We start from the raw sequence: 67,858 nt of genomic DNA, 5'->3' as shown, positions 1-67,858 counted from the left end.
GCGCAGCTAAAGAACAACGCACGCACGAAAATGTATTAAAGATGCACACTAGATGAAAAATATTTTAATGGAATACCTGAAATCTTCATTTTCTTCAACGGCAAGAATTTTTAGGACATTTTCGTGATTGAGCTGAGATTGTATTGCGATTTCGCAATCTGTTGATTTTAATCAAACCAATTCAATTCTCTTGAGGGGGACGTCTTCGTTATTGAAAGTACCATGAAACACCACGCTAAATCCACCCGTCCCAAGCATATCAGAACGTTTCTTTATTCTACCTGACCAAGGAACTGGAAAGTTTGTAGATAAGATTCCTTTCAAAGATGTTCTTTTAGACGGGTCAAATTCAATCATCCCTTGTGCAATGCAAGACAGGATTTGTGAATGCTCATCAGCTGAATAGAAATTTTACATGAAGGAAACGATGGGTGAATAATTGACAGCTAAAAAACTTAATATGTAACAAACTTTTCGCGATGTTCAGCAGTGGCCTATTGTCACGAATATTATTTTTCACTTCGGCAAGGTCGCCAAATGGATGTGTCCCACGAGTTACGTAATATAAGACAACACAGCCGACTGAAAAAATGTCGCAGCTGGGCGAATCGGTTACCCTCTCTGGTGTTTGCAGTTCAGGGGCCATCCAATCAAAATTGCTGTTGCTGCCTACATGTTTCCTCAGCAAAAAATTGGACAACTCGATTTTCACAGAATGTGTTGTTTTCGAAATGAAAATAGTTTCTGGTTTGATGTCTCCATGAATGAATTTGTTAGAGTGAGTGTAATCAAGTCCCTTAATAATCTGATGTACAACTTCTTTGTTGGACTGAATTGCTGGCCCTTGAAATTTCCCCTCACAAACATCCTGCAGAGTTCCGGAACACAACTCCAAAATAATGTACCTGCACACATAATTACGTATTGTAGTGGTAAACAATGCACATAAAACACATAAACATTGATATTCTAATGGAATAGGCCCCTACCTGTAAGCATCAGACTTTTCAATAGATAAAATGTTCAAAAGGTTTTCGTGGTTGAGCTGCGATTGCAGCAGTAATTCTCTCTCATCCAATCGATTTACCTCGATCTTCTTGATTCTTCGCCCTTGTACGTTCCACGAAACACTTCCGCATTGGCACCCCTACCAATCAAATCCTTTGGATCGTAACTAAATTTGCCATGAAGTAGGTAAGTGTCACTCATCTTGCGACTAGATTTCAATTTAATTGAATCTGGCCGTCACTCATCAGCTGTCGTTCGATGATATAATAGACAACAAAGTGAAAGACCAGAATCGGCTATGAAGCTACCTTCGTCCTATGCCATGTGGTGGCGCGTCGAGCCCATTTTCTGAAAGCCCTATTGGCCTATTGGCCCACTAAATCCGGGGGCCAATAGCCAAAACATTGTGACCAAAATAGCTATTGGCCCCTGCCGCCAGGGAGATACGGGTATGAGGCCGCGCCTCATTCTTCCCGCTACGCATGAAGCACAAACGAAAGGACACATGTGGTAACTAATGTGACACAGGTGTGCAATATGGCTTATTCAGATTTTATCCACAGGATGTGTGAAACAAAAAATTTGTTGTTTCACCACAAAATTACACTACGCGTTCGCCTCAGTTACTTGTCAACGCACGGTATCAATACCTTCGACTTTACGATGTCAAACAAAAAGAAAAACAAACACCAGTGGTAACGGTCAGTAAACCGACCTTCCACGACCGTTTAGGAAAATATTACCGCGAACGGATTCGTGAAATCAATGAAATGCTCATAGCTAAGGGAACCCTAAGACCAGATGATGAAGACTTACCAGAAATATCTTGTGAAATGCCACCTCTGGAAGAACTGGAGATATCCAAATTTAAATTCTGTGGAATAACTTTCAAGGGCTGGGAAGCTCCAGTGGAAGCCACAGCCGCCCGCCGAAATACTGCTGAACTTGAGACTGCTACATCAGCTTCAAGCAGTAAGGATGGAATGAGTCGTAACGACGAAACGACTCCAGTTTTAAAGGTTCGACACCTAAGACGTTTGCAAGGAGAAAAGCGTATTAACTTGCCTCCCCTACCTGGCTGTCGGTATTTTACTACCGAGCCCATAGAGTTGAGTGAGTCTGAAGAAAGTGATCTCGAAAGAGAAATTACTTTCGATAAAGATCGTAAATTTGCAAAGTATATCGGAGACGACCTTAGTGATTTCGAAAATAATGCCTAACCCTCACAGAAAACTTTCAAATTTCACTACACTAGTTGATCCATTGCTACAGTTCGTTAATTTCTGAATTTGGATATACTAGTTGAACAATTTCTAAAACTATTTATTTACAAATTTAACTACAGTAATTAACTCATTTTTAACAACTCCCATTTTTAAATTTTCTCTACTCCCTAATTGATTCGAATATAATAACTCCATATAATAACCCATATAGTAACTTCGCACTCTTGAGACATAACAGTAAAACGAAATAGTTAAGGAAAACTGTTTATGGCACATTTTTATTTCATTAAACACCAACTTTACACATCATAACAATTAATTTAAAAAAAAAAGTCGTATTGGATGTGTGATGATCAGATCACAATATACACTTACACTTTAAGTTATACTTAATACTGAACTAACACAAACACTGAATAAGTGTTAAGAAGGAAACTTGTATTACCACTTGTTGGGGAGTACACTGCCGGGACGACTCTGCCGGGGTGAGGCAGAGCGTGGGCTTTTATACTTAGGGTTAGTCATTGCAACATAGGTACAGATACGTAGACAGTTGCACCATCACCAGGATGTGGTGGTGCAAGAAGAGAAAGATGTTTGTCGGATGGCGCAATTGGCATTGCACCATCCGAAGCAACATAAGTATCAAGGCTGAAAGCGCCTCCCTTGTCAGAAAAAGCTGACGGCTTCCACCTTGAGAGGCAGGTCTCCCGCCTCGCTACATTCCTCCCTTACCCGAAGTAATTCTGGGTAGGAGAGCTAAACAAAACCCAATAAAGATAAGGAACAAGGATAGCATATATTGTATAGAGAAAAGCGATTGAGTAATATATAATGGCAAAATAATACATATCATACCAACACCAAACGAGTAATAGTGTAATAAGTATATAAGAGAATAAACGAGAGAATATATATATAGAATAAACAATTAGACTGGATTATGGGGGTTGATGATAGTGTAATGAGCATAACAGCTCATACAGACATAGACAAGCAAACTGGAAAGACGAGAACAAGTTCTAACTCTTTGACTTGCTCTCCTTTACCAAGAGACCGGAACCATCCACGCCCCGATTTAATAGGGATGGTCATGTTTATTACCTTCCCCCATCCGATTATAAATACTCGTGGATTTGGCACTTGAAGTCAGAGTTCTCTCAGCTCTCCTTCAAGCTCCAGCTCCAGACGTAAGACCAACCTTTTAGACTCTTCTTGTTGTAACCGTATGCATTGTACTAGAGATAAATACAAGGAGTTAGCATTGAAGGTCTCTACAATTGGAGGTCCCAAAACTGAAATGAAAAACGTCACTAAACCACCACTCAGCACATCAGACACGTCTGCAAAACTTTTGAACACTTCGATAGAAAAACAGGCAAATAAGACTACTACGCCTGAGGCAGAGATACCGGTTATAACCGTTAAATCAGTGAACAACAAAGACATAACTACGCAGTCTGACGGCTCTGACACAGACTTACCAAAAATATTCAAGAATTCAATAGTTTCGTCCAGTTTCAAATCGGAAAAATGCACGAACAATATAAAATTAGTGTTGAGATAGAACACGAAAATAGATTGGCAAAAGAAATACGCGATATGTATTGTCAGGTATCAAGCATGAAACGTTATCAGGCAATAATCCTATCCCAAACCAACGGCATATTGGCTGCCTCAACATTGGGTTTACCCATTTGTAGCCGAATACAAGGGATTGGACAAACTATGATTTTACAACAGTGTGCGGTAAAGACTGTTTCACTCACTGCTATAGAAACCTCGTGCGGTTTCCAACCTTTCTTTACATATCCTGAGAATAACTTTACTGTAGGTATGGACGGGTGGTCCTTCCATCCATACTCTGATTGTTTTTGGAAGACGCATTATGTAAATTTGAACGGAAACCCGTACGCATGGGAACATAATGGAAGCAGTGGAGAATGGATTAAACAAAAGACTACCATTCATACGACACACTTAGAACGCATTGCTGAAATTGAAGAACTTAAGCAAAATGACTTTGATAACGCTCTAAAAGCTCATCCTGCGCACAACGTAATGGAGATGGAACAACTGAACATTTTAAATGATTTAGTTGGACGCCTCCATGAGACTGAATCCACAGCGTTATCAAATATAATAGTAACAGAAGAACAAGACAACACAATCGTTTCCATGTTCTCTTGGATGGATACGCTCAAAATAATGGGACTTTGTACCATTGGATTTATTTTGTTTATTATCTGCGTACGAATTCTTTTGGCGAGCAATATAATGACACAAATCCGGCATAGAAGAACGAGAAAACAGCGAAAAGAGAAGTTTAACTTACAGGAACCAATAGAAGAAGAAATGCAGGAGATGTTGCATCACAACAATCAACGAACCTTCGTTTATTCGGGAATATGCCCCACTACCACTAGAAGATGCTAGACATAGCATTCAACCGAGTGCCCCAAATTTGCACCAAGAAACTTCAGAACCAGACCCCCTATTTCACACAAAATATAACCCGACAGGAAAAATGTATCCTTCACTTGCTAATCGACTTTCCCAATTTATACCTAAGTTCAATCATCATTCTAGCCCCGACAAGAGTGGAAATAAACCAAGTTGCACTGGTTTTCACACTACATGCAGCTATGTAGCTGGATATGGCATGGTATGGGAAGATCTGTGCACTTGCAACCTAGAACAAGACTCGCGCGCAATTCTCAAACCTTTTTGATAAGATTAGAAAAATTTAGACTTTACTATTTCTGCAATTCATACTCATTAGGCATCTTGTAAGTATTGGAGCAATACTTCAACATTTCATGCACCGTAAATTCCTCGGCTCTATATATCTCCCAGATTTTCTTGATTCTCTCACTGGTTCTTTTGTAACTTTTGTTCTCTTCCCTTAGTGTCTTTCCTTGAAGTATGAGTTGTTTGTTGACAAGGTTCTTTTCCGCTTCTTTCATTAGAAGCCCCACCAAATTATAAAAATTGAGGTCACCTTTTCTTGGTGCTTTTGAATTGAGGCGCCGGGGCCACCCCTCAACGTCGTTGTTTGTGCGGACCTCTTGGAAGTAGACGCTCCATGTTTTGGGTGGCCAGGTTCTGTTCTTTATCCAAGTCTTTTCCACGTAATCCATGAATGGTCTCAAATCAATGACGGTCAATGGCGCTTTATTTTCTTCGGCCCGTTTGTCGTTGACCTTCACGAGGCTAGCACGGAACTCTTCCGATCGCTGTTTTAAATCGTTGAAGCAGGTTTCTATTTGTTGCCATGGGATGAGGGGTAAACTTAAAACCTCCCTTACTATTTCCTGGATTTTAGGATCAGATTTATAAGCGGAAGAAAGCCCAAGACTCTTGAGGTGCCGGTAAACGGTTTAAACCCAGTGTACTCCCCAACAAGTGGTTATACAAGTTTCCTTCTTAACTCTTATTCAGTGTTTGTGTTAGTTCAGTATTAAGTATAACTTAAAGTGTAAGTGTATATTGTGATCTGATCATCACACATCCAATACGACTTTCTTTTTTTTTAATTAATTGTTATGATGTGTACAGTTGGTGTTTAATGAAATAAAAATGTGCCATAATCAGTTTTCCTTAACTATTTCGTTTTACTGTTATGTCTTAAGAGTGCGAAGTTACTATATGGGATGGAGTTATTATATTCGAATCAATTAGGGAGTAGAGAAAATTTAAAAATGGGAGTTGTTAAAAATGAATTAATTACTGTAGTTAAATTTGTAAATAAATAGTTTTAGAAATTGTTCAACTAGTATATCCAAATTCAGAAATTAACGAACTGTAGAAATGGATCAACTAGTGTAGTGAAATTTGAAAGTTTTCTGTGAGGGTTAGGCATTATTTTCGAAATCACTAAGGTCGTCTCCGATATACTTTGCAAATTTACGATCTTTATCGAAAGTAATTTCTCTTTCGAGATCACTTTCTTCAGACTCACTCAACTCTATGGGCTCGGTAGTAAAATACCGACAGCCAGGTGGGGGAGGCAAGTTTATACGCTTTTCTCCTTGCAAACGTCTTAGGTGTCGAACCTTTAAAACTGGAGTCGTTTCGTCGTTACGACTCATTCCATCCTTACTGCTTGAAGCTGATGTAGCAGTCTCAAGTTCAGCAGTATTTCAGCGGGCGGCTGTGGCTTCCACTGGAGCTTCCCAGCCCTTGAAAGTTATTCCACAGAATTTAAATTTGGATATCTCCAGTTCTTCCAGAGGTGGCATTTCACAAGATATTTCTGGTAAGTCTTCATCATCTGGTCTTAGGGTTCCCTTAGCTATGAGCATTTCATTGATTTCACGAATCCGTTCGCGGTAATATTTTCCTAAACGGTCGTGGAAGGTCGGTTTACTGACCGTTACCACTGGTGTTTGTTTTTCTTTTTGTTTGACATTGTAAAGTCGAAGGTATTGATAAATGCTGTTGCGTTGTTCTTTAGCTGCGCTCATTATTGGGGTGAGGTCAAAATTATTCACGACATCTAGGCGAGCTTTGTGTGCGATCAGAATTTTTAAAGTTTGAATGTCACTTACATAACGGACTGGGGTGTTTCCGTTGTTATCTGGAAGATTCACCAAGGCTCCATTTTGAAGCAAAAGTTTTGCAGTTTCCGGGTGTCCTTTTTCAACAGCTAGATGGATGTAGGAAACTGATTTGTGGATCCTCTTGTTCAAAAGGTATGGAGAAGAAACGAAACGCACAGACCGGAAACACCATGCCTAGCAGACGCACGGTACTCAACAAAACGTTCGCCCTCACCTCACAACAACACGAGAGAACGGTCGCTCTTCTAGATGTTAGAGTGGAAGTTAGAAAAATTCCAGCCCGAGTAACAAGGCGAGAAGGCCAAGTGGAATACGCAACGTCAACAAGGTACCACCAAGATCAAGTTATTTGTGACGGCCTATTGGAACTCGAAGGAAACAAGGTACAAAACAATACCCAAGCCGAACGAGAAGAACTAAACGAAGAAATCGCCGACCAGTCCAGCTCCGATGACGAAGCAGACCAAAACGAGAATCCATCAAGAGAGCCCACGTCAGAGGACAGCGATGCCACCGAGGTCAACGAGGTCTTACCGTATTATTCGTCAGAAAATCGCCCACCGCATACTCGCGATCGACACGGCGAGATTTGCTTTCCCCAACACCACCAGGGTCAAGCCAGATGGAAGACACTCACTCAACGCCGTTAGTCTTCCGCAGAGAAGAGGACTACAAACGTCATCGTCAAAAGCTAATTAGAAAATACAACCGCGCTTGTATGAACTTGTACTATAAGTACGAGTTCCAAGCCCAGAAACTGCGGCGCTCAAGAAGACAACATTATTAAACTAACGTTCGTGTTGACCACACCAAGGAAAGAAAACAATATTTTAAAACAAATTCACATTTATTGTCTGTAACAATCCAATAATTATTCACATATGAAATCCATCGTTTTGACCGCACCAAATAACAAACCACTTTACAAATTTTATAAATGGGTAATGGTCTTTTTTTTGCTTTAACTAACTTAAAATAGCAGCAATAATAAAATCGACTTGTACTGACTATGTGTGACCACCTTCTGATACCTGATGCATTTCCCGAATCGATATCTACACCGAGAAGGGGAGGAGTGTGACGATTCTCCCCTCCCACTCTTTATCTTCCTTTACCGGATGTCATGGTCCAACACACAACCTTTACTACATCCCGGACATCCTGTGATTATCTAGTACTACTAAACCAAGACGCAAGCTTCCTTCCTTCTAAGACACCTCCCTTCCTGTAATCCATCACTACAAGTGATGGATTCCTTCCTTCTAAGACACCTTCCTTCCTGTGCTTTCTCTCTCTCTCTTGATCCATCACTACAAGTGATCTTCCTTCATTGTTTCCCCAATATATAAGCCCGACCTCTGCCTGTTCCCGGTAGAGTCGTTACCGGCAGCTGTAAACCCTAGGTACTAATAAACACAGTTACAAGTCTCTCTTCTTTTCATATTGTGTATCATCACAAACCGAAGAATTTCCAACTATACAAAACAGGACCTCGTGCATGAATTGTAAGTTGAAAACTTTTGCTGCTAAGACTACTGGACGATCCCAAAAAATACGGGACGAAATCGTTGCGATTAAAGAATTACAAACAAACACTATCGCCTACTCATTACTGAATGCCCCACGGGAATATCTCCGCGAATTCTTAAGGGGAAAAATCGCGTTCCCAAGACCCAGGGGCGCTCAAAATTTTCTGAACATCATTTTTCTGACGGTAACACACTCCTCCATGGAAGTGTATTACAAAATAGATACGACATAACTGACTTATTACTGTTCTATGGTGCTGATGTGAATATCAGAGAAAACAATCGCAACATACTACACTATGCGGTGGAGAAAAACGACACGCTATTGTTCAACATAGTAGCCTCGTACGGTGCTGATTTATAAGCATACAACGAGCTTGGTGAAACTTCCTTATTGACCACAGTCACCTACAATAACCAAGACGTACTTGTATCACTATGGCGGCAAGTGAAAGAGCATCTTCCATCCGTTAATAACGAGAGTTTGTTTAACTATGCGGCGCGATACAACAACATAAAAATAGCAAAACTGGCGTGCGACCCACGCTACAAAATAGATATCCACATGATATCTAAACATGAACAACGGACGGCTTTTCACATGGGGTCACGTGTGGAAATCGTCGAGATTTTTCTACATCAAGGAGCACGCGACGATAAAGAAGACAAAACAGGAGCCTTCGCTTTCGAATACATAACGAACTGCGACATTAAGAATCTTTTTCTACAATACGGCATGAGGGTTACAGATGCAGAAAGTATGGCGGGAAAAAGAAAATCAACATCCGAAACTGCTGCCCCCGCCTCGAAACAGATATGTTTAACACTCATAAAAGATACCAGTGCATTAATGAGAACACTCCTGAGGGCCGAGCATACACGGACTTCCCAACAACCATTACGACGAGAAAAAGAGGGATTCCCTCTTTACGACCCCGCCGACCCAAGGACAAATTCCTTCATGTATCTGGAAGCCGCCAGTTTCCCTAGGGAAGTATTACTTTCCGAGGCAATGCCTATAGAGGCACCCGTACCAAACAAATGTAAACTTTCAATTTACCTTTTATTTTTTGCTATTAAGCCCCGTAAATCAAATAACAACTTTCTAAAGAAATTTTACTATTAACTTCTGTTTAACCCTGCTCATTCTATGTATCCCTATGCACAATGCACTTTCACATGTCAACAATTAGAGATTTCCTCCGCGGAGGCTAAGGAAGCAAAATGGTATAAATACCGCAAAGCTTGGGAGCAAAATCATACCACTTCTGCACAATGTCCGTTGAGAAATTGGTATTAAGACGAACATTTGCACTTTCTGTACGACGTCGGGAAGGGAAATTAGTCGTTCTCGAGGTCCAAGCGAAGGTACGGAAGATCCCAGCCATTATTGGCTTTAACGACTCCAATCGAGTCGAAATTTGGACGCACTCCCAATTTTTATTTGGAAAGGAGTGTTCCGTTTCGTGTCTACCACAGCCCGAAAGTGAGGATGGCAAGATCAAGGTCTTGCTGTCCAAAGAGGTAGACATAGAAGACCTCGAAGAAGACGAAGGAAGCCCGGAAAGGCAAAACGAAACAATGGAGGAGGAACTGGAAGAAGGAGAAATCGTGGATGAAGAGGAACAAGAAATTGAACCAAGTGATTCCAGTGAGTTGTCGGGCGACCGAGTAAAATATTTTACTCCCATTTGTTGCAGAACGTGGTTGCGGTAATATCCAGCAAAATGGTGATCGAAATATTGCTGTGGGCATGTTCGGAGGATGTTGTAGTGTAAACGCAGATAATGGTAAACACTATTCCTTTTTTCTTGTTGCGCAGTCTTGATAGGCGTTTCACCTAAGTGATTCACTTTGTCTTAACGCGCACCATAATTAATCAAAATTCGTAGAGTTAACACATCAGTTACATAATGGGCGGGCGTATTTTTCTCGTTGTCGAGCAGATTGACATTTGCATGATTACTGAGTAAAAGTTCGACCAATTTAGGTCGCACCTTTTCGACGGCAAGATGTATATAAGAAACAGACTTATGTATGTGCTTGTTAATAATATATGCGAAGTCTTCAAGTTGAGTTACAGCGGTTAAAGTTTGGCGGTCGTTTTTGCGGATGGCCGCAAAAATGGGACAACTGAATTTACGATGAATTAAAAAGGATTGAGCCTTTGGTTTTAGGCTTAGGATATAATTTATGCACTGTCTAGACTGATGGTTTACTGCCAGGGTTAGTGGAAATTCTTTATTGTATAGGTCATGTAGCAATAGTGTTCCTCGCCGAAGTTGGATGAATTGGATCATTTCGACATCGTCCCTGGAAATGAGTATTTCTATTATCGTTCTTCCCATTCGATGTTGAATCCGCATGCTAGCTTCTTTTACAATCAGGTCTTTCATCATTTGGGTGAGTTGTAATCGCACAGCTACTATTAAGATTGTTTCATCCTGCAGGTTATATTCTTCGATGTTAGCACTATGATCCAGAAGAACTGTAAAACATTCGTAGGCGTCGTATTTTACAGCCATTAGTAGCGGTGTTTTATGACGAAAGCGTCTTCCGACGTCTTCTGGATTCTTGGTGATCCATGTACGGAGGCCTTCTTCGTCGTTCACTAGAACCAGTTCATGTACATGAGGTAAACTTTCCTCGATGCCGTGTTGAAAATATCCATGCGAATTTTTACTTGCTTTAATGTTTTTGCCATTCCATAATTTTTTTTTCTCCGATCGGGTGAATGAAAAATCTTCTGAATTCATCTCTATGCAATAATCGTTACTGTAAGCATGTTTATATATGGACAATGTAGTAAATTTGAAAAAGGTTGAGTTATAGATGTATGCGATTTAGGAAGCTATTTGATTGTATCCGCGCATCTGTTCAGATCTACTTTTGTAAGACACACTCTGAACATTTAAAAGTTGAATAACGAAATTAATTTTAAAAATTTTGAAAAATAAAAAATACCACTAAAAAGAGCGTAAAAAACCGAATAAGACGTACTTATTCAAAAATCAATAGAGAAATAAACACGAGTCTTAAATAAATAAAAATGAAAAGCCAGAAAAAATCCTAAGTTACGGCAAAATAAAAAAATCTGATTTTCATTTCGCTATAAAGGTGAAGGCTATTTTTATCAGCATTATTTAAAAAACCTCTTGTCAGCAAGTCTAATAAATATAAAGATCGTTTCCCTTAACAAAACTTCTTCGGAAGGGGGGAAGTGTAAAGAGTTTGTATAGCTGTTTTGTCTACTGCTGTCAGTAGAGGTCAATCTACTACGCAGTACTTGAAGGTCACTTTACTACACAGTACTTTGAAGTTTTCTGTATTGCACCACCTCACTTGGACATGATGAAACCACATTCTGTATACACCACACTCTATATAGTGATGGTGCAATTATCCGACCTTGATCCCCCGTCTATATAAAGCCCCACACTCTGTTCATCCAGCAGAGTCGTACCCGGCATTGTAACCCGCAACCATCGTAATACAAAGCCACAGAAAATTCCTTGCCTTTCTTCTGATTATTTCTATTGTGAACCATCATAGTATGTACGGTACTCAAGCGCAGGTCGCGCACATAGGCACACTAAAATAATCAAAGCTAATCAACACAGTTTAATTGATACTTTGTTGTCCAATTAAAAAATGTTAATACCGATTATAATAATGTGTCACTTTGGTTTGGCCCGTTTGGGTATCAAATGCAATTTTAATGTTTTGCTTGAAAATAAATCTCCTATTAAAGTTGTCCAAAGTCCAACACGTTTTAGTGGAGGCCGTTCCTGAAATGAAATCCGGGTAAGAGACTTGAATTATCCGATAAGAGTTTGTTTGTGCAGGATCGCAAGCAGATTTCAATTATATACATAGACCGGATTCAGATTTCTTATAGGAAGAGCTATTCAGGAATGAAATCGGAAAAAATCAAGAAAACCATTGTCCGCATCACTTTTTGTCATCCAAATGGCAAATTTACGAAACAAATATTGATACAAAATTCTTCTTTATTAGCTTCTTCGTTTTTTAACGTCTTAAATATCATTTGCGGCGGTTGCAACAAGAAGAGGGGGGAAAAGGAGGGTGTAGCGAAGGAGGCTAATTACACAATGGCGAGGTTGAAATAGAAATCGTTCTAGAAGAGTTAACCACATAGCCTACTCCAGTTACGGCCACGGAGCACACATCTCTTCTGTGTATTCATCGAAATCAAATCACCCACCCGTTCCCAGCTGCCAGAGGCAATCGTACCTAGGTGAAAGCATTGTGGATTGCGGATTGTGGGATTCCATTCCATTTTCCACAATCCACAATGCTACCCAGGTACGATTGTTTCTAGCAACTGAAGGTGGGTGGGTGATCCGATTTCGATGAATACGCAGAAGGGATATGTGCTCCGTGGCCGTAACCAGAGTAGGCAATGGTTAACTAACATTTTCAATGGATATTTTTTAACCCGCTCTTTGAACGGCAAAAGCAATGCTGACAAGGGGGAATTTTAGATTTTGGGGGGAAATTAATTCCCGGTTATCTTTTAAACTATCATAAATTCAAACCCTATATTTGGAAAGTTAGTGCGGTGCTGCGATGCTACACAAAACAGACCTGTTCCGGATGTGTCAAGTCCTTTTCCCGGCAGAAACAGCCTCCTACAAAAAGGGGTCTTTGGACCACTCGAAAGAGAGTTTGCTTGTTAAAATGTTAAATTTCACTTTACACAAGATAACTTAAAATTCGTTGCCTTCTGACTTGGTGTGGCTTTTGTGCGTCAATGACAAAGGATGCATGAAGCGTACAGGTAGGTCCAGTTATGACGCAGCAGGTTTTGCCCACGCCATCTAGCAATAACAAAAAGTACGAATATAATTTATGAAGGAACACAATCATAAAGTGACGACCTCAAATGGTTGAAACATGAGTTGCTGTTGACATTTTTGTACCATTATTAATTATTATAATTATTAAGCAATAACCTATTCAGACTAGGCTAGTCTTGTATATAAGTATTTTATAAATGACCGTCTCTATATTTATATTTATCTATCTATATTATTTCTCTTATATTAAATAAAATGCAACATTGTTTTTAATATAATAAAACCAATAGTTTGCATATTGCAACCATTTTTTATGCTTATGAGAAAAAAATAATTATGTAATGAAATCCTTTTTTTTAATAATGAAACCAATTTGTAATATAATAAAAATAATGTCTTGTCCATCTACTGACAAAAATGTCAAAGCGATTCGCTCGGTGTTCATTTCAACTTGATCTACAGTCAAGTTTCCATCAGATTAATGTTGATATTATGCCCTTGCATACCAAGCAGGTCAGGAGTATGAATAGAATGTAAAGCCACGTCAATTTCAGTGTTCACTTCCAACAGTGTTAACTGAAATCGATTCAAGTAGTCCGCGGTCCGCGTAGACACCAGTCCAACGTCCAGTTTTCCATCGTTTCTCATCTCGTGAGGAATCACATAATTTTCACCTAGTAGATATCCTCCTCCCATTTTTTTAAATTAAATGCCGTTATTTGTTTCTCTATTGTGGTTGAGTTTATTTCGTTGCTGTCAGACATGTAAATACCGGTAAATACGATCATTAATGTATTGCCGCCATCTTTGAGTGACTAGCCCCCTTCTTTTTTTCTCAATCGACAAACCAGCCGATTCATGATCATTGGTTGAATGAAAAATTTGAACGACGTTCTAGCGGGCGATCTACCTGTCTTTTCCTGCTGTTGCGCAATTCTGCGGCTTGGACTTTGGCGGATTTTGGCGACAAATCACAAACGTTAGAAGAATGTAACTAAACTGCCGTATTGTTTCCTTTTTTTATGTTTAATTATTTGGTAGAGAGATTGGAAAGATTTTGTTCGCCCGTTTTCTATTTTGTAGACAACAATGGAGCGAGGCGTTTTAAAAGCTGGGCAATCGCGGCCTTGGCCATCTCTTTTAATTGGCCGGGGCAATCATAGTTATTAGTTGTCGTTTCGACGAGAAATTACACAAGCGGATCCGCAATTTCAATGTTTTTCGCTTAGGAAAAAAATAAATGGCTCACGTGTCGTTATTGTTTTGAAATGACGAAGGACGACTGCGAGTAGACCGGTAGATGTCAGTCGGGCGCTGATGGAATCTGAAATCTCTTTTCTGGTTGTGATGACGTCGCCAGTTGGCTGCCTCCTTTAATAAGCATCCTGTCCGGTGCGGAGAAAAGAAAAGAGCGTGGCCATAGGCCAGCAGCTAACTATGTATTTTGTTATATATATTAGAGTTGCCCGTGCTGCTTGCTACTCTATATTTTGGCAAAATTTTCCGCTGGGTGCACTTTGCGGCGCCTGTCACATTTTTTGTGTGTTTCTCTCAACTAGAGAGACCACGGGCCATTAGGCGCGCGTGCATAAAGCCGGGCCATTCGAGAAAAAACAGGGTCGAGTTGACGGGGACTGCAACTTTCTATGATTAAACCAGAATTATTTAAAACTGTAAGCGACCGACCAAGAGAGAGAGAATATATAGAACACCAGACCAAAGGGAAATAAATTTTAAAAAAGAGATAAATTGTACCATTTAAAAAAGAAAAATAAAATATCGGATAAGGAAAGCAAAAGTTATACATCGAAGTTGCGCGACCGCTGCATTGACTATATAGTGACCTACATGGCTACACCCCATTCATTTCCCACAATCACCAATTCATCATTTTGAACTAATGAAATTTAAGCAGCAAAAAGATTTCCAAGCAAAGAAGGTGAACGGATCTACCGACTATGTATTTATATCGACGCTGTTCAAATAGTTTGGCTAATACAATCACAACAACTGTGTGCGGTGCTGGGAAAGTGAACTCGATTCACAGCAGCAGGCCACACCGTCGTAACAAAAAAATAAGGCCTACGGCTGACCTGACCTTAATGTTCAATTGTTCATGTGTATACTGTGCACATGTGAAGAGAAATTTTGTTCCCTAAATCTTTTTGCATCGCCCATCAAAACGGTGTTTTCTATCGACTTTTCTTTTCAGCGTGGAAAGTGTAGATACGCATAGTTCAAATTCAGATAATAAAGTTTAACGAATAAAAAGTTAAGAACGAGTCCCATTAAAAATAAAGAAACACAAAAAGGAAAAAAACCCAGTCCACATAAACCAGTTCCGATGTCTTTGGCGTTTTCACCCAGATGATCATGGTTTAAGCACTCACGTCATTAGAGTTTATTGTTTGAAAGAAAAAAATTTATAATAACAACTTTATATTGTGTGGATGGTGTTGATGTTGTTGCCACACACACACAGAAAGTCTCGAGAAAGCTGTTCGTCATTTCTTATATTTTTTTTTATTTTTTTTTAGTTTAGTTTTCAATCTGGACCAACAAAATAACATCTGTCCCCAAAACTGGGTGACGTCTCCGGAGCACGATATAATATTACATAGTAAATTATATAACTCGGCTTTTTATAAAATATTATAAAATACAAGATCGTGAACGCGTTTGCTATATTGCGGTGGTAATAGGCGTGTATAGAACCGCGGAAAATTGGTTGCGATCTTTTCTTTCTTTTGAGGTTTTTTTAAAAGAAAAAATTAGAAAATTGAGGTCGCCACTGTGAAAATTTGGGTTAAATGCCGAGCGGATTTATCTACCGAAATTAATAACTACCCCAAGGGCAAAATATAGACTTCTTCTCACCAGCACAGTTCCATTAAGCGCGAAAAATGAAGAAGAGAGGCTGTTAAAATTTTTTAAAAATGTTTATGCATATGCACGTTCACACTAATGAAGCTATATATGAATTATGAACTATTATAGGATGGCAAAATATTATGCGGGCATTATTTTCGGACGAAATGGATCCGTCAACTGGGGCACCGGAGGAATTTCCACCGACTCGAAATAAATGTTCTGTGTAATTTGGCACAGCCAAAAAAGAATAGCCTATAATATTTCACCCCAAAAAAACCAGGATATCAGATATGTAATTTGACTAGCCTCAATGTAGCCTAAATAACGCGTGTGCTTTATAGTGCCGACCGCCAGTGCGCAATGATGGACCGCAATGAGCAAATTTTACAAGCGCGTCACATGCGCACGAAAAAATTAAGATGCGCTCGCACGAAAAAAGAAAAATAAAGAAAAACGATCACAAAATGACTCCGCATTGGACACGCAAAGTAGCGCACAAGTTATTTCGACTTTCCAACGTACCCCGATATTACACGTGACTTATTATAACAGCAGTTGACAATGTTGTCTAGATAGAAACAGATTAAATTCTGCTTTGAACGAAAATTGAATGCGAGAAAGTGTGAAGTTGTGCATAATGACGTGGAAGAAACAGTCACGTATTAAGATCGTGAATTTATGGAGATTTCCTGAACGTTTTTACCGACTTGCACCAACACAGATTTATTTTCTTCTTTTTTGGCTTGTGGAATGTTTGCCTAGTTTTTACTACCGCGTCTGTATAATATTGAGCAACGGCTGGAAAAAAAATTTCCCCAACATCTACGGTGCAATATAACGGCGGGAAGATCGCCGCGCCGATCGTTGGTCAAACATTTTTCTTTTCCTGGGAAATTCTGAATGGGCAATTTAATGGCGAAACACTTTTTCGCTATTGGCATTTGGAAATCTGTGAGTATTGTATAAAAATCGACGCTATTGTGCCAGAGGTGTGTGCACACACACGTACGTTGGTTGGTGTTCAATGCCAAGTTTGAACTTTCACTATTTTTCTGATCGTCTACTACACCTCCGACAATTGTTTGCGCAACGGTCAATTGAAGACGCGTATTATTCTTTTCAAAAATAAAACTGCGCATGCCATTGCTTATATATTTTTCTTCTTCTTCACTTTCTCTTTCTCGTTTAAAAGACGGCATCAAATGATTATTAGATCATCTTTTTCACCCGCGATGTGTGGGCTCCGCAGTCCTGTACATACCGGACTTTCTCCACAAACATGTCGGTCCGCACTAACTAACTATACAACTGAACATAAAGGCAGTAAAAAAAAAATAATAATGAGAATGATAAAAATAAAAAGAAGAAGAGAAATTTCTTTAACTGGGTCGAAAACCGGAAGCCCCTTTTTTTTTTTTTTTTTTAAATGTTATTAGACATTTCAAACGTGAATGCCGTCGAGGTGTGCCGGACATGATGCCAAGCCGGTTCGCCACTTCTGGATTTTATACCACATCTCTATTTATTATACAAATATAACAGCCTATACGTGTGCTGCTACACGTTGTGTTACAGGGACACCATAGAAATGTCTAGAAAATATCCGACGAATAAGAAACCCGTTTTTATTTTCCAAAAAATGCCTTTTCGTCAGCTGGGAACTGGCTGAAAAGCCTTTTCACAATCCGGTTGGCACACAATAATAATCTGATGGCATGAAAAAACCTCCTCTTCAATTCACTTACTGTCACGCCTTACATGGTCAGACCCAATGAATAATAACCTCGCCATCATTTATTTTCTTGATTTTGAAAATTTGCCATCCGCGCCGGACTGTTGGCACTCTTGGCAGACCAGCAGGTATATAAACTATATACTACAAGCATTGGCTGTGTGTGCTTACCTTCTGCTGCTGTCCAGTTATATCAAAAAGTGGAATACGTTTTTACCCGGAGCAGTGAAAGTCGTGGCACACGGCGGTGCCATGCAGAAGCAGTTACCAGTTACCTATACCCACCTGCCACACCACCAAGTGCTATATACCACCAAATCCCCCTTGGTACGGAAACCTACATATGGTATAAGGCTATATCCCTGTTATACATTCATGACCCGCGGAATTGTTATAACACGTATAATCCCTGACAGATTGGACCGACCAATCAATCCGGAACGGCGGTTTTGAAAAATAACAAAATAAAATAATTTTGGTCAAGTCACAAGGTCTTGGGTGTTGATAGAGACCGTTGGCAATGCAGCGAACGAAACCAGGACCTTGTAAAAAAATAAATAAAAATTCTATCAAACAAAATGGGGATAGATTCGAAGAGGGAAAGTAGCTCCGCAGCTATAGATCTATAGAGTAAGGGCCCTTCCTTTTTTGTAACATTTGTATTTTACATCATTTCTTCGCTTAGCCTAGGCTTTTTGGCTGCATAGAAGAGAGACATAAGACCGCGGTAAATACTTGGGAATGCCGACCACGACTCTCTTTTGACTTTACTGACCATGGCAGACGAAAAAAGCAAAGAAAGAACAAAAATGAATTTCACCGCTGCTGATAGTCGAGAGGCCATAACGGGCCACCACATCGTTACTTTTGCTAGCCGGCCGCCAATTGTATATACAAGAGTCGCAGACGGCTTCGACATCTATTTCGCCTGTAGTGCGCATCTCATTTCGTCCAACCACTGCGTCCCTCTGATATAAAATTTAAACAAAAAAAAAAGAAACGAAAAGAGCAGAGAGAGTCTAAACTGACATGTAACCTTGGCTGCGATATGTCTGCGAATTATGCCGAAATTGTTGTACAAATTCATGTAAGTTGCATGTGGGATGTATAAAAAGTACCAAGGGAGCTAGAGAGTATATAACCGGGGAGAGAGAGAAAGAGAAAAAAGCAGAAGAAGTTTGCAGATGCTTTTAGAATTTACGACTAGCGCCAACATAAATTGACTTTTTAAATTTTCAGGGGAGCGCGGGAGGGTCATGGTGAAAATATATATGTTGAGTCGTGAGCGTTTGCTAACGTGAGGTGTCAATAAGAATGAATTTGAGTCATAAGAAAAAAAAGAATAACTAAATAAATAAGTCGTCTCGTATTATTACATACTATATATATACTTGAATGTTTTCCTAAGTTGAGAACCGGACCTTGGTTTACATTGTACACGTTGTAAAAAAACAAAATAATGGGAATTTTCTTCTCCTGTTTGGCAAATATTCCTGAAACCTTAAAATATAATAAGTGATGGCGTCATTTGTCCTTCGCGATGCACAAGAGTTCTTGTATATAGCTTCTGCCTTAGAGACTAAAATATAAACATTTTTGTTTCCATCTTTGATTTTGAGCGGCTTCACTTATTATTATTATGCGTCGTTACAAAAATGTGTTTCGCCGTCAAAATTTTCGTTTGTTTGAGCGGAACCGCTTTTACTCTTCTCTCGAAAATTTTGGGGTTTATTGGGTTGATTTCTTTTTTCGACCAGCACACAAAAATTCCTAAGACTCACAGATCCGTTAAAGGACTTGTGCTGTTGCTCCTATAGCTGCTGCCGTATAGAGCAGAGCCGAATCAGATTACGACGACGTTTATAGAGTCACGCCAACCGCAAACTGTTTGACTGGAAACGACCTTGTCTCACAATGGTGTATAGTCTGACGACATATTTTTAGAAATACAATTTCTTGTTCGGCCTATATGGGAAAATAATCCATAGGGCCCCCATTTTGATATGATTGTTAAACATAATCTATAATACGGGCTGCTGGTTAACCCAGTTGAAATTGCGAAGAATTTCTCATCTGGCACGCCGGTTTAACCTTCAATTTTCGTGACGTAATAATGAAAAAACCGTTTTCTACAAACAATGTCCGCTGTCCTCTTTTGTTTTTTCCCCCTTGCGCAGCAGACAGATGACTTTGACCGAATGACTTTTTTTTTCATTTCTCAGAGCTGCGCTGGCCAACTTGAAATTGCGGAGAAATGGAAAAAAACAGGTAGCGCCCGTCCGCCATATAAATACTACTGGGACTTTCTAATGTCTATACGCGCCGAGAGATCTGTGCTGTGTGCTGGACTCGCCCGGCTGAGCCCAATATGGTTATATGGCGTGAGTAGGTCACCCCGCTGTTCGTCACCCGCGTGGGTATTTTCTTTTTCCAGAGAAAAATAATCAAAAAATTGAATCATATAGTCCCACATATGCTGGACTCGGTGCTGGGAACAACAATGCGGAATGATGGGGTTTTTTTGATTTGACGACATGTCCGTGATACACATATTCGCTCGTCGACAAATCAGGCGGGTGTCGGCCATACGTGCACCGTGTCACATAGCCGTTGGCAAACAAATGGGAAATCGAATCATGTCAAATAGTCATCGCGATGTGTAATCAGTGCGGATGTTGGACGCAGTACTTCTCTTATTTCTCTCCTGTGTGTGTATTCACGACGCGAGGACGGGTTATGTCACGATGACACAAAAGAAAAAGTGAAACGCATAGAAGCGTGAATTCAACACATAGTAGCTAGTCTCTTTTCTCTCTCTCGTGCGTCATCCAGCAGCTGTTTCTCTTTTTATTTTTTTTATTTTTTGGTCCACCCGTCCGGTATTATCGTCGCCATCGTTCATTCATAGAGAAAGAAGAAAAGTACCGCGGAAATTCAAATAAACGACAATGAGGCGGTACCGTTCTCCATTAACAGTTGCATGTATTATATAGGCTGAACTAGGAAATAGCTACTTCTAGCGGATGCAATATACAAGCCATACATTAAATAAATGATAATATTTTTTTTTTCAAATAAGCCGCTCAAAAAAAAAATAATAAAAAAGGCTGCCGGCTAGAAATTTGGCCGCTATATCGTTATTCCGATGTTAACGGAACCTTGTCTTTAACCCATTGTCACGGATAAATCCGGAAGATGTTTTTTTTTTCCTTTCTTTTCTTAAAAGGTGTGTGTGTGCTGGACCTCAATTGGCAAAGCGCGTCACATCGAGGACACGATCGAACATAACCGCGGGAGCTCGCGGCTTATTCGCGGGACCTCCCGGAATTATTTTTTCGTTAACAGCTGGGCTGGCGCGAGCTAGCGCGCGCGGACCGGTGGAAGAAATATCCAGTAATCCGCTTTTTGAAATTTGTGATTTTTTGTTGAGGGAAAAAATGAGAACTATTTACCTCGATGAACCGTGAGAAAGGGATTACACCGCGACATAAATTAGAGACGGCGTGAGCCTTTTTTATTATATTGCGATAGCCTCGTTCTCTTTGCATTAAAAGGATTTCCCATCGGTCCTGTTAACTTGTACAAAGGGAAAAAGCAAAAAAATATTTGATTTAGGCTCCTCCCACTATTAAATTGCAATTTTCTGTTGGTAGTCAGCGCAAAATGAACGACGTAGGAAACGCCGGAAAACATAAATCCGAAAAAGAAAAAAGATATTGTTTCTTTTTTTATTTTATCCCTCATTTATTTCGTTGGGTTGACACATTCCCGGTGGAGAGAGAGAGAGGACCGCCCTGAGTGCCCAGCGCGTTCCGGCTCGTCAAGTTCCATCCATCAGAAGAGAGGGAAATAGGAGGAAAGTCTCACGCACGCGGGAGAATCGGCCGGTGCAATATGCTGCGGACTGTACAGCAAGTACATATACACAGCCAACAAACTTTCGGACATTTTCCGAACGAAAGTATATGGCAGAGATATAAGCAATTTGAGGCTTTTGCCGGGACGACGAGTACGCGCATATGTAGTCAATTTCCAGTTCCGCTCGCACCAGATATCAATTAGTGACGAGCTTCTCCTTTCGTGTGTGTAGATTTTCACTTGATGGTGTGTACGTATGCATGTAGATATACCTGCGCTCGGTTGGACTTTCCCTGTTTTGAAAAATCTACTACGCACACAAGAAGAAGGGAAAGAAAGAGAAAACTCTACAAAAAATAAAAGAGAAACAACGACAATTCATTGAAATTGCGACTCGCATAAAATAGAAAAATAAAAAGTTTGGAGTTAAAAAAATGATGTCGCCGGCACTGCGGAAATGGTCCGACCGCAAAATCAAATTGCGAAATCTTGTATAGAATCAGGCGGTCACATATATTATAGTCAAGTAAATCTAATTCCAGTTGGAAAATATTAGGGAAAAATAAAATCTGTGTTGTACCGGTTTATACTATTACGGTTATCACATCGTTTACCGTGGGACTCTGGGTGCTAAGCAGCAGCCGCCCAATGTTTTTGATGTTATTAATTTTCCCGCCGTTGTCGGCTGGGCAGAAGTATACTGCACGTCTCTGGGCGAACCGAAACAAAAAATTCAATTCGGAGCATTTTTTATTTTATGTATTGCGGATAAAAATGAATTTGAAAAAAAACCGAGGGGAGAGTCCGACTAACTGTGCATTTCGTGCGTGATGAATTGGACAATAGAGGGAAAAAACTAAATTTTTTTGAAAACCGTTGTGTGATCCAACAAGCCCATAAGCCGTAACTTTTATATACATATTAAACGGTCGGCCGGTTTGGGTCATCCCCTCAGAAAAAAGTCCATCATCTTGCATCTGGGAGATATGGACCAACCGTTTTGGTGGAATAAAAAAGAATCGCGAAGAGATTGTTAGTGTTTAACAATAACAGCAATTGCGCTACATTATTATATCTCAGGGAGCCTTTTTGAACGAATGAATCTGACGTTATTTGATTTTTTCGCCATTTGGACAACTTTCACGACGAATCAGATCGTGGGAAAAAGAAGTCCACCCATGGTGAAAATAAATAAGGATTTTTTGTTTTCTTCTTTTTTTACATGGCCAAGAGAGTTGTATCAAAATCCCAGCTCGCGTTACATACTGTTACCCGTCCTACGCACTTTTCGTGATGCTGGGATAACTAAAAAAATGTTTGGTTTACTTGTCTGACCAACCGTTAATCGGCCGATTTTCTACGGAAATATTCCGGCATTTTTTCAAATCGTTTCCACGGATGGTGCGATAGGAAAAAAATATATACATTTATAGATATTACGATATCGAATGTATATTTACAACATGTCATTCAATCTGTACTACGACATGTTTGCGCCAACCGATTTATTTAACATTGATAGGGAATATATAATCAAAAGAGATAGTGCGACTATATATAGCCCCTCGATCGTATAAAAACGTTTATAAATGGATAGACACAGCACAGCGCAGCATTTCTGCCCCACTTGATGCTGGAACAAATATCTAGGAGAGAGAGGCTGGCACTGGTTGGCGCTATAGCTATATAGCAGCCTTATCGTCCAAATCCATCCAGCGTGTAAGCAAATAAACCATAAATTGATGAACTGCCGACTAACTGTTTCTGTCGGCTCTCGGCTCATTGGTTAACTAGTCCTCTCTCTACGTGATGAGAGAGGATGAGGCCCAGTCAGAAGCATGACCAAGCCCCATCCATCGTCTATATATCTCCTGGATATATATCCTACACTAGAAAATATGAAAGAATCTATACGTGATATTTTTTATTTAAAATTCACGCCCTGAATTTTTAGATCCGCAATCAGCCTCGATTCAATTTATTCCCTAGACGTCAGTTCTTTCTGGACGACCATGAATCACCATATATCTCTTCTTCTTCTTATAGTCTCAAAACTATAATACAACAGCAGCCGCTTTCTCCTTGATGTTTTTTCGCCGCTTCTGGATATAGCAAGGACACACTTTGGCGCTTAGACAGATGGCAAATTTATCGGCCCACCATCCGATCTATCCAAAGGCATCAGGATAGAACTGAACGTCTAATTTGTCTTGTTCATTTCCCCCCTTATTTTTTCTTTAAATTTAACAGAGAGTCTCGACATGAAAAACGACCGTTGGCGACGACGGCCAGTCTCTATCGCATTTGGATTTCGTCAAGTTTAGTCTACACGGAATCGATTCAAAATATTAAAAAAAAAAAGTTGTCGAATTTTTTTTTTTATAATCACATGTATACGCACAGTAGCGATACATATAATATTATATTACATTATTATATAGACAGGATGATGATGATGATGAGACGGGACGGCGGGGTGTATTAGTCACATGTGTTATCGATCTCTCCGACTTTTTGTCTATATCGATTGGTTTGTTGATTCGCTTGGAAACGGTTGCCAAGTCATCAAGTCATATGTTGTTTGTTTGTTGGCCGTTGTAAATAGATCCCGGGTGGTACTTTTTCGCTATTATTATATAGACGCAGCGCAACGCACACACTTTAAGACTAGATTTTCGTATGATTTCACCCGACTGCGTATTATGTGTACGTGACCAGATCCGGCGGCCGGGAGTCCGTCCGTCCGTCGGGCGGATAAATTTAATGAAGACGGAAGAATGAGACAAAAAACAAACATCTCAGTTTCTATAATAATAATGTTGATTGCTGGGCTGTTGTTGTGTGTGTGTACTGAGTATCTCTCCCGTATATGAGCATCGAAATTCCAGTTCAGGCGAGAGGAGGAGGACCAGCAACATCATTAACTTTTTGTCTGTTGTTTCTTATTTTCCCGTCAATTTAATGTAAATAGAGATGCGGGAGTCGTGAAAAAATAAAAAAAAAAACCTGCTGGTAAATTTCCGTTCAAATGTTTGTCATACCGCGCGGCAAACAATCCGTCAGTTAGTGGGTTCTTCTACCCCAGAAAATGACTAAAAAAGAAAAAAAAATTAAATGATAAAAAAAAAAATAATTTAGAAAAAATGTTTTTCATTGTTTTTAGTTCTACTTAGCTTTAATATAATATACCGCATCCATGCAGAAATGTTTTTTAAAGAAGAAGAAGGTGGGCGCCCTTGAAGGTATTCAAAGAGCCTTGGGGCAATTGCCAGCCATAAGAGAGAACTAAGAAACAAGCCAGATATCTCTTAGCCCCGAGGCTAGAGACCTGCAAGGAGAAGAGACTGCTGGAGGAACGAAGGTGAGACACTATTATTTTATTTTTCCCTTTTATTTTTTAAATAGTACTTTTCAAGACGACACTTTCTTAAAGACTTAAAAAATAAATGGAATATTATTTTATTAATATGAGGGGGAAATGTCGATCGAGACAATGTAGGCAATCAAATGAACAGTTTCGATTCGGCAATTATTAGCCAACTCTTTTGTTATTAGAAAATGGCCGGATGGAAAAAAAAATATAAAACTGGGTGAGAATATGCCAAAAAAGCCTTTTGGTGGCTGCTGGCTGCTGCTGCTGGCGGGGGTAGAATGAATAATGTGGAAAGAAGAAGAAGAAGAAGAAGAAGGCGAAGAAGAGAAAGAGAGAAAAGTGGGCGGCGCAATGGAACGGTGAGGGCCGTCTGCGAGTCCAAAAGTCCGTTGCTCAAGTTGACTAGCAAACCAGTTGCAGTCGGAACAGCGTCCTCGACAGTCACGCAGGTTTTTCTGTCTATTCCACTCGACGATTTTTTCAAAAAAATAAAATTACCAGCGCAACCCACGCGCTTTTTTCTGATTAACTCAGCGACGAGTCGACTAGTCGAGTTGGTTTGATTCCAGGTAGTTTCTTTCCCATTCATCCCCAAGAAGAAGAAGAAGAAAGAAAGAAACAAAATTTCGACTTTGGTTGTGTGTCCATCATCAGCGTGTGAGAGGATTTTTGTTTTCCCCAAAGTGTCAAAACTTCCGCATCGCCGTTTTACAGAGATCCAAACAACTGATTAAATTTTTTGGAAAATATTAAGTGACATGGTGTTTGTTTGGACTTGACGAGTCTTCCTACAAAAGATTATACATCCAGCACACTCCGGTCAGCTCACACAACAACAAATGGCCGAAGGTAAAAAACAAAACAAGTTAAATTTTATTTTCCCTTATTTGTCATTGAATGGCGTGAGTGTGTGTGTGTGGTTATATCTCAAACGAATCGGAGCGAAAGTCTAAAATCTCCACCCAAAACACGATTTCGAAATGAACGCGCGTAAAATTTTTAAAAAAGAATTTGGCCATTTTTTCGGGTGTTGGTGGAAACAAAAGAAAACCCCAAAAAGTGTAAAAAAGTGAAAAAATGAATTAAAAATGAAGTACACATCCATCCGGTCGTCGGAGTGGCATGTATCCCTATAGAACAGGACATACACACACACACACAGAGAAACACACAAACAAACACGTGACACAAACCATGGCAACACCCCGTTTTTTATTCTGTATGTGTGTCTGGACGGACAGCTCACGGGTCCAGTCCACTCATGTGAACTCTCTCGTCCCGCCCATCATGAGAGCCCATCATCATCGCACGCCAACGGTTCACCGACAATTCGACATCCGAATTCGTCACGAATATCAAAAGAAATAAAATAAAATGAAAAAAACCGGCGGCGCTCTAATGAAACGACCAACACAAATTTATTTTTTTCAGGGAAAAATAGAAAAAGTCGAATAGCATTTCAAACACGTACGCCATTTATTTTTTTAATGATGGTTCGAATCATAACAGCAGAACACCATATTAATTCGCCTTCACGCGGGAGTACTATACGTACGTATATACTGTATAGTATGAACCACCTGCTTATCTATATTTCGGTTGGAATCGGGTTCCGCATCGGGAGCTCTCTCTATCGTCCACCCGTGATGTGTAAGGTCTAGGTTGGCGATTTGGTCACGTCGTAGTAGACACAGCAGAAACCCATCGTCTAATCGATGATTATATAAAAGAATAACGAAACAAAAATGTAGAGAGAATGAAATAACGAAATGAGGAAGACTATAACAGGGAAAAAATTTGTGCTGGCGCTTTATTTGAACTCGTTTTTTTGTATTTTATTATTCGAGATGATCATTTTCTGGACAACATTTTATGTACCGCAATGTCGTCAGGTAACTTCTACACAAAGACAATTGAACAGCTGGCGTGGGAGGAGGAGGATAGGACGTTATTCGTTTCTTTTTGAAATAAAATGGCCAGTCTCGCCATTGACTTCACGGTGGCCATTAGCGATGAGTCGACAATTTTCCGTCGTAACGGATCCCCCCGTACACACGTAGTCGATAGAAAATCCAAATCATTCGAGTGTATACCCACAACTCTATAGAGAGTGTTGGCGGATTGCGCGTTCACTTTACATTTGTCCGCCGCCGTCCCGCGGCCCCTTGCGGCCACTCCCGTCGTCCCCATGGGATCGGGGTCGTCTCTCTCTCTTTCTCTCTACCGTATTTGATTATTATTATTTTTATTGGATCGCGATAGTGTGATCATTATTTGAGCGCTCCGACCAAGTGGACACGATCGTAAACGCAACGAGGAAACAAAACGTTCCACAATGTCGCACTTTCGTGAAAAAAAACAACAAAAATTTGTGTTTTTTTTCCCTCCCGGCGGGAAAATCATTTACAGATTGTGGTTGGTTAGAATATACATGTTCGTACATACAAAGTACACACACGGATATTACGGGTGCGGATAAAAATCGGTTGCACGACAAATAAAAAGAAATAAAAATTCCGGCTGATGAGTTCGTTCATCTTCCGCAACTTTTATTCTCCTTTGAAAACAATGAAAAAATGAAACAAAAAATCCATTAAAATAATTTTTTGTGACGGCCGCAATCGTCCGTATCGAAAAATGCAATCGATAAAACGCGATGAAATGGCTAAAAAATGTTCCAACGATCGTGAGTGTGAGCTCATCATGGGGGGAAAAATTCTTATTGGGTCGTGAGGATATAGAGTCCGTCGTCGTCATCATCAGCTGGAAAATTTCGCCGGTTGTCAATAGTCTTGTATCCTATAGCCTTTTGTGTGTGTCGGGTTCATTCTTCTTCTGATTCTATTGGTAAGAAAATGCGTTGCTGACTTGCTGGCGTATATCAGTTGTGAAACTCTTTTGTGTTGGCTGACGGCCCAAAGTAATATACGCGCGCCGAGCGACGCCGGTTGCTTGGCGATGGTACGGCGACGGGGTGAACAGCCTCGGTAGACCTTCACTGTCGCTCCATGATGCGCCTCGCCTCAAGGTAGCAGTAGAGAGACCGAGGATATTCCAGCAGGTGAGATGACGGTCTTGTTAGCTCTCAGAGTCTCTCTCACTTTTTTTCAAGCTTTTTTTCTACCCGTCTTATTGGCTTCTCCATTATTTTCATTTATTTATTTATTTTACTTCGGGTCCCTTTCAAACTAAATATTTTTTCGATGGTTATAGCAGTGTCGACTTCAAGGCCACAAATGAGCCTCACATCCGGCCCATGACGACACACACCTATACAGGGTCCTCCGGAGTTGCGAGTCAAAATCGTTTTCGGTCGTTTTCTTTCCATTTCCATCTAAGGAAATGATAGTCAAAATGGACGTCTAGGAAAAAATCCCGTTAGACGTTTGCTGGACGAAAAAATGCGCTCACTTTAGCACAGTCTGTCTGCCGCCTGTTAACGTTTGAAATCTCATCGGGTCGGGTTTTGGGTACGTTAGAAAGAAAGAGCTGACGCACCTGTGATGGTCAAATTGGGTTTTTCCATAGTCAGTTGTGATTTTTGTGCTGGACCAAATCAGAGAAAAATCCCGGCAAAAATACAAAATCCATCCAGGAAGAGATATGGATGGGCCGGAGGCTGCTGCTGTACGGATCTCGGTCGGATAATATAGAAAAGCGCATCCAGCGCTGGTGAGAAATTTTTAATTTAAAAAAAAAAGAAATTCATTTCGAGGTCGTGAGTTTCTCGCGTGAATTCGTGTCGACTTCTATAGGAAATCAGGCGAGAAAAACGTTCTAGAAGTAGAAGAATAATGATATTAGATTCTCCCGTGTGTGTGTGGGTGTACAGGTACAGGGTGGTACGGTACATAAAAGAAGAAGGGGGCGGCGGCCGATGTTGCGGGGTAGTCCGGTCTGGTTTGTTGTTGCCATTTGCGGTCGGTTGCGTGAGTAGCCGCGTTCCACACGCTCTCTCTCTCTCTGCTTCCTTCTTGTCTGCACTTGCTTTATATGCTGTAATCTACCTTTAGACTGTTTTGTATACCGCCCCACATCTTTTTTCGTGTACCGGGGTAGCGTAGATTATTCAACGTCGTTTCCAACTTTGAATGGCTTTAATAAATAATAGTCGCCTTCCGTGATCTGCTGGGTTCCTGCTGGTATCATTCCGCCGACGATTTAGACTCATAGCAAAATAGGGGGGAGCGAAATGGTTGTGTGTGTAGTACGTGCGTAATAATAATCACACCGAAATAGACTAGACAAAATAATAACTATACCAACCTGCCGCCGGGTAGCAAATGTATAGTTCACCTTGAGGGTTCCATCAACGGTTATTATAGTGTTGGATGACCGGGACTACTGTGATTTGTTTTTATGGACTCAATTTCGCACGCCAACCCCCGTTTCTTCTGGTCACCAAATTCAAAAGAAAAAAAAAGTCGTAAATTTTAAAAAATGGGTTCGACATTCACCAAAAAATTCTTTCTATTGTTATCAGAAATCAACGGTTCTTTGTCCTCTGCGTTGGCTGGTCAACCCATCGAAGCCGCGTCATGTTCTTAAAGATATTAGCCTAAAAAGAACAAGACGTCCAGTTATATACACACACACATAGACTATACTCTGCGTGTGTGTGTGTCTATGTAGTTGCAACACCCGTTGACGCCAGCAGCAGCCACTGATCCAGTTTACTGAATTTCTCTCGATAATAAATTCGTAGAAAATACGAAAGAAAGAAGGAAAATGCGGCCGTGTAGAGCAATGCCAAGGTTCTCTTTGAACTTGAGGAGAGCATATATAGCCTCGTCATTCCACAAACCGTGTCGTTTGGCGTGAATGCGTCTCTATTTTGACTTTGCGCAATAGACGGCCCCGCGGATTATTCGAAGAAAAATAAAAGAGGTTTGAATTGTTACAGCAGAGTCGTTGCACAAGGTTCCACCGTCGACCATCAGCCATTGTATAGATAGATACACTTTGCTTCTCAATGACCCGCACTCGGCTGATGTTTTTGAATCAAAAGAGCGTTGCTGAATAGTGATTGAATTTCAGTCGAGTTGTGCACGAAATTCGCTGGCGAGGTACAGTCGAGAGCAAGGCCGCCTGATTCACCCGTAAACAGCTTCGCTATACTTTGAATTTCTATCGCCCCCTTTCGTCTTATTCTGTGAGAAAACACCAATTTTGTCCTTGCAAAGACATGTACACTTTGGAAGAGTATTTCCTGTTCAATGCCGACGACGTCTCGGAAAGTTGGTTCCGACTCTCGGCAGCACTCAGCAGTTTGACCCTGTGAATCTCTCCTCTCTCGTTAAAACGGCTGACCTAAAAACCAACCCAGAAGAAGAAGAGGAAGAAGAAGAAAACGTGTGTATATTTATAGAAATACATATCTACATGTTGTTTATTTAAAAGGAGACAAACCCCCCCCCCCTCGATCGACCGAAAACATTCTTTTACAAAAAAGAAAAAGAAAAGAATAAGAAAGCCGAGCAACGTTTTCTCTTCGCTCGTGTGTCTTTTTGAGTTGTAAGAAACTTTTTGGGATATGTTATGGCCTCCTCCCATATTCAGGTTGGCTTGATGACTATTCTACACACTGCATAGCTGTGTGTGAGATGCTGCCAGGTAGGTAGGGTGGGTGGGTGGGTTGCCAAAAAACCAAAAGAGGGGTCCGGTCGCTTTCTCCGAGCTTTTTCTTTCTTCCGAGCAGCAGCAGAAGAGTCATTAAATGTTTTTTTTTTCCAAAAAAGATCGAGGTACACTCGAGAGCAGGTGAAAATTTCAACTACAAATTTCCGTTCGTGCGAAATCGGAGCATCGTGGCGATATGTACCTGTTGGTAAATAGATACAAACAATGGCGAAGGTGAAATCGGTCGTCGTTGGTTTTTGGCAACGGGTCGGAAAGGAGCCGGTGCCAAGTGGGACTCTCCGACAAATAGAAAACAATACATCTAGATAGTATATGTGTGCGCTGTTCACCTGGCGCCACCAACGCTACATAACATCATTTAGCCTCGAGCATAAGAATACCAGTCATTTGAGTTTTTTACTTTTTTTTGTTGTTTAGCGAAATCCCTCTGTTTTTTCTCTCTTTCGATCTGCTCGCGCGATGCCCTCGATGTGCCACCGGCACCGGTTGTTGTTGATGTGTAGATACGCCAAGGTTGACGTCAGATATCCCGAATGTGGCAAGGTCGTCGTGACGTGGCCATCTTTATTTTTTCGTCGATGGAATATCATAATAAACCGACACGATATCCAATCGCCGCCGCTGTCGGCACCGCAATCTTATCCGATGGTTTGAGCGATGTCCTCATCGCGTCTCTGTCCTTTTATATTTTTTCAAGCGTCACAGTTGACGACGACGACGCCGACGCTCGAATAAACATTGGCGGCAAACATATAAGACGACGGATCTATGATGCGAAAAGTCAACGATTTTGTTTACCTTTTTTATTTGACCGGGCAGCCAATCTCTCCACAAACCAAAAACTGGTTTTTTTAGGGTTGTCCGTCATTTTGTTTGACTTTGAGCTTATTTCTTCTATTTTACATTTCCTTTTTCTTTTCTCACTGGCCATTTATTATATGCTGCACCCGGAGCGGCCCTGACGGGCGGAGATGTCCTTGGCCAACCACAAAAGTTTCTCACAATCATTTCGGATGAGTTTATTCTAAAATATCCTCTTACTGAAGTGCGCAACATATATACAAACCTGTTGTGTAGTGTGTCTGCATACTTTTTGGCTATTTTTATTTTTCAACGAAAATTTCTTTTCGACTCGATTTCTGAAATAGAAAAAATAAATAAAAAATCACGGAAATAATTCCGCCGTTTTCTCCAGTCACGTTTTTTTATATCCCCGTCTGTGTTGTCGCCCAACTGACAATAACACGCAGACACCGATCTATTAAAAAAATATTGTGGTGCATCACGATGCACTCAGAGAGAGAAAAACAGATTGGCATCGAACACAGCAACCATCTGTGTTGTACTACGTTGCTTTGTGTTGCATATCAAATATCTCCCATTCGCATCTCTCTCTATATTTTTTGAGATTGATTTGATACCACCTGTTATATGCTTCTCGTCATTCCTGTTCACTCGTCCGTCCGGCAGGCGCCAGACAAACATGGGAAAACCTGAATAATAGAACGAAGAAAGAACAAAAAATGGAATGATTAGATTGATGCGCATAATTATTTGGCGACCGGTTGGCTTTTTGGCTACACACATCCCGACTCTTATTTTTGGAAACCATTAGAAACATTTTTCAGAGATTTATTAACGGCCTGGTTTTTGAAATTTTGATTTTGAGTGGGTGCTGGGTTTTTTCCATAATTTTCTTCCGGGATTTTCCGAATTTGTATTTTAATGTTTGGTTTTCCGGGGTCTATTTTTTCCGGAGTGAACCACCAGAAAAATGAAAATTTGTTGGGCTGTAGAGTTTGACGTGTTGACAGAGTAGGATCAAATCTAAACGGGTTTCTATTTTTTTGTTCTTTTTGAATTTGGTCATGTTAGGACAAATCATGCGAATGTGCCACTGGACGAGATGGCCGCTGCTGGCCGGCGGCAATCACTTGAGGCCGCTACAACGCTCCGTCTACGTGCTGGTCGTCTGGACTTGCCTCTGCTACGGACTTTTCCAAATATCCAGTCACGGGTCGGGCGGTGGGGACTCGCCTTCCGGCGGAGGTGGGGCCGGCTACGCCGGCGCTGGACCAGTCAACTCGCGCCTACTCTTGCAGAAGGTGACCGAGACGCCGCTGACCTCTACGGCCGCTTCGAGCGGAGTGGCCGTCGGCACCCAGCCCATCACCAGCACCGATCCGGCCGCCCTCAAAATCGACAAGCAGAAAATCCCGGACGACGACGAGATGGCCCCGTTCATCCAGCAGCGGGTGCCCAACGTCCCGTTCGAATTCTGGCTGCGCGAAAAGGCCAAAATCTACGGCAAGAACCACACCTGCGCATTCTATCCCAGCGTCTTTGACATCAAATTCAACAACAAGTAATTTAAATTATTTCATTTTCATTTAATTTAATGATCAATAATTTATTCAAATATTATATTTTATTATTTTATTTACTCAACTATTTTTTATTCAAATTTTGATTTTAGAATTTATAAAATTATTACTTTTATTTTATTATTTTTATTGAATATTAAATCAATCAATATTTTTTTTTATCAATTTTATTTATTCAATTTTATTTAATCAATTTATAGTCTTTTTTTTTATTTAGTAAAAATTTAATGTAAAATCAATTAAATTTTTATCTTATAAAATTTTGTTGATTTCGTTCTAGTTATTGGCAAATGTTCCGGTCGACGAACGGGACCTTTTACCTGTACGGAGCTTATCACGACAACCGGGCGGCCGTCAAGACGCCAACGATCCGCATTCTGGGGATGATCGACCGGATCGAGCCGACGGTCAAGACGCACTGCCTCCTGTGGTATGACGCGGCCAAGGACCCGATCGTCATGCCCGTCGTCGAGTACAAGTACGTCTGGAACCAGAAGTGGGGCAACTACAAGCAGGGACTCCTACAGCCCTACCTGATGGCCTGCCACCTCCCGCTGCCGGCCGTATTAGCCGCCAAGGGCTTCCGACCTGGCCAGGTCCCCATTTCCGTCTCGCTGACCGAGAAGGGCTGCGAGCCGCCCACCAACAACCTGCGCGTCAACAACAACGTCCCGGCCCAGAAGGGCCGCTTCGCCGTCTGCGTCAAGGGCCTGGACTTTCTGCGCGAAGACCTCAGCGTCCGTCTGGTCGAGTGGATCGAGTTGCTGGGCCTCCTGGGCGCCGACAAGATCTTCCTCTACGAGCTGGAAGTCCATCCCAACATCTCCAAAGTGCTCAAGTACTACCAGGAGACGGGCCGGGTGGAATTGACGCCCATCACGCTGCCGGGCGAGCAGCCCAACACGCCCGGCCTGCGGCACATGTACCTCAAGTCGAAGATCACGTCCAAACGCCAGAACGAAGTGATCCCGTACAACGACTGCCTGTACCGCAACCTGCACAGCTACGACTACATCGCCCTGATGGACACGGACGAGGTGATCCTGCCCAAGAACGTGCAGACGTGGGGCGAGCTGATCGACGTGGTGGTGCCCAAATCGCTGGCCGTGGCCAACTACACCCGGGCGTCGTACAATTTCCGCAACGTCTACTTCTGGGACGACGCCGAGCACTCGCACCGCTGGGAGGCCAACATCCCGCGTCACATGCACATGCTGCAGCACGTCTACCGCAGCTACAACTACACCAAGCCCAACCAGTACGTCAAGTGCTTCCACAACGTCCAGAAGATCCTGACGCTGCACAATCACTTCCCGCTGGCCTGCCTGGGCGGCGGCTGCACCTCGTACCCGGTCGAGCCCGAGACGGCCCACCTGCAGCACTACCGGGCCGACTGCGTCAGCACGCTCAAGAAGAGCTGCGACAGCGAGTACAAGCAGCACCTCGTCAAGGACACCATCATCTGGCGCTATAAAGAAGATCTGATCCCGCGCGTAACCAAAGTCCTCAAGTCGCTCGGCTTTTTCGACGACAGCTTAGGCCAAGTGACTAACGGCCTGTAGTCCTAAATGGACTTTGTCGGATTCTATTTTTATCACGTCACAATTGCACATTATCTGATTTTTTTTATTTTTTATTTTTGAATAAGGAAAAAATTAGTGTTTGGTTTTACGCTTGTCGGTTCTTGTAAATCACGTGCTGTTAGTCAGACGAGGGCTCAAGATACGCAGTTCAGCAATAACTTTTTATTTGAATTTTATTTTTTTTTTGTAATGAATGGCGCAAAAAGAGAGAGAGAAAAGATACGAGCGCTTAATATGCAAATTTCTGATTATGCATCGTCAGTCAAATAGTCTAGGGAAAGCTCAATGTCCCGCCACTTATCATTAGTTGGACGTCTCCGTATGCTCATTCGACCATTCCTATAAAATAATCACATTTTTTGGGGGGCGGAGTTTCAGAACAATTGGAATCAAGTGGGAATCGAGTCGACGTTTAAAATTTTTTTAAATATGAAAATAGGACGAAATAGAGAAGACACGGTCGACGTAACGTCCAAGAGTCGAATTTTTTTTTAAATTCTAACCTTTTACCGTCATTGAAATGAGCTAAACACGTACAGTGCGCACAACTTTTGGTTGTTCATCGTTGAAATAAAAATGATCCGTGTTTTTTAATTTTTTTTTGTTACATCACTCAGTGCTGAATGTGAATCACCTTATATTTGCCCAGTTTGATTTTTTTGTGATTTTCTTTACATATAGCGTGAATGATTTTCATCTACAAAAGAAGAAGAGAAAAAGAAGAAGAAATAGATTATAAAGCTTTTTTATTTGATAAAATATGAAATTTTTGATTTTGTGTGTGTGTTTCCTGAACTTTTCTTACAAGTCTATAGCGCCGATTTTCGGAGGAAAGACGCACGGCTCCGATGACGACAACGCGTGCGATGTGATGTTTAAAAATCTTGCGAACAAAAGCGAATGGCTTGATATCCTTAATTCTTTCTATGACAAAAAAATAATAATAATTTCATGATATACGTTTTTCTTTGAAATATCTGCAAGATTCCATTTGACATGGCCACACACGTCCATTGCCAAACCATCATTCAAATATTATTTGATATGCGACCGCGCTTCGTTTGAATTCACACACAGTACCCGGTTCAGTCATGTTCTTTTTTATTTTTCCAAAAATCCAAAATTGGAAATGACGACCGGATTTTTATTTACCAATCTTTTTCGTTTATTCTTTTTCTCGTGAGACACATTTCTGTGAAATGCACACACACGCCACACCCAAATGAAATCGCAATTTGCTTATTTGATTTTTTTTTTCGTCCACTGTTTTTCTGTAAATGGTGTGTACGCTCTGTAATGTACGATTTATTATATATTTTTTTTTGGTCTTCGTCTTCCCATTTTTTTTTGGTCGTATCTATGCCTTAATAGCCAACATCCGCAAGCGTCGGCAAATACAATTTTTGAAATACGTGTATACAATATACAGTCCCATATTCTATTCTACTATAGTATACACAAGCCATAGAGCTACTATACTTCGTTACTAGCGTTTTTAAATCAGCACCCCCGGTGAAATAGAACCGGTTCTTTTCGGTTTTTGATTAATATCTCTGGTCATCTACAATTCTACATGGGCACCCCTTTTCTTTGAAGGGGAGTCCGTCCTACGTGGCCAGTTTTCACCGATTTGTAGATTGGAATGGGAAAACAAAAACTTTCTCCTGTAATACTCACAGCCTTCATTCACCACGGCTGTGTTTTTGTGTGTGTGTGTGTTGGGAGTTTGTCGGACGCATGCATAAACAAAAAGCTTGTCGAGTTCCCTACCGGGCTACACCACACGCTATAGTTAAGCTGTAGGGAAAAAGGGCTGGTGGCACAGCTGCCAGAAAAATTTCTAATGCATCCAACCGAGTGTCTAAAAAGGCGATTGGCTGCTGCAAAGGTAAAATGAAATGACCAACTCCCCAATGGCCTATCCTATCGACATCATCTATGGGCCATTTCGTTCCCGCTCGTAAATTGTAACTACATGGTGTATAGAACCCACCAAAAATATGATCATTATATATTCCCTCTTTCTTCAGATGGTATCCGGCGATGACGAGTGTAGCACTGTAGCTCATTCGATGGTCGATGATCTTCAGTCGTTGGTGATGTTGCGACACGAAAGAATCACGAAAACCACGACACGATTTCTCGTTAATAAAGCCGTGCAATGGCAACTCCTTTTTTGTGTTTCAGTTTGGTCTGTCGGAGTTCTACAGGTTTGAATTGGCAATTTCACATGTTCCGCTTCGGTTGACGTCGAACGACCTTGCCTTCAAATTAAAACGCGGGAAGGACGTACCGGTAGAGGGGAATAACCAGTGTAGCAATTAAAGGATTCCACATCAACAAGATTATTATCCGAATGCGATGGAAAAAGAAAAAAAAAGCTCACGCTGGCCTTGAAATGTCCAGAGAAATCGACAAGTGCTGCCCAGAGACGAAAGAATATCACCGGGAAACCTGTAGGATTGGATTTCACTAGTCTTCTCTGCTGCTACTCATCGTGACAACTTTCGCTCCGACTGGACGTCTCTTCACTACCTGTTTTGAATAGTTCATTGTTTCTTTTTATTTTTAATTATATAAAAAAAAAATGTATTTCATTTCAAACAGCAACAGCACATGGACTGGATTTTCTTTTTGTAATGCAATCGCACATATATATAGAATAGGAAGGGCACACGATTGTTGAGGGCGTGTGGCCATCGCACCTGATGCAGTAGCAATGACCTGGGAATATTAATTCTCAACATCTCCCACCACCATTGTAGAGGCCAACAAAAAACAGTAAATAATATAATTAATATGCAAATAATTGGACAGAATAAGCTCACGCGCAAACAAGAAATATTCATGGAGACAGTTGCTTCGAGAGAGACTAAAAAGGAGCCTCAAATTTTAACATTTTGATGTTGCAAGTTCTTGGGCGGCGTGTAGCTGTAGAGGAATACCGAACCCATTACTAACAGAGTTCCGACGGAAAATTGCAGCGTCAAGTTGAAGTTGAATAAATAGATGGACACAACACAAGACAAGATGATGGCCAACGAAGTGGCAAATCCTTTCAAGATGTTATCTAGAAAAAGGAAACAACGAATAATGAATTAGGTGACGCAAAGGATCAAATACTGTAGGTTTTAAAAGGACTGGAATCGATTCATACCGGCGTACTTGACGACCATGGCGACTAGTAGCCCTCCAGTCGCTTGAAGAACAACCAAATACCAGATGAAGGAGTCATATCCGAAAAAGAATCCCTGCGAGTTGATTGTGCTCCAGTCGTAAATTAAGCAAGTGAACAATCCGAAAGGAAGAGATAAAAAGCTCAGCTGGATATTTCGCATCCACACCGAGACGTTAGATCCCTGGATATCAAAGAAAGCGCGGTGTCGTTGAAGAAAATTTATTGATTTTCTGAAATTTATTCGTTTTACTCACCTTGAGGATTTTTTCGAAATAAATTCCCGCAAATCCAGACAGAACACAAGCAGCTAATGCAGCACCAAAGCCAACCCAACGATGCTGTTCAGGACCAGAGGAGGCTGTTTTGTCCGTTTTCTCCGGCTCAGTCTGAGCCAGTTGAACCTACGCAATTTATTGATGTATCGTCAGTCGTATTATTTAAAGTTGATTCAAAATATCTGAAAAATACCATGGCGACACCGACAAGCAATACAACCAACGCTGTCCACTGAGTAGCTATCAACTGCCTCTTCAATATAGCAACCGTAAAGAGGGCAGTTGTAAGAATTTTGAGCTGATAAGTCACCTAGGAAAATGATACATGTTTTCAATGAAATTAACTTAATTCAATTTTTTTTTTTAAGATACCTGATAAGTAGCAGCATCAAGATGAGAAGCAGCAACATACAACAAGTTGTTTTGAACAACATACACCATTGATGGCACACACACTTTCAATGTATCAAGAGGCTGCTTGATGATTTGGGTGTGCACTGCTTCTTTGAGCTTCGTAATTGAGTTTCCTTCCTCATGGTAAACTAGCCAAAGGCAGGATATCAACTTTACAAGCTCTGACATCAGGACAGCTATATTAAGTAAATAAATAGTATTAGTTATTTGCTACATTGCTGAATCTCTCATAATTGCATGTCTCAAGATAATCAACCTGTTGATGAGAGGAACATATCTCCTACACGGGTTCTGGCGTACCGCATACTCAACCCAAGAGCTGCATTTTGGACAGTCAGGGTAACAAGGCTGATGTACTTCATCTTTTCTGAATCTAAACAATGTAGAAATAATCAGTGAATCAACAAAGATTATTCAAATTTAGAATACTGTACTTTTCTGCTCCATTGCTGTTTCTTTTTCCTATCTATTTGACTGTTCAGAAACACAAAAAGTAGTTTTCAAGTTAATTCTATCTTTAGAGCAAAGGTGCAGAAAATTGTAGCAAAATTGTTGAAGTTTATTGCTTCATCTCGACAAAAGAAAAAGGTGACGTATACAACTCTACACTCTACAGAAACAAATTCTCTTTCGTATGAACTGCACTGCAGACGTCCTTTGTTTACCGCCCGCGTGTCAAATATTTTAAAATAAAAAATATAAAAATTTCATTTTTTTAAATCCACGTTAAGAAATAAACTATTTCCAAGTCTTAGCAAAAATAAAAGGCGCTCAATTTCTGAAGGAGTTGCAACTTGCAAAATATTTTTTCAATTTTGGAATTCGAGTGAGAGCGACAACAACCGGAAAAAATGTAAACACAAATCGTTTAGTCTGCTTTCTCTTCTAAGTCGTATTCGACTTCGACCTTAATCTTGAATGAAGAAACAAGTGGGGGTCTTTTGATTAATTCTTACAGTCGGGTAAGCATGTGACAAAGTTAAAAAAAAAGGTTCATTACAAGTCTTAATTCTTACTCTTCTTTGAAACATATATTCTTAAATATTCCTACGAACAGGTTGGCTTCAGACTGAATAATGGAATGATGGCTTTTGGGTATATTTTTGCATCTAACAAATTTATTCTGACACTTTTGTTGTCTAGTTATATTTTTACTTCAGATTTTTTTTTTGAATTTCTGCCTGTATTTTTTAAATATTGTCAAAATAAGAGTAGTGTTATCTTAGAATATTTATTTATTTTCCTTTAAGGAAAGAGATATCTTATGAAGCATAGAAATGATGTTTTCACATTCATTTATTTACATGTGATTTACTGTTGGATAGGCCAATAGCAATTTTTCCTAAATCAATATTGAGCTGGAATGTTCAAAGTGCTGAAGACATAAATGAGGATTCATTATCACTGTTTTACACTCTGGAGCCAAAAATTGGTAAAAATTATGTGTTTTTCATTTAATCACCAAGTACTTAACTAATATGGTGATATCCTCATCTTTTTATCTAGACATACTCGTCATTGGTATTGGTGATCCCGATCAAAAAGTTACGTCATAACATTATTAAATACATGAAAGACAAGAAGATCAATCTGGAAATTTCAACAACTGAAAGAGCTTGTGCAACGTTCAACTTTCTTAATGTTGAAGGACGATGTGTTGCAGGTGCTCTGATTCCACCTACAAAATATCGAATTAACGAAGATGATATCGTATCAACACAGCGGCAAAACCGAAAACTTATGACAGTAGACGAATATCAAATCATTTAGATACTATTTCATGTAGAACAAATTGAAGCGCAATTAATCTAAATAAAGATCTTTAAAAAATGTAATGGTGATAAGTTTTCATGAATATTTTTAAATCTTTTTGCATTAACCGATATGAACTAATAAAGCCAACTACAATCTGGTGTATTTCGGCCATTCCTATTTATTAAGATAAAATATTGAAAAATCCCTCCCATGGGCGCAATGGCACGCATTTCGGTCACCCACTTCGTTTTTTTCCTTTTGCCCAAACATGTGATTTGTACTTTGTAGCCTATTTTGTAACGTTGTTCGTCGAAGCTTTTTTTTAAGAGCTAAAGCCTTTTCTGTAATAATAGCCGTTAACACATTGTTTATTGCAGGAAAGCCCTTAATTACAATTCGACACAATATTATTTTAGAAACAACATGCTAGCAGGGAAGGCTAATTTTATTCACAAATACAAGGTAAATGTCATGAAGACGCTATTGCGCGAAAATTTGTTGCAAAAGGCTCTATAGGGAAAAGATTCTGTACAAAGTAAAACAATTTAGCTAGTCGTATTTTATGGAAATTAAGGACGTTGTATAATTGCGAAACGGTTATTGATCGGATTTGAAAGGCCACCTGTGAAGTGTCATCGTTTTCTGCAGGGCGCCAGCAGGTATGGAAATAGTTTTGGTTCCACCAAAATAATTGTCTAGATTTTATGTCTGACCCCAAAGTCTTCAGGCATAGTTAATAGATGTCCTTAGAACATTTTTATTAGTATTATAATGTAAAACATGGTGTGATGGTGGAACACAAATCTGTCCAGAGAATTAAAAAAAAAAAACTATTACCTACTTGTGATTGTGAGTATATACATACAGTAACAGCAGTTTCGGCCGTTCAGCTCTTCTGCCGGCGCTCTCTGACTCTGTTTTTTTTTTTTTTTTTTTTTTTGTTGGTTATGAGGCACTGGTGAGAATCTGGCGGCCAGATTTGTCACCAGGTGATGGGCTTAGATTAGCCCTTTCGCCCCTGCTGTTTTCTGTGTGATTTTTGCTATGTGAAAGCGGTGTGAATAAGGTGAGCAGTTGTGTGTGTGGAAGAAGCCCCAAGAAGGGGGATGGAAGTACCATCATTGTGTACGATTTAACCTGTGGTAGAAGAGGTCTGAATTGTATGTGTAGTGGTAGTGCCCGGGTATGGGAGCAACTATGCTCACCAGGGGAGCCGAACTCAGGTCTCAAGGTGCCCCGATCACCAAGCGACGCCTTATCCAATTCACCTTCCCGCCCCCTTGACTCTGGTTCTGACAGGTGATAAAATAAATAAATCGGGCAACATGGCATGCTTTCCATCAATTATTCCGCGCAACTTCCGTTTTTAAAAAATCCCACACATTTAGATTTAACCGTGAATCACCGGAACAAATCATCGAAATGGAAGACAAGTGGATCTGTCTATGGTAACAATTTATTTCTTCTTCGTTTAACAAACTAATTTTAACTCTTACCTTTAAATTTCAGTTGCACACTGTTGAATGACGCCACGGTCGAGAAATGCGTCGCTTGCGAGACTGGTAGGCTACAGTCTAAAATTTTGTGAAATTTTTTAAAATTTTAATCTTGTTTTTTTTTTTTTTTTAGAAAAGGGGCAAAAGGGCAATCATTCATCTACATCTTCTGGAGAAGATTCATCTAAAGATTTTGCTGAACATTATTACTAATATTTGAATGAAAATCTGGATGCCGATGATGAAGGAGATTAAGGTGAATGAACATTTTATATTTAATCGTATTTACATTTATAGATATTACATATTTACATTTACATGTTTAAAAATTTTGTCTACAGTGGAGGATTCAGACAAAGAGGAGACAGAGGTAGCTGCGAAGGAAGAAAAAGGAGAGAAAGCTGAAGAAGGAGAAAATGAAGCGAAAAAGAGAGTGGAGCAGTTGCTGGCCCAAGTGGTCCTAGCAATTATCAAAAAAGAAAGATGCGAGACCAGCAAAAGAAGGGTAGGGCCAAAATGGTGAACAAAGGAGCAATCGACAGTCTTGCTGATCAACTCGCTGCTTGCAGCTCAGGTAACATTCTTAATTTTGTCAACATGATAACATTAAAACTTTATTTATTTATTTTCCAATTTTCTTAGATGATGAGAAATAGGCCCTTCTCGTAATAGCAGCGAATTCAACGTCTTCATGACAAAATGGTTGGTGTAAAAAATAGTAGTAAATAGTTTAATAAACCTGTAGTTTGTCATGCTTCTTCTGGGGTAACCAGAGAGGTTGAGAAGGCTTTGATACTTTCAGAAGGTTCTCATGTTCTGAGGAAAGTTCCCTTTCTTGCTTTCTGGTATCTGTAATTATAATTTTTTTTTACAGGATTGAAAACCACAGCCAACTGCATGAAGACGTCCTGAATGACGAAATACGCGAACCAGACCCAATCGAAGATTTTTGCGGAATGCTCAATAGTTGGCTGAAGAAAAAAGGTCTCGTGATGCCGTACTTTCTATGCGTCGGAACTTCGGGTTCTGGCCCTTCGCAAAACTTCATTATGACCTGTCAGTGCCACCATGTGGTAGACTTGGCTATAGGTAGGGTTTGCCTACTTTCCATTTCCCTGAACCCAGCCACACCTTTATCATACGAATAACAATACTTTATCTTTTTACCAGGTGAGGGCAATACAGTAAAGATGGCAAAAAACGTCGCTGCCGCTAAAATGTACAAGACGCTGATGGAAGCAGGATGGTATGGCGCAGGCCTTTAATTTTTTTATTACATCTTTTCATTTTGCGTTTAATTTCGCTGTGCGAATGTAAGAAATACAAATACTTCTCCAGAATCTTTCTAAATTTACCCCATTTTTTAACTTTAAAGTACCTCAAAACCGTCTAAGATTCCAGATATTTAGTGAATTTGATCTTTGAATAGCTCAAATTGTAAAAAAATGTATACTGAAAAATTTATAAATATTGGTTACACTGAATCTTCTTTAATTTTCCCTCCTTTTTCCCACCGCTGGGTGGCGCACACATCTTGTCGTCTGCTCATGAATGGAGGATGAGGACAAATTTATGGTTAAAAAACCTTATTGATTAAATGCCAATAATTCCCAGCAAAAGTCACTTTCGGTTAATTTTCTCTGTATATTTTATTTTACAATTAATAGCCTGGACTTTTATTTCTAACCTATCAAATTTCTAATTATCAGATTGCTACACCCTTGATAACACCCTACTAGAGACTACAAAACCTATTGTAGCATCTTTTTCTATCAGTAAATTATCTTAATGATCATAAGATCTACATGTCTATAAGCTGTATATGGCTCTTTCGGGAATGTTTTCTTTAGCCGACTGATCTGGCAACGCAGCATGGCGCCGTTTCTTGGTAGCGCGAGAACGGGGAGAAGAGGGAGAATGGGACGAATGGGGGAAAAGAGGAAACGTGGGTCCCCATTTTTTTCTTACGCCCTCCTCCCTCCCAATCCTCCCATTCCTTGACTTGACTTGTGTGGCCGGTCCGTAACCCTTTTCATTCCGGGCTGCAATGCGGAAAATAATGGCTGGTTTAGTCGTCGTGTCAATGTGGGCAGACGACAACGACGCATTCGGTACGGTACACTGCGAGGAAGGGCCGCAATGGACGCGAACAAATGCCAACTGAGAAGGCCCGCTCACAGACTGGATTTCAAAAAAAAATTAGATAACGGATCAAGTTACAAATGAAAGCAATAGCGACGAACCTGAGCTGAAGTTCCTTTGACAGCCAAATAGACTGAATATTCTGTTACCTCTCCAGCCGTACTCTGAGGTGGCTCCCAAGACAGGTGTGCACCTTCGGGTTATTTGGAAATCTTTATTGCTGACGGAGCACCAGGGAATCCAGGGAGACATGTTTTGAAAGCGGAAACTTCACTCCACAAGCCTCGTCCACACGAGTTGACACCAGCTACTCGGAACTTGTACGCTGTTCCAGGTTGAAGTTTTCCAGCCTTACATCGTCGACACCGTTGACGAACTCGAAACTGGCGCAGGATTCCGCCAAGCAAGGCTCGGTCTTGATGTCGGAATCGGCGACAGTGGTCCCCGACTTCATGGATCGGCAGCTGCTTCCGGCCGTCCGCAATTTCAGCAAATGCAAATTTAATCCACCATTCATCAAAATAACTTTTTTTTCATGAATCTGGAATCAATAAAAGTTTTAAAAAATTATTTACCTCAGAGTTCAATTGCTTCCGTCGTCGATGCGGCGGAAGCCATGCCGGCCGTCGGCTTAGAGGGCGTTGATAGGGCCACCACTTCGGGCCGGTGTCCGTGAATTGCGTCCGTGGCGTTCATGTGAGACCAGGCCTTTTCTATGTCCAGGCTGAGCAGCAGGAGTGACGGAATTCGGAAATTGGGCGACGTTCCGGTACTGTCCAGGTCGACTTCCGCTTCCGTCTTGGTGTAACTTTCGTCGGACCAGCTGTTCTCCGTCTCGCTCTCACTTCGCTCACTCCGGTTAGCCGAGCTGACGTCATCCGCCGACGAATGCATTTGCGTCAAATAAGCCACATCGACGAACCGATTCCGGACAGACCCTCATCCGACCGGTGGCGCAGGTTGAGGCCCATGGCTCGCCCGCTGCTGCCCGCAGACGAAGTGCCGTGCGGAGGGGGTGACGGAGGCGCCGAAAATTCGAAAGCCGGACGGCCCGTAATTCCGGAATGTTGATCACAACCGCTTCCGTGGTGCTGCCTCTTGAGTGGCGGAGCGCTGGGCGATTTCTGCAGTTGGATCGAACCAGCCATCAACTTCCTGACGAGAGACCCTGCATGGAGAGACCTATGCCCAGAGATGATCCGCTTTCCGTTTCTGAACAACTCCGGATGGGACTGAGATTCTGCAGTTGCTGTTGCTGCTGAAACAAGGGTGGCGCTTGCTGCTGTTGTTGTTGTTGTTGCTGGTGGTGGTGGACGCGGCCGTTGCTGCACGGCGGAGTGCTGCTGTGCCGAGGCACCGGCGGATTGGGCTGGATGCTGTTGGGAATGATGACCGGCGGCTGCTGCTGTTGTTGTCACAACTGCTGCATGTAAGGATTCTTGATGAAACGAGGAACTTCGTGGTAGGTGAAAATGGGTGGAGGTGGCGGAATCAGAGGCGGGGCCATTATCTCTTCCAAGAGCGGATGGAATTTCGGGTGGAGGGCGTCGTGCATGGGACTGCGCCTGTCCCGGCTGCCGCTTTCGCCGCTGTTGCTCCTGCCAACCGGTCTGAGCTGGACCAGCGGCCCGCCAACCATTTGCTGCTGGTGATTCTGATGGCGGATCTGCTGGTGGACCACGGCCAGAGGCGTAATGACGCCGCCATATACATGGCAGCCATGAGATTCGAGTTGTTGTGGTGGTTAGGCTGCTTCATCGTCATCATGGCGATGTCGTCCACCAGGACAGTGGCCGGCTGCTTGCTGTCCGCAGGAAGTAGGTCATCATCGTCAACTCGCCTTTGCCCTTGACTTTGCCCCGCCCACGGCACTGGAGCTCGTACCGCTGGTGCCTCAGCACTTGACACACTTCTTCCGTCACCTGTTTTGTGCATTTCATTCCGGAATGATTTTACCATTTCATTTTAGGGCGGGAAATTTAAATGACCTGAGTGTGGTTGGGCAATGCGGTGGAATCCATGCAACTGGTCACGTTGATGGCGTTGCCCCAGATGTAGTACTGCGGATTGCGGGTGCCAATGACGCCGGCCACCACCAGCCCGATGTTCATGCCCACACTGAGGGTGAAGTTGTTGTACGAGTTCTCGTTGATGCAGAGCAGCTTCTCCTTCTTGACGAAAACGAATCCTACCAGGGTGGCCACTCTGGCCAGCTAGAAGGAGGCCGTCACGTTGGCGTCCGTCTCTACCTGGTCGATCCGCATGTCCGGCATCAGACCGACGGTAGCCATTTAAGTCGAGCCGACCGTTTTGATGTTGTCAACCGAGCGAAATCGCTCCTCGCCCTGCAGCTCGTCAAAGTCGGCGATGATCTTGTTCAGGAGCCGCAGGCACTCGACGTCCTGGTTGTTGCCGTCCAGCTCGATGTAGAACTCTAGGAAATTGGTGATAAAGGCGAAGAGGACGCTGACCCGCAAGTAACTCTGATGGTACAGCTCCAGGTTGCCCCTCGTGTTGTGCTGGCCATCCTGGCATAGAAAGTGCTAGACAACGTGCGATGGCGTCGATCAAGTCTGTAAAAATGTCCATCAACCATCAATCAATCAGTGAACTTCAGCCAGATCCTCAGCTGGATATTTCGCATCCACACCGAGACGTTAGATCCCTGGATATCAAAGAGAGCGCGGTGTCGTTGAAGAAAATTTATTGATTTTCGGGAATTCATTTGTTTTCACTCACCTTGAGAATTTTTTCGAAATACATTCCCGCAAATCCAGACAGAACACAAGCAGCTAAAGCAGCACCAAAGCCAACCCAACGATGCTGTTCAGGACCAGAGGAGGCTGTTTTGTCCGTTTTCTCCGGCTCAGTCTGAGCCAGTTGAACCTACGCAATTTATTAATGTGTCGTCAGTCGTATTATTTAAAGTTGATTCAAAATATCTGAACAATACCATGGCGACACCGACAAGCAATACAACCAACGCTGTCCACTGAGTAGCTATCAACTGCCTCTTCAATATAGCAACCGTAAAGAGGGCAGTGGTAAGAATTTTGAGCTGATAGGTCACCTAGGAAAATTATACATAATTTCAAAAATTTGAAAATTTTGAAATTGTTTTTTTTTTTAAAGATACCTGATAAGTAGCAGCATCAAGATGAGAAGCAGCAACATACAACAAGTTGTTTTGAACAACATACACCATTGATGGCACACATACTTTCAATGTATCAAGAGGCTGCTTGATGATTTGGGTGTGCACCGCTTCTTTGAGCTTTGAAATTGAGTTTCCTTCCTCATGGTAAACTAGCCAAAGGCAGGATATCAACTTTACAAGCTCTGACATCAGGACAGCTATATTAAATAAATAAATAGTATTAGTTATTTGCTAAATTGCTGAATCTCTCATAATTGCATGTCTCAAGATAATCAACCTGTTGATGAGAGGAACATATCTCCTACACGGGTTCTGGCATACCGCATACTCAACCCAAGAGCTGCGTTTTGGACAGTCAGGGTAACAAGGCTGATGTACTTCATCTTTTCTGAATCTAAACAATGTAGAAATAATCAGTGAATCAACAAAGATTATTCAAATTTAGAATACTGTACTTTTCTGCTCCATTGCTGTTTCTTTTTCCTATCTATTTGACTGTTCAGAAACACAAAAAGTAGTTTTCAAGTTAATTCTATCTTTAGAGCAAAGGTGCAGAAAATTGTAGCAGAATTGTTGAAGTTTATTGCTTCATCTCGACAGAAGAAAAAGGTGACGTATACAACTCTACACTCTACAGAAAAAAACAGATTCTCTTTCGTATGAAAACTGCACTGCAGACGTCCTTTGTTTACCGCCCGCGTGTCAAATATTTTAAAATAAAAATTATGAAAATTTCATTTTGTTTATCCACGTTAAGAAATAAACTATTTCCAAGTCTTAGCAAAAATAAAAGGCGCTCAATTTCTGAAGGAGTTGCAACTTGCAAAATATTTTTTCAATTTTGGAATTCGAGTGAGAGCGACAACAACCGGAAAAAATGTAAACACAAATCGTTTAGTCTGCTTTGCCTTCTCTTCTAAGTCGTATTCGACTTCGACCTTAATCTAAAATGACTAGTTTCCTTCGAAAATGTAAAATGTTATACGACCCAGTGTTAAAGTATATTCATTCAAAAAGTACAACCGTTTTCCATTCATTCATTTATACATTGTTTTCATTCAGGGGTTACAGGTCCCAAATATCCTGTGTCCGGTGTCAGAGTCAAACACTTCAGCATGACATGGATAGGTCTTCCATGACAATCTTGAATGAAGAAACAAGTGGGGGTCTTTTGATTAATTCTTACAGTCGGGTAAGCATGTGACAAAGTTAAAAAAAAAGGTTCATTACAAGTCTTAATTCTTACTCTTCTTTGAAACATATATTCTTAAATATTCCTACGAACAGGTTGGCTTCAGACTGAATAATGGAATGATGGCTTTTGGGTATATTTTTGCATCTAACAAATTTATTCTGACACTTTTGTTGTCTAGTTATATTTTTACTTCAGATTTTTTTTTTTGAATTTCTGCCTGTATTTTTTAAATATTGTCAAAATAAGAGTAGTGTTATCTTAGAATATTTATTTATTTTCCTTTAAGGAAAGAGATATCTTATGAAGCATAGAAATGATGTTTTCACATTCATTTATTTACATGTGATTTACTGTTGGATAGGCCAATAGCAATTTTTCCTAAATCAATATTGAGCTGGAATGTTCAAAGTGCTGAAGACATAAATGAGGATTCATTATCACTGTTTTACACTCTGGAGCCAAAAATTGGTAAAAATTATGTGTTTTTCATTTAATCACCAAGTACTTAACTAATATGGTGATATCCTCATCTTTTTATCTAGACATACTCGTCATTGGTATTGGTGATCCCGATCAAAAAGTTAGTCATAACATTATTAAATACATGAAAGACAAGAAGATCAATCTGGAAATTTCAACAACTGAAAGAGCTTGTGCAACGTTCAACTTTCTTAATGTTGAAGGACGATGTGTTGCAGGTGCTCTGATTCCACCTACAAAATATCGAATTAACGAAGATGATATCGTATCAACACAGCGGCAAAACCGAAAACTTATGACAGTAGACGAATATCAAATCATTTAGATACTATTTCATGTAGAACAAATTGAAGCGCAATTAATCTAAATAAAGATCTTTAAAAAATGTAATGGTGATAAGTTTTCATGAATATTTTTAAATCTTTTTGCATTAACCGATATGAACTAATAAAGCCAACTACAATCTGGTGTATTTCGGCCATTCCTATTTATTAAGATAAAATATTGAAAAATCCCTCCCATGGGCGCAATGGCACGCATTTCGGTCACCCACTTTGTTTTTTTCCTTTTGCCCAAACATGTGATTTGTACTTTGTAGCCTATTTTGTAACGTTGTTCGTCGAAGCTTTTTTTTAAGAGCTAAAGCCTTTTCTGTAATAATAGCCGTTAACACATTGTTTATTGCAGGAAAGCCCTTAATTACAATTCGACACAATATTATTTTAGAAACAACATGCTAGCAGGGAAGGCTAATTTTATTCACAAATACAAGGTAAATGTCATGAAGACGCTATTGCGCGAAAATTTGTTGCAAAAGGCTCTATAGGGAAAAGATTCTGTACAAAGTAAAACAATTTAGCTAGTCGTATTTTATGGAAATTAAGGACGTTGTATAATTGCGAAACGGTTATTGATCGGATTTGAAAGGCCACCTGTGAATTGAATGATTGCGAAGGCATTTAAAATGTGTGCGGCCGACTGAATTGCCCAACTGATTGCTTCATCACAGATAATGCTGTTTCTTTCTCGCATACGAAGTCGCTTCCGCCGTGTTCGTCATCGCTGCTCCATCTGCATGGGTAAGGCGAAAATTGTCATTATAATGATCCATTGAAGTCTGTTCCGAAAGCATTTTGTTACCGGCTCCTTGCTTCACGAAGCTGGATTCCCGTTCCAATTTCGACTGAGAACCTGGTAACGCGGAAACTTCTCCCCCACCATCTTTTCCGTCACTTAACTGTGCAAGTTTAGTCTTGAAACTTGCAGCAGTGGCATGAAATTTACCCAAAGCTTTGCTCAGGGCTTTGTTGGCCGCAGTAGTTGGCGACGAGGATCCACCGGAAGATGATCCTCTAGCGGATGAATTCTCGGCTGCTGCCATGACAGCAGCCACAGCGTCTACATCGATACCAGGAAGTGAAGTTGATGAAAAGGTTCGTGTTGGAATCGGTGGACCTTTAGGGAATGCAACCATCGCAGGGAGCTGTGATGAACTGGCTACTTGTCGTTTGGAACGCGGAGGCGCAACGGGCTGAGTTGGCTTGGCTTGGCTAAGAAGCTTGACCGGCGGAGGTGCCTTATACTCTGGTGGCATTCTTCGCTGAATTTGAGGCGATAACTTGATTTGATTTACAGCGCTGGTTGAAGCAACTGATGTCACTTCTTTCGAAACGGACGGCAATTTGACATAAAATTTCGTTGGATACGGAGGCGGCGGGCGAAAAGCGGGAGCTTTCGGCTCGGTTTTGGTTAAGGCAACAGAGGCTATCGGCTGTGAATCGGCTTTGGGAGACATCCTTGTGATAGAAATATTAGAGGTGACGGGCTGATGGGTTGCGTCGGTAGAACTGGGGGATGATCTGCATGCTCCTACTGCCGCACTGTAGGAGGGGGCCATGGGCGAAGAAGGAGCGGATGGAGTAATTTTGATTGGAATGGGTGAAATTAAGCCAGGCGTAGGGATACTCGAAATAGAGGAAGGCACAGGGATGAAAAACTTAGTCGAACATGGACTGGTTGGCGAAGGGACATCCTTTTGGGATGCAGGGAGTTGAGGATTAAGGCGCAAAGGATTGAGCTGCACAGATGGCGAAGACGGGCTGACTCTTTGAAGCGTAGAAAGTGGTAGTGTAGGGAGAATGAAAGCCTCCGATTTGGTTGTTTCTTCTTTATTTCGGTTGGCACGTTCCACCAGCTCTTGCAATTCGCTCAACACCCGATCGGGATGCAAACGAGGACTTGCGGGATTCTCCGTTTGAGTTAGAAAATTATAGGTTGGCGTTGGCGCTACAACTGGAGATGGCTGTCTTGGTTCACCGTCAGAATGAGAGCTCTGTAATTCGCTAAGTAAGAGCCGAATTTCATCCGATTTTTGTACAAAGACGGAATCTTTAGTTTCCGCGCCAGCTGTGCTGTCAGTATTTTCACCAACTGATTCGGAACCCACGGCAGTTGGCTTCTTTGAACTCAACCAAATAGCTTCATACTCATGGATCTTTCTTCCGCTCCGACTTCTAGACGGCTCTTCATCGTCAAGTTGTGTGACCCTCTCGAAGCTTTCTAAAGTGGCGTAATTCTCCTCTCCCACGTCCATTCTAAGGATAGAAAATAAACGAACATAAAATTATTATCCGTTTCATCTAAAAATAAAACTTGTTTCCGTCACATACGCCAAAGATACTGCTGGCGACTCCGATTGCTCTGGATGTTGAACAACAGCGTTTTTGAAACTATGCCGCCTCTCCTTCAATTGCTGATTTTTATGCTTCTTTACATGCGGAGTAGATCGCTGAACTTTATCTTCGCGTGGCAGTACTAATTCACTTCCATCTCCGTCCATGAGATATGCTTGACAATCGTGCAGCAACTGACGTGTGTCGTTATCCAACTTGGAGGTGTTTGCAACTTCCTAAAATTACAATTGGGTATTACAAATTTTGATCACTGAGAGACAGAAGTGTGTAAATTTACCTGGTTGCGCATCAGGACATTAACATAAGTTGGCGTTATTTTGCTTTCGACAACTCCACGATCAAGTGAACCACATGTTGTTGGCGCTAGTGAGAGCGACGTCGGTTTAGCGAACCGTTGCTCCTTCCCCCGATCCAAACTACTGGTCGCCAAAGGCAAGGACGTTTCATAACTAGGACTGCGGTCAGAATTTTTTCGGACTTGCTTCGTCGTATTCTCCATTGTGGGTTTATACAGTTTATCTTTGGAAGATATGTAAGTGACGGATGGAGTCTTGCTGAGGACGACACCACACGTCGCAGGAACTGTAACCTCCCGGATGATTGCGGTTGAGATGCTCTCCACATGTGGCTGAGATGCTTTTGATGCAACAGATTCATTCGATTCCGAGCGAATGTCAAAGCCTCTGTAAACCTTCATAGATTTGCTTCGCTTTACAGGCAGAGACGGTTTCTCGTCCACCTTTCTTTCGACATTCGAAGGGGATAAAAACTGAGTTTCTTTTTTAGTCGGTGGTCCATCTACCCCAGCTAATTCCGTGCCCTGAGCAACCGTCAGTTTTTGGGGTGAAAAGTTTTCATTTGATTCTTTTTTCGCCTTCTCTGACGAAGAACTCGAATGCTCGTCTTCCAGTGAGCGATAAAATCTAGGACCATCTCGAATTCGAAAGGAACTTGCTTTCCGAGTGCCGGCCAGGTTTGATTTCTTTTCGCTGCGTGGTTCCGAATGGGATTTCTCGAAGAAGGCACGGATTTTTAAAATGCTGGATTTACGCGACAGACCAGATTTTGGAGACGCTTTTTGTTTAGTGACTTCTTCTTCTTCTTTTACATTATCGTTGGATAGTTCCGTGTCAGACGACTTCAATACAATACGATCAAGACTGGTCGGAGGACTTGATTCTTTTGAGCTTCCACTGCTGCCAACACTAACTGCTTTCTTCGCGTCGCCAGGATTGGAAACGGGGGATCCTTGCCCCGATGAAGTTCCACCCGATTTCTTCTTTTTGTCCGGTAACGGAGGGGCCGACGTTATCGCAGCTGAATTAGACTGGAATTGCAGAACAGGCCAAGGAATTTGGTCAATAGACTCCTCCTGACAAATGTCATCTTCTTCATTGACTTCAGAAACTGGAGTAGATGGAATAATAATCAGTTAAAAAAAAGAACAAGCTGCATTCAGTAAATAGGTTTACCAGTTGAGTTAACTTTCACGAAAATGGTTTCGTAGCTAGGATCAATCCGAATTTCTTGTGGTGGACAAATCAATGGATGGCCATTGACGTCCAAATTCTCATACGGATGCGCGTCTATCATTTTAAGTTGTTCGATAAAAAGTTCTCGTAGGGCTCGATGCACGAGAATGTACTGATCTTTGGTTTGAACCATAGCAACACGTTGGCGCCGCATATCGGAAATAAGTTCAAACAAACTAAAGTTCTCCATCAATTTCTGTGGAGAGAATGAACCAAAACAAATAACAGTTAATCGCGTAAACTTCGAAGGCTATTTAATGAATCGATAGGTACCCCAGCACGAAGTAGACCCCAAACGTAATCGATTGCACAGATGGTTCCAGTCCGCCCACATCCAGCCGAACAATGAATCAACAACGGAAGAGTCTCTGAGGCTTGACAATCGCGAATTAATCGCACCATATCAAGCAAAGGGCGTACCAAAGCCGGAACTCCATGATCTGGCCACGCCCAATAGTGAAACTGCACAACGGTTCTCGTAACTGGCAAAAAGCAAATCAAATGTTGGCAACATTCTTTTTTCATGACAAAGGAATGCAATTTACTTGTTTCTCCGGTTGAATTCACGTAAATAAGTTCCATGGTCCGAAGATTAAAGTCATTGCACATTCGTCTTGATTTCAGAAGTTTGACAGTGTAGGGTCCATACGATCTAGTTTCTTGATCACTTTCAGCCCAATAGCATTCACATTTGTGCTTACCTGACTCTTCTTCATTACAAGCCATGATGATAACCTATTAAAGGAGATATAATTAATTAGATCTTAATTTCACAGAGCTAATTCCAGCAGGTTCTGAGTGCTTTTCATGTACCTGAACATCACATTCAACTACCATCCTCCAGAAATCAGTAACTGTGTGAACCAAAGGACCTTGACTGGCTATGTAAGCCTGGGAACCACTGGCACCTCGAATATAGTTTGCATTGATATAATCACTTCCAGGGATTCCATCAATTTCAGTTAGAATCACTCTTGTGCAATCAACTGAAGGAGAAGAAAAATTGGTTAGAAAAAATATACAACCAAATAGGAAAAATTATGAATGAAGTTGGAGCTACCTTATCTTAATTCAAGGATAAGATAAGGTAGTGTTTCAACTAATACAAATTGTACTCACAAGGTAAAATATCTTTGTATCTATTTTTTCTTCTGTTCACTTCTTTTTCACCTTCTTTACACGAATACATTGACATCCCTTTAAGGCTTTCACTCAAGAGTTTAAGCTCTTGGAATTCTTTATCATATTGATCATCTCCTCCATTTTTCCTCTTCTCCAATGTTTCAACATGATTAAGAAAGTTCTGCAGCACTGTCCTTAGCGGCGCTCGCTCTCCATTCCCACCCGCTTTCATGATCAATCTATAAATAGAGGCATATATTAGGATTTTAAAGAGCATCACAAGTCTTTCATGTTTGTTTACCTGGATTGGATTCCGCGTCAACAGGTGAACAATTGATGAATCACAACCCATGGATCGGTGCACTGAGATTGCAGTTGATCAATAAAAGCTGGAAAATTCATTGAGCAAAAAATTCATAAAAAATATGTTAACAACTCAAAACAGTTACGTCAACTACCTACAACTACGTTTTCGTTAACTATTAATCAGCCGCCATAGTTGATATGTCTAAGCGCCCCTTTGTACAAAAAGGCCTTAAATTTCTCTTCGAATCCAAGGCCAACTATGAGTTCCCCTTGAACAGAGACGTCTAGCGGATTTTCGGAACGGTGTCTCTTAGTCTTAAACGTGTAAACCACGCACAATTTTTACCAACGTGGTTTTGTTATTTTTACACTTTAGTGTTTATAGTTTAAATTTAAATTTTAGGTTTAATAATTAGCTTCTAAAATGTAAACAGGAAAATATGGTTAACGAGTTAAACACATATTGAGATGCAGATGGCGTGCTAGTATGGCACAAGCGTAAAGGCGTTCGATACATTGTAAAAAAAAAGATAAAAAACAAGGAGAAAAAGGATTTTGGGATTTGTTACTGTAAACACAGGCCTGTGAAATGACGAAAGAGATGGGAATTCTTTGGTTCGGCGTTGTGAATTTTCCAAATTACAGTACCCATGCACAATCTATTCCACTTTTTTTTTCCAGAAAAATTATTAAATTATTGCTAGTAAAGTGAAGCCACTTATAGTAAATATGGGGCAACTGCCACATAACCTTTAAATTTAAGTAACAAGTCACTTAATCCGTAAATCATATAATAATTAGTCCATTTTGAATGACTTAAAAATAGCAGCGAATTCAACCAAGTCTGCATGACAAAATGGTGCTCTCTGGTCTATTTATTGCACAGCATAGCTTTCGCTTGTTTCTAATTACACTATTGAAATGCTGACAAATGAAAAAAAAATAAACTTTTTTTCTTCTGCAGATCGATGGCTTGGAAGTTGTTAACCACATAAAATAAGGCATGATATTTTTCTTTTTGTCCTAAGTGAGACATACATGGTAGTCTTATTGCGTGTTGACGTAAAGTTAACGTTTTTAACGAGAGACAAACAAGCAACTCGTAGTTGGGTTTGTAATGTGACGAACCAATAGAATTTTAAATAATGAAAGGTTTCGATGGGTTATAAAAAAAGAGAAATGTTTGAAGAAAAAGCACCTGTGATTGGCTGACGGCCTGTGATTTAAAAACAATAAAAATTGCAATTGTGGAAGAAGGACGCGCTGCGTCAATTGCTTATTTTCCCAACTCGGCAACGTTGTCAGAAGGTGTTGTTGCGGATTGAAGCCGAAGGAAACCGAAACGAACGCCAGTTGTCTAGTAGTGGATAAAAAAGTGATGGAATAATGGCGGCTCCCATAAGTCCCATGTTAAAGTGGAAAAAAATTGCGAATCCGGCTGGTCCGAACCCTCGGCCACGCCATGGACACCGTGCGATTTCTATAAAAGATTTGATGATTGTTTTTGGTGGTGGCAACGAAGGAATTGTGGATGAATTACATGTCTACAACACCAGTAAGTACATTCTACCCCGTATAACACTACCGCTCCCGCCATTTCGACTTCCCGCCAATCGCGATCGTCTGTTTTCCCCTGATTTATTTTCATATATTATACATTAAGTTTAAGTAACTGTTTTTTCAGCTCTTCAGCAATTAAATCGAATTAAATATTGCAGTTGTGAGCAAGAATTGATAATAACATATCAATGACATTAATAGCTATTGTTATGGAAAAAATCCGAGTTCAAGATGGCGGCCTCCTTGAACTCTAGCCTAATTCACAAAATATATTTTTTATTGAGTGAATTTTGATTTTTCTAGAGTTCTGACTAGTTCAGATATTTTACCCAGTTTTTACCCGAATTTTTGAAGGTTCTATCTTATAAATTTGTATGCCTTTAGTGTCAAATTAGCTCTCTTTCATATACCGGCGTCAGACGCCACTGCTTTGACAGTTGATGTTTACAGCCCGGACCCGCCATATTGGATCGGATTTTTGTTGGTTTTGTTTAGCCATCTGCATATGCTTTGATGAACGTAATGTTATGTGCGCATGATTCAAAATAGATTTTGAGAGGGATTTTTAAAAAAGTTTTTGGATTCTCAGTTCATTAGGAAGTAAGGAACTTTTTGAAATAATACTATGATTCTTAGAGAGATCAATGTTTTTCTCTAAATTCCATTGTAAAAATTTAATATATATTTATTTTTGTTTAGCAACCAACCAATGGTTCGTCCCACCAGTGAAAGGTGACATACCACCAGGATGTGCAGCTTACGGCTTTGTAGTGGATGGTACCAGAATTCTCGTGTTTGGTGGCATGGTTGAGTATGGAAAGTACTCGAATGAGTTGTATGAGCTTCAGGCAAGTCGATGGGAGTGGCGACGCCTCAAAGCCAAAGCTCCTGATAATTCTTCAGCTCCTTGTCCACGACTTGGTCACAGTTTTACTATCCATGGAAACAGAGTCTTCCTGTTTGGTGGGCTTGCAAATGATAGCGAAGATCCTAAAAATAACATCCCCAGGTATCTTAATGACCTTTACATACTCCACATCACTCCTACTGGACAAAAAGAATTTTGGGAGCTGCCTGTCACTTTTGGTGAGCCCCCTTCCCCACGGGAATCTCACACTGCTGTCACGTTTAATCGCGATGGGACAAGTCCTAAGTTGATTATCTATGGAGGAATGAGTGGGTGCCGACTGGGAGATTTACACATTTTAGATGTCAATACCATGTCTTGGACTAAGCCGATTGTAAACGGAGCCCCTCCCCTACCAAGATCTTTACACAGTGCCACATTGATAGGTAAAATGTCAAATATTTTGCAATTATGCTTTTATGTATTCATACATGTGAATTTTTTTTGCAGGCCATCAAATGTACATATTTGGTGGATGGGTTCCATTGGTGATGGATGATATGAAAATGCCAACTCACGAGAAGGAATGGAAATGCACCAACACACTTGCTTGTCTCGACCTGAATTCGATGACTTGGGAACCCTTAACTATGGAAGTTTATGACGAATCGGTTCCCCGCGCTCGAGCCGGCCATTGTGCTGTTGGCATTCACACCCGTCTTTATGTATGGTCAGGACGTGATGGCTACAGGAAAGCGTGGAATAATCAGGTGTGCTGTAAAGACCTTTGGTTCCTGGAGACGGAGAAACCACCAGCGCCGGGGCGCGTCCAGCTTGTCCGTGCTTCTACTAATAGTCTGGAAGTCTGCTGGGGTGTGGTTCCTACTGCAGAAGCCTACCTTCTCCAGATCCAAAAATACGAAGTCCCACCTGCAGGAGCTACCCCTACTCCTGGAGCTGATGCGGCCTCTCCAGCTCCCACCCCGGGAACACCGTCTACTCCTAATACTCCTTCTACGCCAGTTCGCGCCCCTGGATCTATTCAAGGATCAGTCAGGCAAGTCACTCCTCAAGGAACGCCGGTTGGTGTTGGCAGAGGAGCCAATATCGTTAGGGTTCGAGCTCCCGTAGGCGGCCAGACAATTCGTGTTCTTGGACCCACCGGACAAACACAGATCATCCGCGCTGGAGCAAGTCCCAACCAGCCAGGAATGTCTGGAATTCAAGCCTTAGCAGCTGCTGCCGCCCAAACCCAACGACTACCCACTCCTACAAGCTCAGCAACAGGCGTCCGAATGGTCCAGCCAACGCTTTTGACATCTCAGGGAGTGCGTGTAACTCCTGTTCCGGGAAGTGTGAGTGGCGCACAAACGGTACGACTGAGTAGTGGTGCTACTATTCTCAAAGCTGGTACTTCTCTCCAAGGTTTACAGGTAAATATAGAAAAAGAAAATTTAATGTTGAAAAAATCAAACAAAAGACTTACGAATTTTCTTTTATCAGACGATTCAGACAGCGGGTGGCAAGCAAATTATTTTACAAAAATCGGGCACCGCTGGTGTCGGGGGTCAGCCTCAAATTGTTACCCTAGTGAAAACTAGCCAGGGGATGACTGTTGCAACTGTCCCGAAAGGTATGAGCCTTGTCCAAGCAAAGCCTGGTACAACGGGTGCCGTAACGACGGTACAAGGTTCGCCCAAAGGAATACCGCAGGGTGCTACCATCGTAAAATTGGTGGGCCAAGGGCAAGGAGGCACCAAGGGGACTCTGCTCCAAGCTGGACAACAAGTAACTGCAGGACAGCTGATGACAGTTGGCGGGAAGCAGCAAATGGTCACAACGCAAAATGTTGGTGGTAAGCAAACCATTGTCATCACTCGACCAGGAGGACAAGGAAATCTGAAGCAAGGTAATTTTTCAAAAAATTGTTTCACCATAACACTAGATTGATCGATTTATTTAAAATTTCTGATCAGGAGGGCAACAGGTCATTGTTGTTAGCACCGCTGGTGGAATACGTACAGTTCAAGGCACCGCTACCGTACAAGCTGGCGGCCAGTCTGGAACACAAACGGTGAATGTCTTACCTACTACTGGACAAGTCACCACTGGACCTGGCGGTGTCAAAATGATAGTAGTTTCTCAGGGCGTTGTCAGTTCATCGACTTCATCTTCTAGTACCAGTACCGCTATTGCGGGTGGAACCAAAACTATTTCCATACCTGCTGGCGCCCTGCAGAAGTCGATGACACTTGCAAGAGCAGGAGGACCTCAAGGACAAATAATTACTTTGCCTGGTGGTCAGACTTTGGTAGGATCTGGGCAGCAGACTATTACTTTAGGTGGCAAACCTGTTACGGTTCAAGTATCCACTGCCGGTGGACAAAAAACAGTCACTTTAGTCACCAGCCAAGGAGCAGGTAATGATGCATTTGAAATATCTTTGCATGGAAACAAAACTAAAGTTAAGATTTTTCTATCAATTTAGGTGCTATTCCTGCAAACGTTGCCAAACTTCTTTCTGCTGGTGGAGGTCAATCAAAAGTGGTACTTGTGCCACAGAGTTCGGTGACTACTACTGCTGCTGCAAGTGCTCAACCGGAAACCGTTTCTAGCACTCAGTCGACTCCTTCTGCCACATTGAGTATATCAGATGGACCAGCCACAACTGATGCGGCTCTAGCTGCTCTAGCTGCAGAAGCAGGATTAATTGATCCGCCTGAAGAAGCCGAAGCTTCATCAGCCGTTCCTGCCAGTGACTCTACGTCGATACCTGTTAGCATCGAAAATGAAGACGCCTTACAACTTCTTGCCGGAATGAGTGCCGAAATGGTTGATGCTAGTTCAACCCTTGACGCGGCTTCGAGTACTGCGGCTACTGCTTCAGAGACGTCGTTAGTTAACGCGAGCGGTTTAGAAAATCCCGATGTCACTTCCGCTTCTACGGACGTGACTCCCGCACCACCCACTGTTCCTATTGTGGAAGGTGTTCCCGGAGAAAAAAAATCTACGGAAGGGGATAAGGACGAAAGTTCAACTACATCTGTTGCTTTGGCTACAGAGACAGAACCTATTACAGCTTCTGACCTTGTGGAACCTGAGCCAATTGCTAAAACTGATGTTCCGAATGAATCTGTGAATGGAACAGCCGTTTCGACAGATGCCGAGCCAGTTTTAGCCGAGGAAGAAAAAAGTGAGAAACCCATTGCCGCTGTAGAGACTAAAGAAGAAAGTAAAGAAGAGCCCTTAGTCTCAGACCAGCCAGAGGCGGTTGAAACTGAGTCTCAGAAGCCTATTGCAGCAGATTCGCCAGTGAAAGACGTGAAGCTAGTTCCAGAAGCAACTTCACCTAAAAAAATTGGCACTGACCAACTGCCCATGGACGTAGAGCCCAGCGACCCACTCTCTACTTTGGCTTCAGCTGCGGTCATCAAAGCGGAAGCAATTGTTGTTAAATCAGAAACCCCTTCCAACGGAATCAAGCAAGAAGAAACCAAGATTGACTTGAAAAAAATCGATGGCATTTGGTTTGATGTCGGTCTGGTCAAGGGCACGACGTCGACCGTGCAAAATTTTCTGTTACCCTCAAATGGTGGAGGTATTGAGGAAAGGATAGATCACGAAACGGTGACTCTCCCACCTGATGCAGAACTGGGGATGAAAAAGCTCGAACTTCAACCTGGAACAGCGTACAAGTTCCGAGTAGCTGGTGTCAACTCTTGTGGACGAGGCTTGTGGAGTGAAGTTTCCGCTTTCAAAACATGTCTCCCTGGATTCCCTGGTGCTCCGTCAGCAATAAAGATTTCCAAATCACCCGAAGGTGCACACCTGTCTTGGGAGCCACCTCAGAGTACCGCTGGAGAGATAACAGAATATTCAGTCTATTTGGCTGTCAAAGGAACTTCAGCTCAGGTTCGTCGCTATTGCTTTCATTTGTAACTTGATCCGTTATCTAATTTTATTTTGAAAACCAGTCTGTGAGCGGGCCTTCTCAGTTGGCATTTGTTCGCGTCTATTGCGGCCCTTCCTCGCAGTGTACCGTACCGAATGCGTCGTTGTCGTCTGCCCACATTGACACGACGACTAAACCAGCCATTATTTTCCGCATTGCAGCCCGGAATGAAAAGGGTTACGGACCGGCCACACAAGTCAGGTGGTTGCAAGGTATGACTAAGAGACAAATTGATCGTTTTATAGTTTTTAATGTTATATTCATTTTTATTTTGAATAATTAGATTCGAGCACTGCCCCGACTCCAGCAAAAGGAGCAGTAAAACGGGGATCGGAGACTTCCAAATCAGCTACGGCAGCTGCTGCCAAGCGATCACGAACTGACGATTAAAACAACATGCGTTTTTTTTAAATATTTTTTAAGAATGAGAACGACAGCATCAACATATTGAAGGAGGACTGTTTACCTGGTATCATCCACATTTATATTCATTCATCATTGTACGTTTAAAAGGGTTGAAGTGCAGATTGTTGCTTATGCGTGTTATTACCCCCTCGTCGGAAATGATTCGGTTTTTACGCCTACACCCCATCTATTCATCATTTATTTGATAACTATCATTTGTCATTGTCAAAAATGAAACGGCGTTTTCCCCTTTAATTGTCGAGCGAATTTGTGAAAAATGTGGCTGTTTTCGTTTGTAAGAGCTTCATGGTGGTATCATTCTTTTCTCTCTTCTTGGAACCCTACTGCTATGTCCTGTGGTTTTTTTCTTCTATGTTTTCATCGGTTATCATCAAAATATTATTTTGTAACCTTTCGAAGTTTCTTTTACTCGGAAAAGTTATTCGCATGAGTCGACAGTTGAGTGACGGGAGTCGATTGAGATTTTCCGTTTCCCAATTCTCATTTACGACGTACAGCACACTATCTTTATCCATCTCGTCGCATTGAAGTTAAACGAGCCCTCGTCTGTCTATTCGAATACACTAAAAACATTTCTAGAAAAGGTGACGTGTCATTGCCATGTGTCGATATGCTATTATTGCTTCATAATTTGATCATCATAATATTGACATCTGGACATTTGGACTTGAACCTTTTTCTAAATAAAAGCATGTTGGACATCGGCAGAATCAAAGTTTTAGCTTATTACCTTCATATTCAAAATCTAATCTGCCTGGTTTACGGTTAATTAAAATGGCAATCGTGATGCACCAATTTTAATATACTTGGTCTGCTAATATGCAGTATGTGCAGCATCACCGCGTTTGATTCATTAATTGCAAAATGTTGTTCAGACTCTGCTTGCATTGATATTTGGTTCATTATACCTACGTATATAGTCTCAATGCGTACATATTCTGATGGCTCAAGTTAGCCAAAGATACCTCGACAATAGATCAAACGAAATTAAGAAAATGAAATTGACCGATACAATGCATAATTTAATTCAAATGTAACATTTTAGTCACACTTCAAAGACTCTTTCACCGATACCTTTCTTTATTCTTTTTAGTTAAAATTCACGGCCATATTTTGCTACTTTCAAAGATGTATAAAATAAAGATGCGAGCGCTAAATTAGTAAATGATTATAACTACGCGGATTTATATAAATAAAAAAATACGTTGTCCTTGTACATGGGTTTGACTGTGTAGTAGTGTGTAGTAGAAGACGAAGAAAAAGAAAAAATAGAACCAGTATGGTGAGCCATTATAAAAAAAAGAACATTGCGCTTCCAAATGCAGCAGGCAATGTCGAAAAAAGAGAAAAAGGACGAAGTCGACGATCTTGCCGATGATTGGCCGATTATTGTTTTGAAACCCAAATAAATTTATCCAGAAAGTATCAAATAATGGCAGAAGCTCCAATGAGAAGAGGACGAGCTGCATCCAGCACCACTCATAAGATGAAGCCTACTTTGGAACTGTTTGATGAGCTTTGTGCCGATTTCAACCTTATTGGAAAACTTATTTTCAACTTGATAAAATCGGGCAATTCAATTTAAAAAAAAATTATCCAGATTGGTTTGACTGTTAATAAGTTGGGTATTTCCGGTAACACCAAATTCTTACCTAGTCAGTATGGTCAAAAATAATATATGTAAATATAATAATGCACCAACAATCACGGGACTTTAGGCCCCTCCTGCGTTTTAGAGGCGGGCCACGGAGACGAAACTTTAAACGTAAATAACTCACAAAGTAAATTTTTCCCATATACAGTATGAATGGGAGATATTTTTTATTTTAATAAAAAGGTATGTTAATAGTTGTCCTTAGAACACTATAATTATTATTAAAATGTAAAACGTGGTGTGATCGTGGAACACAAATCTGTCCAGAGACTACAAAAAAACAAACTATTACCTACTTGTGATTGTGAGTATTTTCAGCCGTTCAGCTCTTCTGCCGGCGCTCTCTGACTCTGGTTCTGACAGGTGAAACAATTTATAAATCGGGCAACATGGCATGCTTTCCATCAATTATTGCGCAACTTCCGTTTAAAAAAAATCCAAATTCTCACATTTAGATTTAACCGTGAAACACCCAGTTCGAGTTCACTTTACAAAATGGAAGAGAAGAAAGAAATGGAAGACAAGTGGATCTGTTCAAGGTAACAATTTTTTTCTATTTCATTTTAACAAACTTATTTTAACACTTACCTTTTTAAATTTCAGTTGCACACTATTGAATGACCCCGCGGTCCAATTCTGCGTCGCTTGCGAGACTAGTAGGCTACAGTTAAAATTTTGTTAAATTTTGTTAAATTTTGTTAAATTTTGTTAAATTTTAATCTTGTTTTTCTTTTTTTTTTTAGAAAAGGGGCAAAAGGGCAATCATTCATCTACACCTTCTGGAGAAGATTCATCGAAAGATTTTGCTGAACATTATTTCCAATATTGGAATGATAATCTGGATGCCGATGATGAAGAAGATGAAGGTGAATGAACATTTTATATTTACACGTATTTACATTGATAGATATTACATATTTACATATTTACATTTACATATTTACAAATTTTGTCTAAAAAGGATAGAGGATTCAGAGAACGAGGAGACAGAGGTAGCTGAGGAAGGAAATGGAGAGAAAGCTGAAGAAGAAGAAGAAGGAGAAAATGAAGAAAAAGAAGAAGAAGCGGAAGAACAAGAGAGAGGAGCAGTTGCTGGTCCTAGCAATTATCAAAAAAGAAAGATGCGAGAGCAGCAAAAAAAGCTTGGGGCAAAAAAGGCAAAGGATGAAGTCATTGATAGTCTTGCCGACGAATTACTGCTTCATTGCAACTCGGGTAAGAATTCTCAATTTGGTCAACAACGAGCTGCATCTAGCACCAATAGGGTGTCCCATTCCCGCATTATTTTTGATAATGAAGGTGGGATTATTGTAGAAATGTTCGAAAATATTAAAAAAAAAACCTTTTTTTTTTTTTTTTTAACTTTTAGGGGTCGCTGTTTTAATTAAACCCCAAAAAGCTATTTTTTTTAATTATTTTATTTTTTATTGACATCATGAATTATTCTTTAAGTTATGGGGCTGGGATATGTCAATCCTTATACCAAAACCTATGTTTGGTCGAAAACTGATCAATTTCAAAGATAATTTAGGGGTCGCTGTTTCATAAAAATGATTTTTTAAAGACTGAAATATTTGATTTAGCGCGTTTTTTTTCCAGTTTGTATTCAGATTAATACGCCATCTTGCGCAAGGGACAATTGTACATAAAAAGTATTGAAATCACAAATGATTCTCATATTCGCCCTGTAAAACGGATTGCTCAAAAGATGGTATCATTCTACGATGTTCTTCAACACATTGCAAAAGATATTGAAATTGCGCTTCATTTGGAGTAATCGCTGCAAAGTCCTCTACTATTTTTATTCCACGCTCGGCACAGTCGTTAACTACTTCGAGATTTAAACAAAAGTCCCTAACTGTCCGATAGTCCGTCATCTGATTCCAATATTGGCATGTTAGTTGCATCCAGTCTTGACTTTGGTTAAGCCCAATTAATGAAAATAAAAGCCAAGAGCGGCGACCAATGAGATCGAGCAGCATAGGGGGAGTATTTGTTTCAATTTTCGGAAATGTAGGCTTCCCAATTTCAAAATGAGATGGACGTGGAGTACTAAACAATTTTCTAGCAATTAATTCCCGAGTAAAAGATCCAAGTTGTTCATTGAATAAAGAGAGGACAACCAACTCTTCAGTCAAATACCAACAATGACGAGTAACGGATAGTATCACAGCGTTTGCAATGGTTTCATTTTGTTCACGAAACAACATCATTTTACCAATAAGTTGTAGATCATCAGTCGGAGCAAATACCGCAATGCGAGATCGCAGAAAAGGACGCGCATAAAAAAGACTTATGAAAACCGCCATCTGATTAATTTCTCTTCTCTCTTCTACTGTTAAATCAATTCTCTCCGACATGAGTTCCATTTTCAACAGATAAATTGCCTTACTCATGAATCGAGCATGATGGATCGCACCTGGTTTTCGTAGATAAAAATTGCGATGTGGAAGAGATCCTCCGAGGTAAATCAGAGTAAGTTCTATCAGCTCTCTGTAATCCTCTCTGGGAAACGTATCTTTAAATGTGCAATCCTGGGCCCATTTCCTAACTGTATGAGCTTGGTGCCAGAGATCACAATTCTTGTCTGTAGGCCATTCGAAGAGAGTCAAGTTGATTTGTGTCACGATCCATATTGCCCCAGTTAGCTTGAATTTTCTTGAACAACACTTCTTCTGGGCGATTTCTTTCTCCTCTTAATGACTGCCAAGCGTGTTTGATATGGAGCTCGTAGGAATGATGACGGCAAGCACACCATAGTAGAGGCCTTTTAAGTTCGATCTCCATTAAAGAACAGCACCCCAGTCTAATACCGGAATTACTTGATGTCGTATCGAAGCCCATTCCAACGACCATTTCCTTAACTTTCCATTCGTCAAGCATTTCAAGTGTGGCGATCATTTGTGTCCGACCCGTAGAGTTCTCAACTGGAGGAGTGCCTAGCATTTTAGGGCTGCAATTTATGCAAACTATTAGAATGTTTCTCATCATTTTATGGACTTAGAGATATCGCCTACCCTGTTTGGCATCCGCTTACGATTACTGCTATTCTCTCTTGTTTCTGGCCATCATTCAAACTAAACAGCTTCGTGTCCCAGTGAACAATAAGATTTTTTGGATTGTTCTTTAACCAATCTAAAATAAATATTTTGTTGAATAAATAAAGATAAATGATAAATGATTTAGTCATACCGTTTTTAATGCTTTCTGCAAGCTCAATTCGAGTGGCTAATCTTTTCCTCCAAATAGATGACTTTGATAAGGAGAAATCAGATAGTTTGCCGCCTGCTCTACCAACAAAGTCCGCAGAAATCAAAAGATGGCTTCGAACAGAAAGACCAATTCTGTCAGCGCACTGTGCAGATCCTGTGATGAGTTCGGATGGTGATATTCTTAGAGTTACTTCTTCTGGTGTTTTACGTCTATTGCAACTTGGCAGACTAAAAGCATCATCTTCACTTGCCGATGTGCTCATTTCATCATCGGTGCTGTCTTCCAATTCCACTATAATCTCTCCATCACTCAATTGTTTGCGAGATCTTTGGGCTCGTTCGTTTAATAGTTGCGTTTGATTTTCTCTATTTTTCTCTCGAATAATAGCAGCCGCATCTGGTAAAACGATACCTCCTAGATGAAGCTTTCTACTCTTTCGTTGGTCACGCAAAAACTCCCAGTCCTCTTTCCATGATGATAGACGAGATAAACGCATTGTTTCATACACATTGACAACTGATAAATCACAAAGACTATCAAGTTTCTTCTTAAATGACTGAATTTTTGCTTCTATCACTTTTGTAGGATTTTTAACATCAGACTTATTTAGTTTTTTCATGGATTCCCATTGTTTATGAAAGTCAACAAGCAGATCCAACACTTTCCTCTTTTCTTTGATAGGAATGCAAGTCTTTGACCACGTGTTTTCAAGTTCACTATGCACTATTTTAAACAGGTTTCTCACTGATTCACTTTGATTTTCATTCCGCAAGTACAAGTAACGAGAAATAACACACCGATACGTTGGAAATTGAGTACTTTCTGACAAACATTTTTCTTTGGTGGGTCCAACCAACCAGTCAATTTTTCTGCGACTCATTTTTAGACACAATAGCAATTGAAAACTGAAAGTGAAGTGACCAACTGACAGATCTCAAAATGATTCCGGCGTTGCATGATTATCTTAAACAATTACTAATTATTTACGCGCTAAATCGAATATTTCAGTCTTTAAAAAATCATTTTTATGAAACAGCGACCCCTAAATTATCTTTGAAATTGATCAGTTTTCGACCAAATATAGGTTTTGGTATAAGGATTGACATATCCCAGCCCCATAACTTAAAGAATAATTCATGATGTCAATAAAAAATAAAATAATAAAAAAAATAGCTTTTTGGGGTTTTATTAAAACAGCGACCCCTAAAAGTTAAAAAAAAAAAAAAAAAAAATAGGATTTTTTTTTAATATTTTCGAACATTTCTACAATAATCCCGCATTCATTATAAAAAATAATGAGGGAATGGGACACCCTAAGCACCAATCGTAGCCCCTTTGAACTCTTTGCTGAGCTTTGTGCAGATTTCAACTTTGAAAAACCTATTTTCAAGCTGATAAAATCGTACAATAATAATCCCAAAGAAGAAGAAGGAGAACATGAAGAAAAAGAAGAAGCGGAAGAACAAGAGAGAGGAACAGTTGCTGGTCCTAGCAATTTTCAAAAAAAAAGATGCGAGAGCAGCAAAAAAGGGTGGGGCAAAAAAGGCAAAGGATTAAGTCATTGATAATCTTGCCGACGAATTACTGCTTCATTGCAACTCGGGTAAGAATTCTCAATTTGGTCAACAACGAGCTGTATCTAGCACCAATCGTAGCCCCTTTGAACTCTTTGCTGAGCTTTGTGCAGATTTCACAGCGAAGTTATCCCAGGACTGTTGTTGATTATGGACGACGAGAACCCACGAGTACAAGATGAAGCGACCGATGCAGTAATAACTTTTATTGAAAGTTGTCCGAAGCGGATCGCGGCCCAATACTTGGAACGAATTACTTTAAAGCTGGAAACATGCGGATGGATTGCGGCTCGGGACCGCA

The 67,858-nt window shown here is 40.9% G+C and overlaps 11 protein-coding genes across 21 annotated transcripts in view; 6 read left to right on the top strand and 5 right to left on the bottom strand.

Moving 5' to 3' along the window:
• LOC124209035 (serine/threonine-protein kinase/endoribonuclease IRE1-like) overlaps positions 1-1,209 on the bottom strand; it is a 1,249-nt gene extending 40 nt beyond the window's left edge. Inside the window, exons 1-5 of the mRNA XM_046606902.1 lie at positions 1,088-1,209; positions 472-905; positions 222-398; positions 77-158; positions 1-6 (exon numbers count right to left, since the gene is read on the bottom strand). The exon at positions 1-6 is cut by the window's left edge and continues 40 nt beyond it. Of these exons, the coding sequence (XP_046462858.1) occupies positions 1-6; positions 77-158; positions 222-398; positions 472-905; positions 1,088-1,209 (821 nt within the window). The remainder of the gene's footprint in view (positions 7-76; positions 159-221; positions 399-471; positions 906-1,087) is intronic.
• A 24,006-nt stretch (positions 1,210-25,215) lies between these two features.
• Positions 25,216-36,003, top strand: LOC124209472. Its single transcript, XM_046607463.1, has 3 exons — positions 25,216-25,828; positions 32,495-32,984; positions 33,284-36,003. The coding sequence occupies exons 1-3, from the start codon at positions 25,819-25,821 to the stop codon at positions 34,563-34,565; spliced, it is 1,782 nt and encodes a 593-aa protein (XP_046463419.1). The 5' UTR covers positions 25,216-25,818; the 3' UTR covers positions 34,566-36,003.
• Positions 36,004-37,208: 1,205 nt separating this feature from the next.
• LOC124209465 (UDP-N-acetylglucosamine transporter-like) lies at positions 37,209-39,285 on the bottom strand. 2 transcript variants are annotated; one of them, XM_046607453.1, is made up of 7 exons: positions 38,888-39,285; positions 38,710-38,826; positions 38,412-38,629; positions 38,233-38,349; positions 38,019-38,165; positions 37,744-37,945; positions 37,209-37,656 (listed from the first exon to the last, which is right to left on the bottom strand). In XM_046607453.1, the coding sequence occupies exons 1-7, from the start codon at positions 38,898-38,900 to the stop codon at positions 37,472-37,474; spliced, it is 999 nt and encodes a 332-aa protein (XP_046463409.1). In that variant the 5' UTR covers positions 38,901-39,285; the 3' UTR covers positions 37,209-37,471. The 2 variants fall into 2 exon arrangements, with proteins under 2 accessions (XP_046463409.1, XP_046463410.1); XM_046607454.1 differs by having other exon boundaries at positions 38,710-38,820; positions 38,888-39,118.
• A 47-nt stretch (positions 39,286-39,332) lies between these two features.
• LOC124209469 (NADH dehydrogenase [ubiquinone] 1 alpha subcomplex assembly factor 3-like) lies at positions 39,333-40,288 on the top strand. The gene is given in 5 exon segments (XM_046607460.1): positions 39,333-39,415; positions 39,511-39,548; positions 39,779-39,885; positions 39,960-39,988; positions 39,990-40,288. Coding segments are annotated over 4 exon segments (384 nt in total). The 5' UTR covers positions 39,333-39,415; positions 39,511-39,534; the 3' UTR covers positions 40,224-40,288.
• A 270-nt stretch (positions 40,289-40,558) lies between these two features.
• LOC124209464 (mediator of DNA damage checkpoint protein 1-like) lies at positions 40,559-54,622 on the bottom strand. Of its 7 annotated transcripts, none has more exons than XR_006880923.1 (11): positions 54,484-54,622; positions 54,327-54,414; positions 54,023-54,264; positions 53,717-53,889; positions 53,449-53,638; positions 53,177-53,385; positions 52,844-53,099; positions 51,649-52,778; positions 51,348-51,586; positions 49,611-51,272; positions 40,559-40,830 (listed from the first exon to the last, which is right to left on the bottom strand). XR_006880923.1 is itself a non-coding variant. In XM_046607450.1 (11 exons), exons 3-11 carry the CDS (start codon positions 54,255-54,257, stop codon positions 49,682-49,684), a joined length of 3,954 nt encoding a protein of 1,317 aa, XP_046463406.1. In that variant the 5' UTR covers positions 54,258-54,264; positions 54,327-54,414; positions 54,484-54,621; the 3' UTR covers positions 49,339-49,681. The 7 variants fall into 7 exon arrangements, 6 of the variants coding, with proteins under 6 accessions (XP_046463406.1, XP_046463408.1, XP_046463403.1 ...); XM_046607450.1 differs by lacking the exon at positions 40,559-40,830 and having other exon boundaries at positions 49,339-49,749; positions 49,819-51,272; positions 54,484-54,621; XM_046607452.1 differs by lacking the exon at positions 40,559-40,830 and having other exon boundaries at positions 49,339-49,749; positions 49,819-51,272; positions 54,488-54,562.
• Positions 41,099-42,143, top strand: LOC124209470. The gene is made up of 5 exons (XM_046607461.1): positions 41,099-41,507; positions 41,597-41,656; positions 41,718-41,770; positions 41,838-41,960; positions 42,046-42,143. The coding sequence occupies exons 1-4, from the start codon at positions 41,371-41,373 to the stop codon at positions 41,915-41,917; spliced, it is 330 nt and encodes a 109-aa protein (XP_046463417.1). The 5' UTR covers positions 41,099-41,370; the 3' UTR covers positions 41,918-41,960; positions 42,046-42,143.
• Positions 42,140-43,044, top strand: LOC124209471. Its single transcript, XM_046607462.1, has 4 exons — positions 42,140-42,278; positions 42,347-42,406; positions 42,579-42,793; positions 42,875-43,044. The coding sequence occupies exons 2-4, from the start codon at positions 42,396-42,398 to the stop codon at positions 42,967-42,969; spliced, it is 321 nt and encodes a 106-aa protein (XP_046463418.1). The 5' UTR covers positions 42,140-42,278; positions 42,347-42,395; the 3' UTR covers positions 42,970-43,044.
• Positions 43,329-47,692, bottom strand: LOC124209467 (UDP-N-acetylglucosamine transporter-like). Of its 3 annotated transcripts, none has more exons than XM_046607457.1 (9): positions 47,459-47,692; positions 47,281-47,391; positions 46,983-47,200; positions 46,800-46,916; positions 46,586-46,732; positions 45,835-46,511; positions 44,422-45,768; positions 43,948-44,310; positions 43,329-43,885 (listed from the first exon to the last, which is right to left on the bottom strand). In XM_046607457.1, the coding sequence occupies exons 1-6, from the start codon at positions 47,469-47,471 to the stop codon at positions 46,446-46,448; spliced, it is 672 nt and encodes a 223-aa protein (XP_046463413.1). In that variant the 5' UTR covers positions 47,472-47,692; the 3' UTR covers positions 43,329-43,885; positions 43,948-44,310; positions 44,422-45,768; positions 45,835-46,445. The 3 variants fall into 3 exon arrangements, with proteins under 3 accessions (XP_046463413.1, XP_046463412.1, XP_046463411.1); XM_046607456.1 differs by having other exon boundaries at positions 43,948-44,313; positions 47,281-47,397; positions 47,459-47,691; XM_046607455.1 differs by having other exon boundaries at positions 47,281-47,397; positions 47,459-47,691.
• On the bottom strand, positions 44,994-45,485 carry LOC124209032 (alpha/beta-gliadin MM1-like). Its single transcript, XM_046606901.1, has 2 exons — positions 45,303-45,485; positions 44,994-45,251 (listed from the first exon to the last, which is right to left on the bottom strand). The coding sequence occupies exons 1-2, from the start codon at positions 45,483-45,485 to the stop codon at positions 44,994-44,996; spliced, it is 441 nt and encodes a 146-aa protein (XP_046462857.1).
• Positions 47,850-49,068, top strand: LOC124209468 (NADH dehydrogenase [ubiquinone] 1 alpha subcomplex assembly factor 3-like). Its single transcript, XM_046607459.1, has 5 exons — positions 47,850-48,002; positions 48,066-48,195; positions 48,291-48,328; positions 48,560-48,666; positions 48,741-49,068. Exons 1-5 carry the CDS (start codon positions 47,953-47,955, stop codon positions 49,001-49,003), a joined length of 588 nt encoding a protein of 195 aa, XP_046463415.1. The 5' UTR covers positions 47,850-47,952; the 3' UTR covers positions 49,004-49,068.
• Positions 54,623-55,602: 980 nt separating the features above from the next.
• LOC124209463 (host cell factor 2-like) lies at positions 55,603-61,826 on the top strand. 2 transcript variants are annotated; one of them, XM_046607444.1, is made up of 8 exons: positions 55,603-55,886; positions 56,591-57,184; positions 57,249-58,171; positions 58,242-58,647; positions 58,715-59,158; positions 59,227-60,650; positions 60,713-60,902; positions 60,974-61,826. In XM_046607444.1, the coding sequence occupies exons 1-8, from the start codon at positions 55,718-55,720 to the stop codon at positions 61,078-61,080; spliced, it is 4,257 nt and encodes a 1,418-aa protein (XP_046463400.1). In that variant the 5' UTR covers positions 55,603-55,717; the 3' UTR covers positions 61,081-61,826. The 2 variants fall into 2 exon arrangements, with proteins under 2 accessions (XP_046463400.1, XP_046463402.1); XM_046607446.1 differs by lacking the exon at positions 55,603-55,886 and adding an exon at positions 56,316-56,491.
• The last annotated feature ends 6,032 nt before the right edge of the window (positions 61,827-67,858 follow it).

The sequence above is a fragment of the Daphnia pulex genome, chromosome 12 (genome assembly GCF_021134715.1).
Source record: "Daphnia pulex isolate KAP4 chromosome 12, ASM2113471v1".
In the NCBI taxonomy this organism is placed as follows: domain Eukaryota; kingdom Metazoa; phylum Arthropoda; class Branchiopoda; order Diplostraca; family Daphniidae; genus Daphnia; species Daphnia pulex.
Note: the sequence above shows the minus strand (reverse complement) of the source record. Positions and strands in the feature narration are given on the sequence as shown.

Bases quoted from the DNA above. Each gene is read 5' to 3' on its own strand.
- LOC124209463 (XM_046607444.1), top strand. From the start codon at position 55,718: ATGGCGGCTCCCATAAGTCCCATGTTAAAGTGGAAAAAAATTGCGAAT. The intron at 58,648-58,714 runs GTAATTTTTCAA...ATTTCTGATCAG, and splicing joins ACAAGGAAATCTGAAGCAAG to GAGGGCAACAGGTCATTGTT. The intron at 60,903-60,973 runs GTATGACTAAGA...TTGAATAATTAG, and splicing joins ACAAGTCAGGTGGTTGCAAG to ATTCGAGCACTGCCCCGACT.
- LOC124209471 (XM_046607462.1), top strand. The intron at 42,794-42,874 runs GTAGGGTTTGCC...TCTTTTTACCAG, and splicing joins TGTGGTAGACTTGGCTATAG to GTGAGGGCAATACAGTAAAG.
- LOC124209472 (XM_046607463.1), top strand. The intron at 32,985-33,283 runs GTAATTTAAATT...ATTTCGTTCTAG, and splicing joins GACATCAAATTCAACAACAA to TTATTGGCAAATGTTCCGGT.
- LOC124209470 (XM_046607461.1), top strand. From the start codon at position 41,371: ATGTGTAGTGGTAGTGCCCGGGTATGGGAGCAACTATGCTCACCAGGG. The intron at 41,508-41,596 runs GTGATAAAATAA...CCACACATTTAG, and splicing joins CTTGACTCTGGTTCTGACAG to ATTTAACCGTGAATCACCGG. The intron at 41,657-41,717 runs GTAACAATTTAT...TTTAAATTTCAG, and splicing joins GACAAGTGGATCTGTCTATG to TTGCACACTGTTGAATGACG.
- LOC124209464 (XM_046607447.1), bottom strand. From the start codon at position 54,257: ATGAAAGCGGGTGGGAATGGAGAGCGAGCGCCGCTAAGGACAGTGCTG. The intron at 53,386-53,448 runs GTAAATTGCATT...GCTTTTTGCCAG, and splicing joins GAATTCAACCGGAGAAACAA to TTACGAGAACCGTTGTGCAG. The intron at 51,273-51,347 runs GTATGTGACGGA...TTCTATCCTTAG, and splicing joins TCGCCAGCAGTATCTTTGGC to AATGGACGTGGGAGAGGAGA.
- LOC124209032 (XM_046606901.1), bottom strand. From the start codon at position 45,485: ATGGTTGGCGGGCCGCTGGTCCAGCTCAGACCGGTTGGCAGGAGCAAC. The intron at 45,252-45,302 runs GTTCCTCGTTTC...TGACAACAACAG, and splicing joins CCATTTTCACCTACCACGAA to CAGCAGCCGCCGGTCATCAT.
- LOC124209467 (XM_046607456.1), bottom strand. The intron at 47,201-47,280 runs GTTGATTATCTT...TATTTAATATAG, and splicing joins TATGTTCCTCTCATCAACAG to CTGTCCTGATGTCAGAGCTT. The intron at 46,917-46,982 runs GTATCTTTAAAA...TAATTTTCCTAG, and splicing joins TTGATGCTGCTACTTATCAG to GTGACCTATCAGCTCAAAAT.
- LOC124209468 (XM_046607459.1), top strand. From the start codon at position 47,953: ATGACTAGTTTCCTTCGAAAATGTAAAATGTTATACGACCCAGTGTTA. The intron at 48,003-48,065 runs GTATATTCATTC...GTTTTCATTCAG, and splicing joins TTATACGACCCAGTGTTAAA to GGGTTACAGGTCCCAAATAT. The intron at 48,329-48,559 runs GTATATTTTTGC...ACTGTTGGATAG, and splicing joins AATGGAATGATGGCTTTTGG to GCCAATAGCAATTTTTCCTA.
- LOC124209465 (XM_046607453.1), bottom strand. The intron at 38,630-38,709 runs GTTGATTATCTT...TACTTAATATAG, and splicing joins TATGTTCCTCTCATCAACAG to CTGTCCTGATGTCAGAGCTT. The intron at 37,946-38,018 runs GTGAGTAAAACG...TTTGATATCCAG, and splicing joins ATTTCGAAAAAATCCTCAAG to GGATCTAACGTCTCGGTGTG.